The sequence below is a fragment of the Dermochelys coriacea genome, chromosome 3 (assembly GCF_009764565.3).
Source record: "Dermochelys coriacea isolate rDerCor1 chromosome 3, rDerCor1.pri.v4, whole genome shotgun sequence".
In the NCBI taxonomy this organism is placed as follows: domain Eukaryota; kingdom Metazoa; phylum Chordata; order Testudines; family Dermochelyidae; genus Dermochelys; species Dermochelys coriacea.
This window is the reverse complement of record NC_050070.1, coordinates 132,304,886-132,370,766: the sequence shown is the minus strand read 5'-3', so window position 1 is coordinate 132,370,766 and position 65,881 is coordinate 132,304,886. Positions and strand designations below refer to the sequence as shown.

Sequence of the window (65,881 nt, the reverse complement as noted above, 5' to 3'; positions counted from 1 at the left end):
TTGGGATGTAGGGTACTAGAAGCTCAGAGAAACAGAATGGTGCTTGCCCATGCTATCTTTAGGAAACAGCCCAACAGGCAGAATTCGTTTGTTAACATTCTGAGGGCCTTCACAGCTTTTGAATATTAAAGCCCAGAATCCAATCTTACCCGAGCTGCTGAAAGGATGTTTTGCAGCAACTGGAAGGGATAAAGAGTGCTTCATGAACTGAGTTTGCTTGTAACAAAATCTGACAGAGCCACTCACATATCAATGTGGTGCTCTCTGGAGAGGATATGGAAATGAACAAGCTGCTTAATGCAGAAGAGATTAAAAAGTATGAGCAGGCATGTAGGTGAGACTGCTTAAGAATATGGTGACACTTGCATACTTACTGATACCTTTAAATGGATGTACAGTATTCCATCTGTTGGATCATATTAAAGAAGTTCTATATTAAAATCACAAATGAGTTTGATTCCCCATAGTTTAAATTCCCGGGTATTACTAATTAAGAGGTCTCTTGGTTTTTGGTACGAGGTTTCTCTTCCTCTCTGTGTGAAACTTGCAAGCTGCTAATTGCATTAGTTCATTCTAAGGCAGAGTCTGTTCTCAAAGCAATTCTTTGTAACAACAACTACTCACACAGAGAGAAACTCAAAGCAATACTCTGTAACAACAGAAACAGCACCCAGAGACTCCCCGCCCTTTCGTTGTATTCGTCTTGCTTTGTTAACCATTGTGATTAAAATAGAGGTAGAGGATGTATGTGGATGGATGCTTGGTGTGGATAATAACTGAATGATCAGGGAGGTGCCAGCCTAAGAATCCAGTGTCCATCCGCTGAAGAAGGCGTCAAGTGGAAATAACCAGAGGACCCCCAGAGGGCAGACTGGAATCCACCCAACAGCCTCAGGAATGGGAGAACCAAAGAACAAGATAACATCTGGCAGCATGGAGCCATCAGGGATGTGCCATCTGCTGATTGATTCAGCAACAGCATGATGAAGCGATTCCCACAGACTGGCATAGGAATAAATTCCTATAAAAATGGACTCTAGAAAGTGAGAACTTTGGGGTCTGATTCTGCAAACCAACTTCCAGGAGCATCAGATGAGCATCTGACAAGGCCCTGCTCCCTCCTCATGTCCAGGCCACCTGGCCAGTGGCTTGGCATGAGCAACTCTAAGGCTAGTAACTATGATAACAACCTTGCAGAATCTGTGTGTGTGTGTGTGTGTGTGTGTATGAATGATTGTGTGAATAAATATGAAATTGAATGGAATGTTATAGCTATAACTAACTGCTTACTATGATTCTTTCTGTATTCACAATAAATGTGGCATTTTGCCTTTTCCCCTTTAATAAGATCCTGCTGGTTTTTATTTTATTGGTATAACACATCCATAGGTCTACTCAAGAAGGATTTTAACTACCATGAACTATTATTCTAAGTACGTTGTTGCTGGTTTATTTTGATCTGATCTAGGGGTATTGATGAACTTATGTATTTAATATATTTTTAAAAAATTGTCAGGAGTGCCCCAAACACTGGATGAGAGCTCTTTGGGGCTTATAAAAATCCAAACAAACAAACTGGGACCAAGCAGGTACATTTTATAATGTGTAGTGGCATGTATTATCCCTGGCAGGAGTTATAGGCCAGGATGTGGAGCTGCATGAGAAACTTAGTACTGTATATAGAGAGTAATAAGCAGTACAAAAGTAAAACAAAGCATACAAATGGCACAATATGTGATCTGATACCGTGTAATTTGAATCCACTTAGCTAAAAAAATAAACCTTTACTAAAGAATGCAAGTTTCACTGCAAGGTGCAAAGTGTACAATAGCTGAAAAAGTGCATGCAGCTTGATCAGTGAAGCATGTAGGAGAAATGCTTTTCATGCAGTTCAGGCATTGATGCATGCAACTTCCTCTGAAAATGTGTGATTTGATCTCTTGATAATAGTTTGTCAGTAAAGAATGTCATTTGCTCTGTTAAGTATGTAATTTGATCCCTATTAGCAATATAACTCAATCACTATGAACACAAACAGAGTTTCAGATAAGTAGCGTCCTCTTTACTCTCACATTTTCTGAATTTGCTGCAGTAAACTCTCTGCCGGAGAATTAGAAGTCTGCTTGTCTCTTCCTTGAGGGAATGTTGAAGAGGGGTAATTAACTTTTTTATCTGAAGTAGTAAAAATGCATAATAAACTAGGAATCTGGCACAGATTTTATTTGAAATAGCACTCCATGCTTTTTCTACATCAGGACTTGGTTTTGGAAAAGGGCTAAGTTAGCCTTTTGGAGACTCCGCATCTAAGCACAACCACCCCAGATCCCAAATGGTTAGGAAACATTTGGACAACAAGAATGCATTAGATCATTCATGGGAGAGAAATGAATGGCTAAAAATCCTATTTTTTCCTAGTCTGCATTTATTTACAATATGCATGTAGTTCATACTATTGCCTTGAGCAAGGATGGATAAGGCAGCAAAAGCAACACCAGCACAGGTTAAACACAGGTAACCCTAGGGCAAAAATCTCCAGCTAAACTGCTCACCCTAAAAACTGTACCTGAACTGCTGTGCAAAAATTAGTTGTCTTAACTCCACCAGTTAGCAAAACATCACTTAAGCTAAAACTACTAGAATCGGATGAGCAAACAATTTCTGGTTCAAGTAAACATAAAAATCAGATTTTAGAGTAGCAGCCGTGTTAGTCTGTATTCGCAAAAAGAAAAGGAGTACTTGTGGCACCTTAGAGACTAACAAATTTATTAGAGCATAAGCTTTCGTGAGCTACAGCTCACTTCATCGGAGTCATCACTTCGTGAGCTGTAGCTCACGAAAGCTTATGCTCTAATAAATTTGTTAGTCTCTAAGGTGCCACAAGTACTCCTTTTCTTTTTTTTATAAAAATCAGAATACTGGCTGAATCCAGTGCATCACTAGGATCAGTCTCCCACAAATTCTGATTGTTCCATATTTTAAAAGATGCAATAAAGTTAGCAGTTGTTCAAGCTACACATGATACAAGAAGGATATATGATAATCCTAAAAGATTAATTAAAAAGTATAATATAATCTTCACATGGTCACAATTTGTTTGGAGTTGTCTTACAAAGGCCTTGTCTACACTGGCAAGTTTCTGCGCAGTAAAGCAGCTTTCTATGGTGTAACTCCCGACGTGTACACACTGCCAAGCCACTCAGTGCGCAGAAACTGCACAGTTGCAGCGGTGTACACGATGAGAGGGGTACAGCGCTGAGGTGCCGGTGTAGACACGCTGGTCAATTATGGCACTGCGATTGGCCTCCAGGAGGTGTCCCACAATGCCTGTTCTTGCCTCTCTGGCCATCGGTTTGAACTCTACTGCCCTGCCCTCAGGTGACCAACCATGATCCCCACCTCTAAATTTCTTGGGAATTTTGAAAGCCCCCTTCCTGTTTGCTGGATGACATGTAGTCAAGGTTCCTTCCCCACTCTGAACTCTAGGGTACAGATGTAGGGACCTGCATGAAAATCTCCTAAGCTTACTTTTACCAGCTTAGGTTAAAACTTCCCCAAGGTACAAACTATTTTACCTTTTGCCCTTGGACTTTCACTGCCACCACCAAATGACTAACCGGGTTTTTTATTAGGAAAGAGCCGTTTGGAAACATCTTTCCCTCCAAAATCCTCACCAAAACCTTGCACCCCCCTTCCTGGGGAAGGCTTGTTAAAAAACCTCACTAATTTGCACAGGTGACCACAGACCCAAACCTTTGGATCTTAAGAACAATGAAAAAAAGCATTCAGTTCCTTAAAAGAAGAATTTTAATAGAAGAAAAAGTAAAAAAAGACCTCTGTAAAGTCAGGATGGTAAATAGGTAATTAGATTCAAAACGTAGAGAATCCCTCTAAGCAAAACCTTAAGTTACAAAAAGACACAAAAACAGGAATATCCATTCCCTGCAGCATAGCTTATTTTCTCAGCCATTTAAAGAAATCAATCTAACGCATCTCTAGCTAGATTACTTACTAAGTTCTAAGACTCCGTTCCTGTTCTGTCCCCGGCAAAAGCATCACACAGACAGACCCAGACCCTTTGTTTCTCCCCCCTCCAGCTTTGAAAATATCTTGTCTCCTCATTGGTCATTTTGGTCAGGTGCAGCGAGGTTATCCTAGCTTCTTAACCCTTTACAGGTGAAAGGGTTTTTCCTCTGGCCAGGAGGGATTTTAAAGGTGTTTACCCTTCCCTTTATATTTATGACGCGTGTACAGTGGTCTCAGCGCATCTTTCTAGACGACCATGCCTGCTCCACACACCAGACGATCCCCCACTTGGAGCAATGCCGAGCTGCTGGACCTCATCAGCATTTGGGGAGAAGAGGCTGTCCAGTCCCAGCTGCTCTCCAGCTGTAGGAATTATGATACCTACAGACAGATTTCATGATACATGACAGAAAGGGGCCATGACTGGGACACACTGCAGTGCAGGGTCAAAGTGAAGGAGCTGCGGAACACCTACCACAAGGCGCGGGAGGCAAACTGCCGGTTCAGTGCTGAGCCCATGAGCTGCCAGTTCTATAAAGAGCTGGACACAGTAGTCAGTGGCAACTCCACCTCCACTGCGAAGGCCACTGTGGATACATCAGTGGCTCGTGTGCAAGTCAAGAGTGGACCGAGCAGGAGGAGGAAATCTTGGACGAGGATGTGGAAGGAGAGGGAGACCCAGAGACAGAGGACGATTCGGAGGTCAGAGATGCATGCAGCCAGGAGCACTTCTCTACCCTGGAGGAGATTAGCCGGTCACAGCTGTCAGAGCTTGGCGAAGCACAAACAGGAGAGGAGGCCCCTGGTAAGTGGCTTTGATTTTGGGAATCGCTGAAGTGAGTTGTTGGGGGCAGGAGGGTTGCAGAAAGCAGGCGTGTCTTTGTATGATGCATATACCACCACATGCCTAGTCAGAGTGGCGAAACAAGGTGTTGATTGACTCCCTGACTTCATGGGAATCTGCTTCAGAGATCTCCATGAAACCCTCATGGAGATATTGGGCAATCCACTGCCGCAGGGTCTTTGGCAGAGCTGCTTTGTTTCTTGCCTCATTAAGCATAACTTGCCCGCGTCACTGTGCCATCGCTGGGGTGTGGGGGGGACCATTGCTGCACACGGGCGAGCCGTATAAGGGCCAGGGTGGAAGCCACAGTCTTGGAGAAGACCCTTCCTTGATTCTCTGCTCACCCTCAGCAACAAGATATCTTCCATAATGAACACAGCCTGTGGAAAATGTGGGGACAGTAATGATTATAAGGCTCCCTCTACAGTGCTGGCTCTCCCCAAGAGCCACATGCCCAGTGTACAGTAGGGTCCTAGAACACTGATTTCCCTAGCCCCTGCGGTTACTCACCATTTTGGGGGTCTTGTGGCTCATGTGTGCTTGCCTGGGGTCAGCCAGTTAGTGACAGGTATGTGAATAGTGGCTGTGTTTTAAATCACTGAGTTTTAAAACTGAGCGTTTTAAGACACTGCAGTGGGTGTGTTGCAAACAATACTGCTTCTGTAAAATGTTGCATTTTGGCTTCACAGTTATGACATTGGGAGCCCAGCCTCCCTCTTTATTATCACCAGCTGAACAGCTGTGCAGAATTAGAAAGCAGCCATGAAAAACTAAAGAGGACTTTCTGCATGATGTCATGATGCACTCCGTGGCCAAAAAACAAGAATTGAAGGAGTGGAAGGGCAACGAGAAGAGGGACCAAACGGAGAACATGGTGCACCAGAATGAAGCCATGGAGCGGCTCTTAAACATTATGGAGCACCAAGTGGACACATTCCAGGTGCTACTAGCACTGCAAAATGAGCAGCTCCGCGCCCACCCTCCCCGGCAGCTGCTGTCACAAAACTCTTTCCCATGCGCCCCCCAGACACCCACCAACACACTCTTATCAACCCCCTGGCTCCAGTCTGTACCTACCACATTCACTCCTGTCCCATCACAGTCCAGCCTTGCAGACTCCCAGTATCCACTGCACTCAACACCCGTCCCTCTGCAGTTTAGCCCTGCTGAAGTACAGCACCTGCTACACTGTACTCCAAAGGACAAGGTTGAATATGATACCTGCACATACACAAATCTTTAACCACCTGGGACCCTCCCTTCCCCCTTAGTGCTGATGTGGTTTTTTTGTTTGTCTCTCCTCCAGTTGTTGTTTTTTAATAAAATAATTGAAAGAATTGTTTTGGTTTGAAAGCAATCTTTATTCCAGTCATTGAAAGCAAACAGAGCCCTACAAAGCAACAGGCAATTTTATTAAACCTTCAAAGTGCATCATCTGCACCAATCACAATCACCTCCTAGCACAACAAGCACTGCACTCCTGAGCACAGCAATAAATATTAGTGGCTTTCAGCTTCAAATTGCTGCCTCATGGCATCCCTGATCCTTATAGCCCTGTGCTGCACCCCTCTAATTGCCCTGGTCTCTGGCTGTTCAAATTCAGCCTCCAGGCGCTGAGCCTCCGCAGTCCAGTCCTGAGTGAAGCTTTCACCCTTCCCATCAAAAATATTGTGGAACGTACAGCATGTGGATAAAAGCATAAGAATATTGTCATTGGCCAGGTCCAGCCTCCCATGTAGGCAGCGCCAGCGGGCCTTTAAATGGCCAAAAGCACACTCAACAGTCATTCTGCACTTGCTCAGCCTTTGTTGAGCCGCTCCTTGCTGCTACCAAGGTGCCCTGTGTATGGCTTCATAAGCCACGGCATTAAGGGGTAGGCAGGGTCTTCCAGGATCACAATGGGCATTTCAACTTCCCCTACAGTGATCTTCTGGTCCGGGAAGAAATTCCCTGCTTGCAGCTTCCTGAACAGGCCAGTGTTCCGAAAGATGTGTGCGTCATGCACCTTTCTGGACCAGCCTGTGTTAATGTCCGTGAAACAAGCATGGTGATTCACAAGCTCCTGGAGAACCATTGAGAAATACCATTTCTGATTAACGTACTCGGTGGCTAGGTGGTCTGGTGCCAGAATTGGAATATGTGTGCCATCTATCGCCCCACCGTAATTAGGGAAGCCCATTTGTACAAAGCCATCCACAATGTCGTGCATGTTGCCCAGAGTCACAGTCTTTTGGAGCAGGATGCGATTAATGGCCCTGCACACTTCTGTCAACACGAGTCCAATGGTCGACTTTTCCACTCCCAACTGGTTAAACACTGATCGGTAGCAGTCTGGAGTAGCCAGCTTCCATAGTGCAATCACCACTTGTTTCTCCAACAGGGCAGCTCTTATTCTCGTGTCCTTGTGCCGCAGGGCTGGGGTGAGCTCATCACACAGTCCCATGAATGTGGCTTTCCTCCTCCGAAAGTTCTGCAGCCACTGCTTGTCATCCCAGACCTGCAGGACAATGTCTTCCCACCACTCAGTGTTTGTTTCCCGAGCCCAAAAGCGATGTTTCACTGTGGTCAGCACCTGTGAATGCCTCTAGCAATCTCGTGTCATACCTATTACATGTGGCAAGATCAATGTCGAACTCCTCTTGCCTTTGTAGTTTAAGGAATAATTCCACTGCCACTTGTGACGTGTTAGTGAGAGCGAGCAGCATATTGGTCAACAGTGCTGGATCCATTCCTGCAAACTGAAGAGGCAGAGCAGGGCACACAGTACACAAACAGTTGAAAGCTGGCACCAAATGTGGACGGAAGCTTAGGGATTGCTGGGATGCGAAGCAATGCATCACAGGGCATTGGGACAGGACCCAGGATGCCCCGCAACCCCCTCCACCTTCCCACAACTCTTAGTGGCAGAAGAGGAAGAGATGATCTGTGGGATAGCTGTGCACAGATAGAGTGCACAGCTCTGAATTCTGCTGCAAGTGCCGCCAGGGCCGTCCTTCCCATACGCAAAGTATGCAGCTGTGTGGGGCACCAAATTTCCTGGTGCTCTGCGCAGCTGCATGTTGCTCCAGCTCCTGCTCTTCCCCAGGGCCCCGGCCCCTGCTCCACCCCACATCTTCCTGCCCCAGCCCTGCCCCCACTCCACTGAGGAGTGCAGCAGAGCCAGGCCTGCACTCACTGGCAGCAGGAGTGCAGCGACCCAGCCCCAGCTGTGCCACTGGTGAATGCTGTGGGATGGTTGTCCCCTGCCCCACAAGCCAGCCCTGCCCCCCACGGAGGCCTGGGGCCTGCCCCCTTCCACTCCCCCCACCCCCGCAGAGTCCTGGTGCCCTCCCCCGGTGGGGGCTGTGTAGGGCCCCAGAATAGCTAGGGACAGCCCTGAGTGCCGCAAGTGTGAACATGCTATTGTGCAAGCAGCTGAGAGTGCAAACACACAACAGCCGTTTCCCTTCAGTGCTCTCTGAGCAGTGATGTAACTGCCAGCGATGTAACTCTGATAGTGTAGACATACCCAAAGATGGAGACAAAGGTGACCTGAGTAATTCGGACAGGCATGTGAAAAAATTTGCCACTTTCCCCCTTCCCACAAAGAGCTCGTTCCAGTCAATTATGCCTTCATTGTATCCAGGGCTGATGTAAGGAATTCGAGGAAGGTCAGGGAGAGGATTCTGAAACAGAGCTAACTCATTTTACATAAGGTGTGTGAGCAGGGGGAGGGCAGGGATGGAAAATCTCTATTCCCCCTTCCTCCCACACACCACTTCCTCAGAAGTTGAGCCCAGCTTCTTGTTCCTTCAACCTCAGCAATTGCTTTACATAATTTTATATCAATTTATATTGTGAAGAACCTTGAAAACAAGGGGTAGACTTTTACATTTTTTGGTCCTCCAAGTGAGGGTGGGAGCAAAGGCTAGCTCTGATAAGTGTAATTTCTGTTATCCATGTGATGAATTGTCCTAAATGCTCACCTTCCTTTTCTTCTACTCCTTATTCTCACACAAAAGACATTTTTGAGCACTGTTAGGTTTCAGAGTAGCAGCCGTGTTAGTCTGTATTCTCAAAAAGAAAAGGAGTACTTGTGGCACCTTAGAGACTAACAAATTTATTTGTTGCATGCATCCGATGAAGTGAGCTGTAGTTCACGAAAGTTTATGCTCAAATAAATTTGTTAGTCTCTAAAGTGCCACAAGTACTCCTTTTCTTATAGCACTGTTATAAGCTGTACTTTGGAAGTATTTATTATATAGGGCATGCTCCTGCTTCCTCCACTGAAGTCTATGGCAGTTTAGACATCGAATTCAATGGGAGCAATATCACACCCTTTATCTTTTTTGGATTACCTGCTTATTGCACCTTTACAATTTAAGTGGAACCTAGTCAGACATTCACCAGGCAGCTTGGGGTCTTCAGAAAACGGGGTGGGGAGGAGAGAGGTCAGGAATGATTTCTTCCAGGCATTCCTTCCTCAATCTATGAATCTGTGCACAAAAGTATTTGTTGAACATTTTGAAAGCCAGACATCTGCAAAAAACACAAATCCATGATGTTTACAGGCAATTTGTGAACAGGAAATCCAACAGACATTGTTTCACTAAATAAGTCAACCAGCTCTGCTAATTATCACAGCTATTTGATTGCAGATGAGGCTTTAGTTGAAGCTCCTTCAAGCCCCTCTTTTCCTTGTATTTGAGCCAATGGTAAAGTCTTACTGTTGAATGTGTGATATTGCTATGACAACAAGTTTGATGGCATAAGCAGAGGATCATACATTCACTGCAGACAGCAGAACAAGGAGAAGCTAGACAGAGAGGAGGCAACATTTAAAAAAACATCCCCCAAAATATTTGAAACTAACAAAGGTAACGCAAAGTTATTGGCCAAGGAAATGTGGTTGAATTATACTTGCTGTAGGCCTGAATATAATACAGTATTCCTTTCCCTGTTTGAAAATAGAAGTCATATCTTCCAGTCACAAAACAACACTTATGAAACAAAGTTATAGAAATATCTTCAACAGCTGAATTGTCCAAGAATGTCACAGGCTTGAGAGAGAATGTTTCTACTGGATGGGGCCCCAGTACGCAATGTGTTATTTTGTAAAGGAGATGCCTAGACAGCAGGAATCCACCATCTTATCTTTACAACTCCTATGAAAGATTGTTGCATACTTGTGATCAGGAAATGGAACAAAGTTGTGCATATTTATAACTTCTTGTAGTCGTAAAAACACTAGTCCTCTGACAAATTTTGCTTAGGTTCTTTAACTGAAACAAACTGAACTTGGTGAGCAAAATGAGTTATTTCAGTCAATCTTGGCTCCTGTCCAATACGTTAAAAAAAATCAAAGCTAACGTGTAGCATGATGGGTTATATTTTGGCAGGGCATATTCATGTCGTTAATTAAACTGTCACATAGGTGTCTTGTAATAGTACAATTTTAGATCCTGGCTCATCACAAGCAATAAGACACCTTCACAATGAAAGCCATTTCAGGACTTTCTTTTGAAGAACCTACTGAGTCCACAAAGCTATCAGACACTAACAGTTGGAAAGGGGTTAGAAAAATTGTCTTGAAGTCCTTTTATTTTTCCTGGAGAATCATAAAGAATATAATGGAAAACTCAGTTCTGCAGAATTTTATCTGAGACTTGAAGACATTGATAGGAAAAGCTATTTAAAGATGGTTTTGAATGGAGAGAACAATTAAAAACTTGACTTACAAAAATTCAGTTTGTTTTTCCCCTTAAAAAGATCAGGAATGACAAGTGTGTTGTCCCTGGTTTTGCCTGAGGATGTAGATGCCACAGCTATTCATTGGGAGCTCTCAGCCTTTCCTTGAAGGGAGGGCATCTGGTCTCTTATGGCTTGTGCAGGATGCTGCATTTTACTCTGGTTTAGCAAATTGTAACATAGGATAGAATTTGTTTTATCGTTTTGCTTTTTTAGCAAAGGCATTAGGAACGTTAAAACACTGACTGTAAAGGGAAGCACGTGAGTCAGGAATGCTAAAGTTGTGCAGGGCAACCTTAACTCTGTTCTTGTGAGTATGCATTACGCTAATTACTAGATCACATGCTATTTTTTTTGCAGGAGCTCTGACTCATTTAGTACACACGTCACTTTTCTGTGTTCTATTCACTAATCCCCTAGATTTGGGCCTTAATTTTGGTCATATTCTATTGCAATTACCATGGCGGAAATCTGAATTGACACCAGTCAAACTGATTTGGAGAGGATGGAAGGAATGGTAAATGTATGGCCAGGGTACCCTCTTTGAATTGTGAAGATAAAAATAAGTACTGAACAGCTGCCTCATCCACTGTGCACCATTCAGCCTGCATGTGAAATGAGACTAGATCCTGTGTTAAAACAAAAAAATAGTATGAGAGTATATATATATATATATATATATATATATATATATATATATATATAAGAACTGTTAGAATACATTCTCACCAGAGACAGGAAGAGTTGCTCAACCAACCTTAGCTTTGGCATTTCCTGACATCTGAGCGCTCTACTATGCAACCTTAATGTTCTTAACTTTTTGTGATATGAAATATTTAGAGCGCTAAAGGGGAGAGATGTACAAGTGCAGATTGTTTCCTGAAATACACAATTTAGAGAAACTTGTCTGAGTTTTGTCAGGCTTTTTCTAATATTTATTCCTCCCCCTCTCATTGACTACTACTGCTCCTTTGGAATCCAGGCTGTTCTCTAAGTCTTAGCATTTCTAACAGTTCAAATTGAAGGCAGGACACCAGGAGAAACATTTACATACCATAAGTACTGCAATAAAAATGTCTACACTGCATATACATAAGTTAAGTTGTAAGTAGCTCATTGGTGGTATCAGTATTTTCCTTAGAGATCTAATTATGTATGTGCGCCATTCATAAACACTCCACTTCCATATTCCCTTCATTATTACTATGTAGCTCCCTATTGCAAAATCCTTTGGAATACCTTATTAAAACCAAATTCTATTCATTAGAGAAACCTGGAAGTTGTGAAGAGGATTCACTCATGCATCATATTGCAGGATTTGACTTTCACCTCCCACTTCTGTTCTGCTTGAGCTACCCCACAGCCTAGAATGATCCCTGAAGGAATTACTTATAGATTCATAGATACTAAGGTCAGAAGGGACCACTCTGATCATCTAGTCCGACCTCCTGCACAGCGCAGGCCACAGAATGTCACCCACCACTCCTATGAAAAACCTCACCCATGTCTGAGCTATTGAAGTCCTCAAATCATGGTTCAAAACTTCAAGGAGCAGAGAAGCCTCCCTCCAGTCAACCATGCCCCATGCTACAGAGGAAGGCGAAAAACCTCCAGGGCCTCTCCAATCTGCCCTGGAGGAAAATTCCTTCCCGACCCCAAATATGGCAATCAGCTAAACCCTGAGCATATGGGCAAGATTCACCAGCCAGATACCCAGGAAAGAATTTTCTATAGTAACTCAGATCCCATCCATCTAATATCCCATCTCAGGGGATTTGGCCTATTTACCCTGAATATTTAAAGATCAGTTACTTACCAAAATCCCATTATCCCATCATACCATCTCCTCCATAAACTTATCGAGTAGAATCTTAAAACCAGATAGATCTTTTGCCCCCACTGCTTCCCTTGGAAGGTTATTCCAAAACTTCACTCCTCTGATGGTTAAAAACCTTCGTCTGATTTCAAGTCTAAACTTCCTGGTGGCCAGTTTATACCCATTTGTTCTTGTGTCCACATTGGTGCTGAGCTTAAATAATTCCTCTCCCTCTCCTATATTTATCCCTCTGATATATTTATAGAGAGCAATCATATCTCCCCTCAACCTTCTTTTAGTTAGGCTAAACAAGCCAAGCTCCTTAAGTCTCCTTTCATAAGACAAGTTTTCCATTCCTCGGATCATCCTAGTAGCCCTTCTCTGTACCTGCTCCAGTTTGAATTCATCCTTTTTAAACATGGGAGACCAGAACTGCACACAGTATTCTAGGTGAGGTCTCACCAGTGCCTTGTATAACGGTACTAAAACCTCCTTATCCCTACTGGAAATGCCTCTCCTGATGCATCCCAAAACCGCATTAGCTTTTTTCACAGCCATATCACATTGGCAGCTCATAGTCATCCTATGATCAACCAATACTCCAAGGTCCTTCTCCTCTTCCGTTACTTCTAATTGATGCGTCCCCAGCTTATAACTAAAATTCTTGTTATTAATCCCTAAATGCATAACCTTACACTTCTCACTATTAAATTTCATCCTATTACTATTACTCCAGTTTACAAGGTCATCCAGATCCTCCTGTATAATATCCCGATCCTTCTCCGAATTTGCAATACCTCCCAGCTTTGTATCATCTGCAAACTTTATTAGCACACTCCCACTTTTTGTGCCAAGGTCAGTAACAAAAAGATTAAATAAGATTGGTCCCAAAACCGATCCCTGAGGAACTCCACTGGTAACCTCCCTCCAACCTGACAGTTCGCCTTTCAGTAGGACCCGTTGCAGTCTCCCCTTTAACCAATTCCTTATCCACCTTCTGATGTTCATATTGATCCCCATCTTCTCCAATTTAACTAATAATTCCCCATGTGGCACGGTATCAAATGCCTTACTGAAATCTAGGTAAATTAGATCCACTGCATTTCCTTTATCTAAAAAATCTGTTACTTTTTCAAAAAAGGAGATTAGGTTGGTTTGGCACGATCTACCTTTTGTAAAACCATGTTGTATTTTGTCCCATTTACCATTGACTTCAATGTCCTTAACTAATTTCTCCTTCAAAATTTTTTCCAGGACCTTGCATACTACAGATGTCAAACTAACTGGCCTGTAGTTACCTGGATCACTTTTTTTTCCTTTCTTAAAAATAGGAACTATATTAGCAATTCTCCAATCATTCGGTACTATTCCTGAGTTTACAGATTCATTAAAAATTCTTGCTAATGGGCTTGCAATTTCAGGTGCCAATTCCTTTAATATTCTTGGATGAAGATTATCTGGGCCCCCCGATTTAGTCCCATTAAGCTGTTTCAGTTTCGCTTCTACCTCTGATATGGTAATATCTACCTCTATATCCTCCTTCCCATTTGTCATGCTACCATTATCCCCAAGATCCTCTTTAGCCTTATTAAAGACTGTTTTAACAGGTGAGTAACATGTAAGTTTTCCTGTGAGTAGCAAGTACCAGATTCCGCAGAAAGCCAGATAAGCAGATCCTACCTAGGTAGTAAACAGTCCCTGACCCATCTCATGTGCCTCTTGTCTGGAGTTATTCTGTAACAAGAATTGTTATGCCAAGACCTTTGAACCATTAATTATTTTCTTTAAATGTTCTTTCTACATCTAGCAGGAAACTACGTTGTTCTTAGGTCAAGAATAAAAGTGCATTGAGTGCTGGTGGGCAATGTCAGATAGTACTTCACCTCCAGGGCTGTCTATCTCCAGAGATCTAGTACAGCACAGATAGTAACAGTGCATACTGCTCTTGTAGTGAGCCTCCACCATGATCTGGAAACAACAACTCTGGGGTAACGGATCAGTCAGTCTCTATGTTAACTCAGTATTTGGTCTCTCAGCCACAACGTTACCAATTCCAATCAACTGTGGTGCAGTGATAGTTTCTGTGACTCAGGGACTGAAACAACCTACCAATTTCACATACACCACCAAACAACTTTCAGATTATAACAACTTTTGGTCACTACCAACCTGAGCTGGATTTGAAATGGTGTCAAAAGCAAAGGGCTGTATGTTCCATTACCTGTTCCATGAACCATTCATTCAATCCTCAGATTGTTTTTGGTCTGAAAGGGGGAATCCCACTCATACAGATCCATAACATATAGGTGTATATCAGAGACAATCAGCATTTTAATAGTAACAATATTTTCTCCAAAGACATTTTGGTCATGCCTTTATTTTGCTGGTCAAAAATATGTAAAATAATTATGAACATTTAAGTTTCAGGTCATTTAAACTGAGGGGGATGCGTAAAACAGGACATCTCAGGACAAAAATTATGGTATCCCACACTTTTGAATTCCTTTAGCGGCAGTTCTACTCCATTACTTGCCATCAGGGTTAGTTCTGTTATGGGGCACTAGTATAGCATAACCAACAACAAGCATCAACACTCCTTGCTGCAAAGTGTATTGAGATCTAACCCAATCAATGAACCTGCCTTCACTTTCCACACAAATCAGCGCAACCCTAAATTTCCCACAAAGAGACTTATGCTTTTTTTTTTTAAACTAAATGCTTTTAATAGAAAACAAAATACAAAATAATTCTTTCCAGAAAGCAGAAGTATTTAATCTTCACTCCAAATGACAAATTAGGACTTGCTTTCTCCTTGGATCCTGATTTTAAATGCTGACGATTTGTTTCACAAAGTGTTCATATAACTGATATTGCAACATTTTGAGAAAAATCCAACATTGGCAAAGCTGCCTCTGTGTATGCACAATAATTTAGTAATACTATTTTCCATTTCACGTTGTGTTCCCTTCCCATCCCCCAAAGATTGCCAACTTCCATTTGCTGAAATATTTTTGGTGAGGTGCAGACATGGCCCTTTCCTATGAGGCGTTCAAATTTCTGCTGTTAAGTTCCATCAGGCTCTCATACTCTTCTCCAGCCAGGGTGAGTTATTAATCACCCCCAAATCACCACTCTTGCCTACTCCCTCCACCTCAAAAACACAGTGCAACCAGATTTGGAAAATCCCCAATTCCTGGACCAGGAATAGTTACAAAGTATCACAGGCAGTGCCAGGAATTGAACCCAAATGATAATGCAGAGATGGGCTGTTATGTCAGATTTCCCTCCCCTTACTAAAAAAGGTGAATTTTTTTACATTATTAGTCCAAAACACTTCAGTAGTGCTACTGTGAGCTGTAGCGATTGGGACCATTACTGTAAATAGCCATTTTCTTTTAATATAAGGGTCTTACATTCTGGTTCTCTGCAATACTAGAAAAAAATAAAAGCCAACTGGGCCAGTAGTTACACATATGTGAGCACACTCACGCCTCTGCTAATAGTAGGTAGGATATGCCCTCAGTCAATGCAGAATATTTAAGTGCAGGTCAGCAGCTTGTCCAGTTGATAATTTCACTTGTCTGGACTAGGCTTTTGGTTGTCCCAAGTTACTGGACAACAGGCTCTCTCTTCCCCTCCTCCCCTGCCCTACCAGTATCTGACTAGGTTAAAGTTTTCTGCATTCCCTCTTCCTCTCTCTCTGTTCAACAGTATAGGTCATTTTATGGGAAAGCCATTTGAAAATATTTGCATCATTCTGAACATGTCTGCTAATGGGAGAGGAAAGAAAGTGTTTCACAGTCAGTAATTTAATCTTAGCTGGTAATGGATTCTGGCATTCAATACACCCACCCATCCACCTCCCTAAAAAAATTAATGTTCCTGATTTTCTTGTGCAATTCCAGTCACCATAAGAAGGTTACAGGCCATAAACTGTACACTCAGTACACTATTCATTTGTCCAGTATATACACCAACCAGTTCACTGGAAGAACCATCTGCAGGGGCATTGCAGTATGTGTTCCGAATGTCCCAAACCCGAATAGAATTGTCCATTGATGCAGAAGCAATCAAACTACTGTCGGGACTAAAAGTAAGGCTGGTTATATTGTCCGTGTGCCCCCTCAGTTCTTTGTAAAGAGTGCCAGATGCCAAGTCCCACAGCTTTAACCGCTGGTCTTCTCCTGCTGAAGCCAGATACTTACCATTGGGAGAAAATGCAAGTGCTAGCACAGGGCCACGGTGACCTGTGAAGAGGCGCACAGAGTTCCCCTGTTGAGTACTCCATAAGCGCACAGTTTTGTCTGTGGATCCTGTAGCCAAGTAGTTGGAATTGGGGTGAAACTTGACACAGTCCACATCTGCTAAGTGGCCCGCATATATTCGCAGTGGGTATGTCCGATCGAATGACCAGAGTCTTGCTGTGCGGTCGTGGGAACCACTGGCAAAGTACAGGCTCCAAGGACTTATGTCCAAATCCCAGACAGGGTAGGCATGCCCTTGGTACAACACAGTGTTTGTAAAACTTCCAAGGTCCCAATATCTGATGGACATGTCCTCAGAACAAGATAAGAGTCCCGAACTGTCTGATAGGAACCTCGTGCTATACACTGGTCCACAATGTCCTCTCAGTATCTTCATTTCTGTGCCTACATTGTCATCATCTTCCTCCTGGACAGTGGAGAAAACAAGAGAGCATATTTATTTGTTGAACAAGAAGCAACAAGTGAAGAGTGGTCTGAAGTGATCTCAGAGGATCCTCTCCCTTGCCATCACCAAAAAATGGAGAACTAGTGGTAGAGTTACAGATATCCGTTCTGTGTAACACAGCAATGTCCACTTCTCGAGCATGTTTCCTCCATGCTAGATCTTCTGCGGACATGCTGAAAGAGTTTTGGTTTTATCAAGGTTTTATCTTCACTTTCCGTACCCACATTCCCATCTCTGAAGGAACCTTAAATTCAGGGTTTGTCTACATGGGGGCGCCCAGGAAAGTTAATCCAATTTAATTTATAAAGTGGATTAAACTACACTAAAAACCCTGTGGGGATGCTCTTATTCAGAATCAAAGTGGCCTTAATTTGGTTTATCTTAGTCCACTTCCAAAGTGAATTAAACTAAATCGAATTAAAGAGACAAGGTGTGTGAGGTAATGTCTTTATTGGGGACCAACATGGCTACAACAACACTGCATAAACCAAGTTAAGGCCACTTCAATTCTGAATAAGAATTGCACACAAGAGTTTAATGTGGTTTAGTTAATCCACTCTAAAGTCACATCTTTATTTAATTTGGTTTAATTTTCCGGAGTGCCCTGTGTAGACAAGACCTGAGATTATATTAAAGTAGACAAGACAGGCTATTTTAAGATGTATTCTTTTCCAAATTTCTCCTCCTTTGGCATACTTGCTAAACTAATTTGGTAACTTCCTACTCACTCTCTACTAAGCTCTTGGCAGTAGCGTGGAAACAGATTTTGGCACCTGATGCTTTGGTGTAGTCATTATTGGAAATGTATGTCATTCTGGATAAAAGAAACCCAGACTCCTAGCAGAAAAAAGATGCAGCAGACTAAAAGAAATGAAGGGCAACTGAAAGCAATACTACTGTGCATTTCCTCCTCCCCAAGATGTTAACAGAAATATAATAAAGTCACAAATCTTTCCTTCATTAAAGCAGCAACCACAGGAATTTTATGATATGGTTTAGAGCCAACTGAATCTCTACTATGGGTGTGTGGCACAGAGACTACTGGTTCCTACATGCAAAGCTCCATTTTTAGCCAAGTGGCCTTCTCTGCCCTGGATGGAGCATTGCTTGCTGGAGCCTGCACTGTCAGTGAGCCACATCTCCATATTAAAGGTCAGGGCTTGCAATCTGCAGCATATTATGTTAATCAGTTGCAAACCTACGATTCCCGACAAAGTTGCCAATAAGAGCCCACCGAGGTTCCCTATTTTACAGTGCAATTTTAGTAAAATGTGTAAACCCAGAATTTTAGTTATATGCCCTCCCAATCAATTATGATTTCTAGACTGTCAGCAAGCATGTGTCACTTATCTTCTGCTCAGAAGTAATCTCGCATTAGATCACCTTCTTCTGTACTCAAAAAATGCACCCAGTTATTCACAGACCACAAATCTTTCACTAGTTGAGGACTGAGTTCCATTCCTTTGTTTCCAGTGACACACAGGAAATGCTAACCACAAAGAACATTCTACACTCCATATTGTATTTTAGTTGAGTATTTCACAGAATCAGAAATTTATGGCTGGAAGGGACCTCAAAAAATCCTCAAGTCCTGGCCCCTGCACTGTGGCAGGACCAAGTAAACCTAAACTATCTCTGACATGCGTTTGTCCAACTTGTTTTTAAATGCTTCCAACTTTTCCCAGGAAGCCTATTCCAGAGCTTAACTTTCCTTATAGCTGGAAGTTTTTCCTAGTATCTAATCTAAATCTCCTTGCTGCAGATTAAGCCCATTACTTCTCGTCCTACCTTCAGCGGACACGGAGATCAATTGATCACTGTCCTCTGTATAACAGTCCTTAACATATTGGAAGACTGTTATTGGGTCACCCCTCAGTCTTCTTTTCTCAAGACTAAACATGCCTCGTTTTTTCAACCTTTCCTTGTTTTCTAAACCCTTTATAATTTTTGTTGCTTTTCTCTTGACTCTTTGGAGCAGTAAGAACAGTAACAGAATTAGGCCTGTGCTGTCATCAATTGGGGGAGTGGGAGAATCCATTCTCCTCACTTCAATCTCTCTGGTCACTCGATTACAGACCTAAAAGTCGCAATTCTTCAACAAAAAATCTTCAAAAACAGACTCCAAAGAGAGACTGCTGAATTGGAATTAATTTGCAAACTGGATACAATTAACTTAGGCTTGAATAAAGACTGGGAGTGGATGGGTCATTACACAAAGTAAAACTATTTCCCCATGTTTATCCCCCCCCACGCCATTCTTCAGATGTTCTTGTTAACTGCTGGAAATGGCCCATGTAGATCATCACTACAAAAGGTGTCCCGTCCCCCGTCTCCCTGCTGGTAATAGCTCATCTTACCTGATCACTCTCATTACAGTGTGTATGGTAACACCCATTGTTTCATGTTCTCTGTGTATATAAATCTCCCCACCGTATTTTCCACTGAATGCATCTGATGAAGTGAGCTGTAGCTCACGAAAGCTTATGCTCAAATAAATTTGTTAGTCTCTAAAGTGCCACAGGTCCTCCTTTTCATTCTCCTTTAGTAATTTTTCAGAATTACTGCTCCAGACATGAAATGTGATATACATACTTTTCTTTGATGTATTATAGCACTGAGCATTACTGAGAATATCAATCATCCCTTCCAAAGCAGTTACTACCGCAGGTTAAAGCAGTGTGAACAATTTGTTTCCTCTACATTTCAATATGCAAAACACTACCCTTTTCCAAGCCAACTACATGCATTAAAAATTGTATTTTATTATTTGTACAATATGGTCTGAAAAAGAAAAAAAATTTTTTAAAGTAAGTATTAAAAGAACTATCCAAATGTCAATCTCTGGTATGAGATTTTTTTTTTCCCTTTCTTTTTTTTAAAAATCTACTCCCCACTGTTGAGCAGGAAATTTCCCCAGGGAAGTAAAGGACTTGATTTCTACAGAACTGAAGTGTTTTTATTTTTAAAGCCCTTTTGGTTGCAAAGGTTATCTTCCAAATGTGAACCAGTGTAGTGTCATCTTCCTGAGTCTACAGACAGCAAGCTCTGTGTGCCCCTGCTGATGCTCAAATCTTTCTCTTATAACAGCTGCTGTGTGACATTAATGGAACTCTGGTAAGTTTCACTGCTGCTGTTTATATCTCTGTGGGCAGTAGTTAAACTAACAAGAATCATGGTGATTTAATTTTACTCTGCCACTACTTGGAAAAGCTATGAGCAGCAGATGCAGGTACTTGAGAAGGACCCAAAAAGCAGGCAGGAGGACAGGTAGAATAGCAGTTTCCCTGCAGACATAAATGCACACTGAGGGCAACAGCAACCAACACTTGGGGAGAAAACAATTAAGGCTGTGGTATATTGCCTGAAACTAACAGGAGGTGATTATGTGTGTGTGTAAATATGAGCATGCATATGCGCGTGCGCACATACACACACAAATAGTAAAGAACTATTTTCTCCCACAGGGCAATTTTTTATTTTAGTATTGTCCCTAGAGCTAGTCTGTTTTTATTAATTTTGGGAACATTTATATAAAATCCCTGAAGTTATTCTTTTTTAAATGACAAACATTTCATCCTCAAACTCTTCCATCCCAGTCACATGTTGGGAAAAAGGGCCAAACCCAGCCCTATACCCTTCTGCCCAGCAGCAGTCAGAAAATGAGCCAGGCCTCAAGATCTTTAATGGGAACCAATGTTGGGGCCAGGCAGTATTTCACTCTTCCACCCCCATCCTTCCACCAGCAGATTATCCCGGATACCTGCAATATCTCTCTTGTCCTGCAGAGCTCCTAAGGTGTTTAAGAGGGAAGCCGCATTCCTGCATACAGCTGCACAGCAGGGGAACATGCTTGCTTTGAAGAGCCCCTACCCTCTGCTAGAAAAGAGACTCTGCAGGACAGTCTTCAGGCTGCTTCCTCCAGTATTCCTCCTGCCTGGTACCTAGTGGCTGTTAACCCCTCTCCTCCATTCATAGGCCCCCTGCCACTCAGTATCTTCAGAGCAGAATTTACGTAGAGCCGAGTCTGACTTCACATCAGAGTTTAGGAGCAACCACTCCTACAGCTTAGAACAAAAAGAAGCATTTTTGCTGTTCATTTATATAGTCCTAGACACTTAAATGGCAACATTGCAAAGAGGGCAATTATGAGGCTATTTGCATAGGTGCAAAATCACATATTACACTGGACTGAGAGTATACAGTTAAATGAGAGAATATTAATATAAAGCCTATCACACAGGTGGTTATAAAGACAATGGACTTGCCTTACCCCAAAGGGCAGGCTGAAGCCTCCAGCACTCTTCAGAGATGAGACATCACCAGCATGTTGGGGCATTACACTGAATAAGTAACTTGCTTTTCAGCCATATAAATTAGACCTGCTAAAAGCCTCTTGACCCTAATAATTTTAGGGCATTGTGCCAACTAGGAGCAACTGCACTTCTGTAACACTCATGCTATGGGAATTATTTTAATATCCGAACGTCTCTTTTTGTTTATACATAGAGATGTATAAAAAAACCTGATAGTGTACCACCAGTGCAGTTATAGCAAACGATCTATTGAACACTGGTGCAATCTTACAATTTTACATCATGAGAAACTGAATTTAGCCATTTAGTTTACTGCAAATTAGAAACAAAGCTGAAGGCAAATTACTTTAGGCACTAAGGATATGCAATAATCTCCCCAAAACCAAAGTATCTCGAGTGAGTGAATGGGGAAGGGAAGAAAAACAAGACAATAAAGAAACCCTGTACCTCCAAAGTGAGGCATCACCAAAGGCTGTTCTACAGCACTCATTGCTATAGCATCCAGGTGCTTTTATCTAAGTTATCCTGTGTACTGTATATTTTCCATAGTCACTTATCATTTATACATGAACAGCTCTCCCAGATAGTCTTTCCTTTCACTATCACACATCATGGAAGCTCTGACCAGCCAGAATGCTCTTGCTCTGCCTATATAGGTATTTATGGCCTCCATCCCAGTTGTATCTGAATGCCTGTTCTCAAGTTTGAACTTCTGGAGGCCTGTGGCAGCATATTCTCATTAGCGGGCTCTCCATTCTGGAATTTTCTCTTTCTAGCCCAGAATTTGGCAATCTTAGGACATGTTGCAAGAAGTATGTTCGTCCAGGTTTTTCCCAAAATTTGGTCCTGCTGTCAGGATGGTTGGGGGTTTTTTGGTCAGTGGGTGAAGGTGGTGAGACAGAAATTGCTTGGACGTGTGCTAATTTTTGACAAGATATTGTTTTAAATTTGCATGAAAATATTACAATAGACACAAATGTTAAATAATCAGCAAGAGCCATTTGCACGCAGACTTCCAAAGCCATTTCAGAATACATGTAATGGTATGTAAACACTTGCGAGCAAGAAGCAATATACACTCCAAATACATTGGCAGTGTTTTGCTATTCAGAAGTTAGATATGTAAACAAGGGAATTTATATAGCATAGGGCAGCCTAAAGCCAAAAGGCAACCTGAGATGACCTGCATATTTGTCACAGCACTGATTCAAAGTGACAAGTCCTATGGACTCCCAGAACCTTATGATGAAGGTAGTTCATAGCCTGATCTTGGGATAGCCTAAGCTACCAATTTGTACACTCACCTGAACGGGTTAACTCAAGTCGTACTGAGTATTGAGCCACATTGCTACTAAGCCTGGAAGTCTGCCCCAAGATGACTAACAAAACAATCCCTCTTCATAATTAGGTTCTCTTTACTATGTCAAAGTAAACAGTCCCTCACTATCTACATGCTACTGGGTTTTCTTTAAAGAGCAACACAAAATAGCAAAGCAGTAGCAAGAGGATGTTTTCACAGGAAGCTGCTGAGCACAAGAATGAAGGAGGCCTTGCTTTGAAGGATGATTAAAGAAAGTCAGAGTCACAAGTCCTGATCTCCTAATCAGATGCAAGGTGCCACATGGGTGGCTGCAATGGGAGGGCAGAAACGGGGCAACTGGAACTAACTAAAAGAGATGTGGAATAAACTAGATGATGCCATCTAGCAACGCCTTGGGGTGAAGGCCAAGTATGCAAAGGCATACGCGTCATTCTCCTCTCAAACATTACGAAGATAGACTGGCAAGTCTCTTACATTTCTACAGTGCAGTTTCCTTAATATAGACAGTTCTGCATAATTTCTCTAGACTAATCATTTACCCGCTGATCTGTTAAATTACAGGTTCTCAACCTTTTTGGAGCCTCCCTTGAGACAGTTTGAGAAACGGGCATGGCTTCCACTTCCATGACTCCTCACACCGGGCCCAACCCCCTTCTGCTCTCTTCTTTTTCTGTCCATTTTCTATCTCCTACCCTCTTCTGTCTGCTCCTTTTCCCCCTTCTTGTCTTGTTTCCCCTGTTAATTTTGCTTTGTATTGTCTTATTCACTGTTATTCACCCCTGGTATCCCTCCAGCCTCACTCTCAGACTACATGCTTCTGGGGGTTGGGCCTCCACTAGCGGTTCAATGGTGCCAGGTTGCATGTGTTCTAGTGGCTGAGCCAAGTACAGAGGGAGCAGGAAAAAAGCAGTTAGGACTGGCAGGCTGCTGCCTGAGCTTGTCCACATAAAATCCTCCCACAGCTCTCTGCATTAAGGGCTGCTGCAGGAGAAGAGAGGGATGGCAGTAGCTCATAAAAGACTTTCATATTGGAGTGGAGCAGATTCAAGGTCATTCAGCTTTTCAATGCCCTCACAGTTCCTCTCCCCTGTTCCATGAAGCCTTATTCCCACACTCAAGTTAGAAAATATTTCTTTTAGCCTTTCTAATATAAATAGTCTTCACACATTCCAAAACGTATAGGGTGAAAAATAAGGATATTCAGACCTCCTCATCCACGATGTCACAAGCCAGGCGGATTCTGGACACATCTACAAGATGGGGCTCAGATTTTAACTTCCTGGATCGCAAGCTCCACAGCTTTACACAAGAATTATCAAACCCAGCAGCAAGCAACTTGCTATCCGGCGAGATCTCTGCTGTGTTCAGAAACTGCTCTGTGTTATAGAAGGCATAGAAACATATGGTGGTTAGTGAAGGAGGCCCGTCCTTGACTCGTTTAATGCTGTCCTGCAGTAAATCCAGCGCTGCTTCATTCTGCAGTATGGAAGCAGGCATGTCTGTCGTTTCCAGGCCATTGCTCTCATTGCGTGAGGAGCTGCCACTGGCATATAGCTGGTAGTCCGTCCTCTTGGCAGGCTGCACATCCAGGTGAATGTGCAAGGTGAGAACCTTGCAAAGAACATTGTTGTTGTCACTTTGGAGGTAGCGGAGAAGGTAGTTGTAGCTGTCTTCTTGAAGGCGGATAACATACTTGTTGTCCAGAAATGCCCGGAGCTTGAAGTTGGACAGGATGTCTTGAATTGTCAGGGTAGTCTGCAATTGCTCAATGATATCCTTCTGGCTGGCATTCTGCAAGAACATCCCATGGAAGCGACTGTAGAAACTGTCCACTGTGCTCTTTAGGCCATTTTGGACCATGTTAAGATGGAGGTAGACGAAAAGGGGATACAGAAGAGGCATCACTTCATGGCTGTGCTGGGAATCTGAATCTAAATCAAAACACAACAACAAGCATTATGGTTTCTCTCAATCTATTTTCTGCTAGGAATATAAATCAAGACAATTTATTCAAGCCGCCTTCAATGGCATAAGAGGACAAATGTTTAGCCTTCTGTTGGTGTTTCTAAATAAATACTTGGTGTCCCTAAAGGGGGTATAGGGAATCTATTGCATCTCTGATTTAAAATACATTTTCAGCTCTGCAAGAGGGAGACTGTCAACATAAAATTCATTTTGAAATAGCTTACTTCTGTTACTAAGAGCCTTTCAATTAAGGCCCATTTATTAAAATACACACTATAAGCAACATGACAGCTGGAATTTCTTCTATGAATTTAGAAGAAAATTCTCCTATTTTAAATGCTCTATGTACTGAAATAATTGCACTTTAAAATTAGGATATGCTAAAAAACATTATTTGTACACCAGACCTCTGTAACGTTTAACACAGAATTATTTACCTACTTTACTGGGGACTGTACTGAGTGGTTTTCCCAACTCCAGTACAACTTGCGTTTGTTTGTTTTTTAAATGCATGGAATTGATTCGCAAATAAAGGAAGAGGAACATCCTCACAGTTTATTTTGAAAACATACTGCAACACGCTGTGCTCCATAGTTTTATTTCTGTCCCCTGTTCTCTCTCTCGTTAGCCAAAACAAATCCTAAAAGCAATTTCTAGAACACAGTGTCATATACACCTGATGGGGATGCACTGTACCTTGACAAGACTATACCTGTGTAACAACTCCACCCCTTTTAAGCCAGCTGCTTGGGGCTGTTTTCCTCCCGGGTTCAATTGGCTGCAGGGAGCTGTAGCATGCCAAGCAGTGCCACAAAAGCCTTGGCAGCATACAGGGCCACAACAGCAATTTACCAGCAGCTCAAGCCTCAACGTTTGTGTATGATGCATTCAGATGAATGGAACAAAATATATTTTAAAAGCCTTAAAGGCAGGTCTTTTTCATCCCTTTTTATTTCTTTATTCCCATTTCTCTCTGCCTCTTACCTTCCCATACATCATTTTCTCTTTTTCCTTTCCAATCAATGAGAAAAGACAATGGAAAAGAACCTAAGTATTCTTCCAACACATTTTCCTTTCCATCCTGCCATTTTACCTCTCTCTCTGTCTCCTTTTGTAAGCCTCTCTCCCCTATGCATTCTTTCTCCCTTCTCTCCCAGGTCATGGACAACCAATTAGTGCTTTGCACACGCTGAACTCCCAAGCTACGAGATGGTGCTCTGTTCCGTTCCCATGCCTCAGAAGTGCTGAGAGGAGCAGGACCTCACTGAAGAAGGGGCTACCATTTGGCAGGAATGGGGGTGGGAGAGAATCTGAACTGCAGGAGCCCTACAGGAATGCACTGCTGAGAAATGTGCAACAGCAGTTTTCAGTGCCAGTGGAGACAAAGACAGCAGGCAGCGAGCCCTTGGTGGGATCCATTTGGCTGTCTGGCTGCAGGTTACACATCACAGATGCAGATACGAAAGTAGGTGGAAGTTCAAGTCAGAAGGGGATCAAGCAGGAAAGATCAAAACCAAAACAGAAGGGGATAGAAAAGGGGAAAGCAGCTGACAGTTGGAGCCTTGAAGGCTATCTTAAAGGGCAACTGCGAGCCTCAAGGAGAAGATGCTAAGAAAACTGCTCCCCACGTCTAATACATGAGGTTTACCTGCAGTCTTGAAAAGAATGTCCACACTTTTTAATAGTATCTCCACCCGCCAAATCATAAAAGCATACAGTAGTTTGGTACCATTGCATTATTGATGGTCACGATAAGTTTACAGATCAGCTATATTATATACCGTGATGGGAAATCTTCCTAACTAACTCTCCTCAACTCCAACAGGAATATTAATCCTAACTTAAATATAATTGGAATCAATAGAGCTCTCCCTACAGCCATGAAGAGTGGCAGTCACACACAACACTTTGATTGGCCACTTCTGTACTCCTTTCCCTGGAAGCCCCTCCCACTTTTTACTGCCACCTACCCCCCAAGTGTCTTTTCGTTTCTAGAAAGATCAATTTTTCATTCTTTTTGGGGGCACAGTGATAACATTGTTGGTTTCTTCCCCACATCCTCTCGTCCCAAAAACTTTGGAGCAATGCTCAGGTAAATTTAAAGGAACACAGTTCTCCTGAAGATCTAGGCAATCAAAAAATGAGTTAAAAATAGCTTCAGGAAGTCAGATACCACAATGTCTGAAAACCTAAAGAGAACAGAAATAGAATAGTACTACATCTCCCTTTAAAATGATCTGTCAATTTTAGTGCTTTTACAATCACACTTTCCTTTTTTCATTTCTTAAAAAAAAAATACATCTTTCCCGCTCTCCTGTTGCTGCATGGAAGATCCATGCAAACATGAGGGTAAACTGACCGACTGAGAAGGGAAACAGCAAAACTGTCTATGCTCAAAGTGCTGTCGAATGCACAGAGTAAACATACTGAAAAAGATAAATATTTCTCTCTCTAATCTTTCAGTTGCAGTAATCTTAAATGTTAATTTGTTTTACTTGTTTTTAAAGGTAAGTGGTCGAGTTCCTTTATTCACTGAAGCTATAGGACTTCAGATTTAGGTCTTTTGACACAAAGTCATCCATTCAAAAAAGAATTTTAAAGACTTTGAGCGAACACTGTACACTATACAAAATTAAAAATGTATACTGCCTGTCCAGAATCTGCTATCCTCCTCTCGCAGCTGCTTACCTGTGAGAAAACTGCGCAATCGTCCAAACTGTACTTCATATTGCTGTGGCTCTGCCATGCAGGGAGCTGCAGACACTACGTTGGCACAACCAGATTCAGATTGGACTGGGAGAATTAAAAAAAAAAAAAAAAATTAGAATCCAAGGGTGTTTGTATCTGAAAGTGTCAAAATTCATAACACAAAATTGAACAAAATGCAACCAAAGAGACAACATTTCAGGTTGAATGTGGGCCATGTACTCCAAAGCATTAGATATGGTCTCATGGGGCACTTGACAAACTATTAATCCAAAGTTACATAAACTAGGGAAAATGGAAAAGGACAAAGGTTGCACACATTAAGTAGTGTACTGAAAGCTTGACAAGAAACAATAGCTACTTACCCACCGTTTAATTTTCAAATAAAGCACAAAGTTCTCTGTCTCAAAACATTGTTACAGATCCCTTTAGATTGCCACTAGATAATTCAGCACAGTCCTACAACTCTGTGTGTGCTAAAATAAATCATTCTTATTGAAGCAAACTTGTGTTTCTTTCTCAAATGAATCTATCACACGAAGTGAGGAATTCCCAGAGAATCTGAATTCTACAATTGGGGATATTAAATCAGATTATCAAATTTCTTGAGCATAGGGACTGCTCACCAATTACAATTTATCTGTATTACAGCAGCGTCTAGAAATCCCACTAAAGAATCAATGTTCACAAACTCATACCTTTACTTCGTCAAACACCTAGTTTTTAATCAAAACGTATCCTTATGCTCTCATGTTGCCCCGACTCCCTCCCTGCCCGGAGCCCCCTGCACCCGAACCTCCTGCCCTGAGCCCCCTGCTGCACCCCACACCCCTCCTGCACCCCAACCCCCTGCACTGAGCTCCCTCCTGCAGTCCACACCTCTCCTGCACCCCTGCCCTGAGCCACCTCCTGCACTCTGCACCCCTCCTGCACTCCAACCCCCTTCTCTGAGCCCCCTCATATACCCTGCATCCCTCCTCTGTCCCAATCCCTTGCCCTGAGCCCGTTCCTGCACACCGCACTCCCTCCCACACCCCAACCCCCTGCCCTGGCCCTGCATACACATGTTATAGCAGACTGTATCCACCAACTGATCTGGGCAGTATCTTTTTACCAGCCTACATGATACAAAATACTGAGTAATCTGCAGTAGGGAAGAAAAAGACCATGTAGTGGTGTTTGTGACTACCTTTCCAATGGAGTTTTGTTTTGACAAAATACATGCCATGACCAAAAAAATAGGTTTTACATTGTTTTTCAGAAAGATCAATATTAACTCTGGTAAAGATAGCTTTGAAGTATTCAAAGAAGGGATCCCCATCAGAGGAAGGAAAACCAAAATCTTCCACTTCCTACACCTATACACAGGTCTCTTTGAGACTCTAAGCCAGGCGTGGGCAAACTACGGCCCGCAGGACAGATCCGGCCCCTCAGGGCTTTGGATCCGGCCCACGGGATTGCCCTCTGTGGTGCCGTAGGCCCCGCACTGCTCTCAGAAGTGGCCGGCACCACGTCCCTGGAGGCCTCCAGGCATCGCCCCCCGCAGATCCTATTGGCCAGGAACGGGGAACCGCGGCCAATGGGAGTTTCAGGGGAGGTACCTGGAGGTGTGGCAAGGGCAATGCACAGAGCCTATGTCCCCCCAGAGGCAGCGCAGGGACATGGTTCTGGCCGCTTTCCGGAGCAGTGCAGCATGGGGCAAGGGCAGGCAGGGAGGGAGCCTGCCCTTGCCCCGGTGCGAGGCGCTGCCACCCCTGAGCCGCTTTAGGTAAGCGACGCCTGCCCGAAGCCTTCCTGCACCCTGTCCCCCAACTCCCTGCGCTAAAACCCTTGCCTGCACTTTGCACCCCTCCTGCACCCCAACTCCCTGCCCTGAGCCCCCTGCACCCCAATTCCCTGCCTTGAGCCTCGTTGCACCTCGCACCTCTCCTGCACCCCAGACTCCTGCTCTGAGCCCCCTGCCACACCCCGTACCCCTCCTGCACCCTACTCCCCAACTCCCTGCCTGCACCTCACACCCTTCCTGCATCCCAACCGCCTGCCCTGAGCCCCCCTGCACCCCAACCTCCTGCTCTGAGCCCCCTGCCGCACCCCACACCCCTCCTGCACCCCAACCCCCTGCACTGAGCTCCCTCCCGCAGTCCGCACCCGTCCTGTACCCCTGCCCTGAGCCACCTCCAGCACTTTGCACCCCTCCTGCACTCCAACCCCCTTCCCTGAGCCCCCTCATACACCCCACACCCCTCCTCTACCTCAATCCCTTGCCCTGAGCCCATTCCTGCACACCGCACTCCCTCCCACACCCCAACGCCCTGCCTGCATACACTTTCCCCACCCAGATGTGGCCCTCTGCCCAAAAAGTTTGCCCACCCCTGCTCTAAGCAGACTACATGTGTACACTATTACATTTTGAATGTCAAAATATAAATTTAAAATTTTTTAATAATGTCTTGATTCTTTTGCTCTTCCTTCTCATCTGTTTTTTTCTTTTTACTATACTTTTTCTCTGTTCTTTTTAATGTTATCATTCCCTCTTTCCTTTATTCCCCTTCTTTTATCCATGTTTATACTCTCCTACATCCTCTCCTTCTTCCCATCTGTTTTCAATCCAACCCCCACAATTTCTTCCTCGGTCTCTTTATTCCTAATCCTCATCTTGGTCCCCCTCTTGCTCTGTCGCGTTCATAAGACTCAACTATTACAGGCCTGGAAGCCTATAAACAAAGTTGCCAGTTTCCATATGCTGAAGAGAGAAAGGCCAGTCTCCAGCTTATCCCTGTTGTGTTGCACTGGAAAGAAATGGAGATAGTGTTGAGCCAAGATTCACATGTACCCTAGCATTACCATCACCCCTCCTTTATAACGAGTAGGCATATCTTCCATCGGGTTAGGGAAATGCAGTGGTCATCTTTACAGGTTCCCAGGGCTGAGCTCAATTCAGTCACAGGAGCATAAAGGTAGCTGCAAAACTGCAGCCCCCACTGTGAACAAACCCAGTACTAGTGAAGTTACATGAATAACAATACCCCCCCCTAAATCCCCTATTTCCTAAATATGCAAGTCTAAACCCTGTTGGAAGCTTGTTTTCCCATAACCCAGCTACTTTGAAAATTCAGAATTGGTAGGAATTCCATGCAGAAGCAAACAGTAAGGGTCTGAAGGCATGCTGTGTTGCATAAAATCTTAGGTGATGTAAAAATGAAAAAAAAAACCCTATATATTTACTGAATGACTTCAAATATGTTTTTCTACTTCTAAAAGACAAAGTTATTAGGATCACTTAATGCCTACAGTTCAGATTCTCTGTTAGTGCTTGGACTTATGGCTCAAAAAAGTCAACATTCTCTATTAGAACTATAATATACAAACTTTGCTCACGTTAACCTAAAAAAGCATTGCACAACAGTTTACAAAGTCAGCTGCATCACTCATCTGAACAGCCCAAACAGTAGCAGACCCAATTTCAAGAGCTTGCCTTTTATGCAACTCACCCATGTACACAGATATGGCCATTCTGTAATAAAATCTCTTTACAGGGTTAAAGAAAAGAGTTAGTGTCAGCTCTTTAGAATGTTCCAGTTTCCCCAGCACTACCCTTGGCAATAGGTCCTGATTTTGACATTCCCATAGGCAATGGGAGTGATCTGCCACTCTGCCCATACCACACAGGTGCACTCTACTGAGTATCACTAAATCTCCCCTTAGCCCTGTGTAACTGACTTACTTTTCAAACCAAGAAAATAACCTTAGATGTAAGACAGAAGGGTGTTACCTCTGAGTAGTTAACTCAGCTAATCAGGCAGTTATGTTGTTGTGATTTTCTCTCTCAACAATGCCTCTGATGCTCATTGCCATCATGCAAACAGTAAACAGATACTACATATGAGCCAATTATAAGCAGTTAGAATTCTAGTTCTTCCCCTTCCTGACATTTTACACAGGAATCAAGAACTCAATCACTCCCTAAAAATTCCTCTGGAGCAGGGAGAGCTGTTTTCAGGTGTATTTTCTTCTAAAAGAAATAGAAAGATTTTGGGCCTACATATACACATTTCTTTCAGTTCTACCATGGACAGTTTCCCCCCCCGCTCTCCATTGGCCATGAGAGCATTGATTGATAACATCTGTTTCCTGATTTCAGTTCCAGTAAATGGAGCCAGTTACATGACCTGCTAATAGGTTGAAAGGAACTATCCTATCTGCAATTATGATCTCCCTTGTAATGTTTTGGCTAACAAAAGTGTTCTCTTCAGCTGATACACACAGTATGGCTACTCTCACACTTCTTTTTGTCTGTTAGAAAGTTATCAATTTACCTCACCCACAGGTATATGTGTATATACCTGTATTAGAAAACCCTGCTGCAGGTTCACTTGCGCTACTGGTGCAATATGCTTCTAGTCCCATAAAGGGCAGAAGATGAGCTAGGAAGAAGTTCTGCTCCCCAGTTTGTATGCTGTAGTGAAGGCCCTAAAACAGACAAATAGCTAGAGAGATATAGTGACAATATCAAACATTTGGGATGGGCTGAAGTAAAGCAATTCTGAAGGAAGAAGGAAAAAGTAAGTGCCAGTATAAGAAAGAAAAGGAAAAGTATATAAATCAAATAAAGGGTATGAAATATATCTAAAAGAAAAGAAACCACAGTACAGGAAACCGTCAAGAATAGTATGTAAATGACCCAGAGAATTAAATGGAAAGATTGTTGTTTAAAAAACAATATGGCGAAAACAATCAGGGAAACAGCTGAAGAGGAAAAGCAAGGGTGGGTTTTGTTAGGGAGTCAGCAGGAGATTTTTAGGAAAAGTGATGAAAATAGTCATTCCAAGAGTATTTCAACAGAGGCTTTTTTATTGTAGTCAGGTGTTAGTCTAGTTATCAGTCTTCAAGATCAAGGCAACCGCCATTGTCAGGATATGTTGCAGGAAGACCATCCAACCTCCATAGTCTGGATCAGCCCAGTTTCCATTTTTATATTTGTTTGAAGTCACGAAGAAAGAACTTTTCAGAGGTTCACTCTCACCTGGAGAATTGTAACTTATGCACATTGTGCTCCCATTGAACATGTCTGAAATGAACTAATAGTGACCACCTCAACAGATAACCGCTGACAGCCCAGAGTTTGGGATCTAATGAAAACTGATGACTGCATTCTGGATCACCAGCAACAAAATCCTTGAACTGGCAAGAGGATACACACTAATGAATACAAATTTATTTACCGTGTTTGGTGGTCAGTTAAAAACATACAGGTATTCATACTCTCTTATCTAAATTAGGGGTTTTTTATGCAAAATAGTAAGATTTGCATGCATCAACATAATCCCACCAGCATCTACTGTCATACTTTATGCCACTGAGATTATAACTCCCGAGTCCTCATCTCATTATTACACTGCCTCCCTCTTCCTCACTGCAGCCTTCAGCAAAATCACTTCATCTTTTTACTTGAGTTGCATCCTGTTTAAAATGAGAATAATACTTCACAGGTTTGTTGTGAAGATTAAATAGAATCATGGAAATGGAGGACTGAAAGAGACCTTGAGATGTCATCAAATCCAGCCTCCTGTACTGAGGCAGCATCAAGTAAACCTAGACCATCCCTGACAGGTGTTTGTCCAATCTGTTCTTAAAAAAACTCCAGTGATGAGGATTCCACAACCTCCCTTAGAAACCTATTCCAGAATTTAACTATCCTTATAGTTAAAGTTTTTCCTAACATCTAACCTAAATCTCCCTTGCTACAGATTAAGCACATTACTTCTTGTCCTATCTGCAGCAGCCATGGAGAACAATCAATCACCAACCTCTTTTAACAGCCCTTAACATAACTGAAGACTTATCAACCCTCCATCTTCTTTTCTCAAGACTAAATATGACCACGTTTTTTAACCTTTCCTCATAGGTCAGGCTTTCAAAATCTTTTATCATTTTGTTTGTCTCTTCTGGACTTTCTCTAGTTTCTCCACATCTTTCCTAAAACGTGGCACCCAGAACTGGACAAAGTATACCAGCGGAGGCCTTACTAGTGCTGAGCAGAGTGGGACAATTACCCCCTGTATCTTACATATAACACTCCTGTTAATATAACCAGAATCATATTAGCCATTTTTGCAACTGCATCACATTGCTGACTCATATTCAATTTGTGATCCACTATAACCCTGCTATAGCTATTGACTGAAAATGGTTTGAAGATGAAAAGCCATAAACAAGCACCAATTATCATTTATCTTAGATCTATAAAGAGTTGAATCTGCCATTTACCCATAGCATGCTACACTCTGCTTCGGTATTGCAGTGGGTCTGTTCTAGAAATGGAAAAGATCTATTTTATCATCTTCTAGTCCATCGCCCTACCAATGCAGAATTGTACAATAACTAGTATTTTGTCCAGGCAAGATGTATGTGTCACAAGAAACAGAGTGTGTACCACTCCCCTCGGGAGGCTGCCACAGGCTGAGATCTCACTGACAGAAAGCTCTTCCTCCTCCCACCAAACATTCAGCCTATATTTTCTTTTACCTTTGAACAAGTTTCATCCCTCATTATAACCTCCACCCCACCCTTTGGTGTTTACATTCTTGCAATATTTATGGACAGTTGTGTCCCTCCTCTTCAGGTTCTATAGTGAAGAGTGCCATAGACATGGTTTGAAAAACAAACATACATGTTCTTGGGGCAGAGGGGGATATGTTGCGGGTGGAGCAGACAGTGTAGCAGAAATCCAGGAGCTCTTAGAAGGTAAAGGGAGAGAGAGTGCATGTACACACTTTCCATTCCAGCCATTACAGGGTTCTTTTTGAGGGATGTGGAAGGGTCTTCAAAACTACATGATAACTACTAGCCAGAGAAAGAAACAGTTCCTGTTATTTTTATTTCATATGATTCTGTGCTTCTGCAACACAAAGTTGCACAGGCTTTTCCTATTCATACCCAATTTTACCTTTAGGTTTTTTTCGCCATCAGTACTCACCAGGTTTCTCCTTCCCACAGAGCATAAATGAGTGTTTCAGAATATTTGCCCAGAATAATTAGCTTACTTCTTCTCTATCATTAATCTTATTCTTCTTCTGACCATGTTTCTGGTCTAGGCCATTTTATTACATTTACATTTTATTTTCCCCACCACTGTTTGTAACTCCTCCCAATTTAGTATTTGAAAATTTCCCTCTGAAAATAAAAATTACTATATAGAAACTTGGTATTTTCTACTCCTCCTCCCATAAGTATCCATGGAAAATTTACCTGTGAGATTAGCTGCCATCTCTTCAGCAGTCTGACACAGCCTCAGCCCTTGTTTTAGGGGACCTTCCGAGTCCACATACTGACGGCGCTTGAGGTAGCAGGACACTGCCATCTGAATCTGTTCTGTGCGTACGCGTTTCATGACCTCCAAAAAAATAAAAAAGATGATAGGGCATAAAAACATGGTTTACAGGTAGGTTATGTAGCTTTTTCCATAAACATAGTATCTGCATTAAACCTGAAAACAAATGGCTCAACACTTCCATTATACTAGCAACCACAAAGGCAGATTCTTTAGATACTGAAGTATGAGAGATACCCTTAAGTGCCATCTCCCAAAACCTCAGCATAACTAGACACTGAAAGAGTAAGAGAGAACTGCAGTGGTTAGCCAAAAGATTTTATTTAGCTAAAAGAACATCCATTATAAGGTAGCAAAAGTAACTTGCAAAGTTTGTTTTTTAAATTCGGTTGTGCCTTTCCCTCACCCTCTTTTTCATTGTGATGTATAAGGATGGTTTGAAAGGTATGTTTCTCCTATTTGCTTTTTCACATTAGAAATTCAGGTCCTGTTTAGCCTTAAGACTCTGATGACTGGAAAACCAGTGAAATTACATCACACCAATGAAAGTTGATCAGCAAAGAAGGGAATACATTTTTAATCACACAACTTAAAACTTTTTTTAAAGGAAGTTTAAGAGGCAAAAGCTAACATTATACAACTTCTGGGACTTCCAGGAGGTCCTCCAGCAAAACTTGGGAAGACCACAATTAACATTACTATTACTTCAAAGGTAAGAAGCAGAACTCTCTGCACCCTTCTCTCCCTTACCTTCCCCCCATCCAGCCACCCCTTTCCCACACATCTTTTTGGGCCATCTTTATACAAAAAGAAGCAATACAAGTTAATTAGAAATTATTTACAGTAATGTCAGTGAATTTTGCAAACATTTTCTAAAAGTGTCATAGCTCCATAAAAGAATGAGTCTGATGCTACTTGCATTAGCCTATAGTTTGTGACAAACGGAACATTGGTCAGATGTTACTTGAATCCCCCTTGCCCACTAATGACAGTCAAAAAGCCAGAGATTCTATTCAGAAATTTAGGGATGTTTAAGAGTTTTAAGTGAAATAAACATCAAACATGGACATATGGTTTATTAAATATGGATTAGAGCCAATTTTCTTCTACTGGAAAAACGAGCTAAAGAACTTCAACATTAAGTCAGCTTCCTACCTCTCTACCCTACGTCCCTGTCCCCATTCCCACTACAAAAAAACCCTGCATTTATTTACCATAAATACATATGTTTGCTGGTTTGAACAGCTATGTTTTATGAAGTACACCAGTTCTCAGACAGGCAACATTAGTTTTATGGCTGTCCTTTCCCAAAACAGAACAAGAGGATTTTAACAGCTTTTTAAAGAGGATGACAGTCGCTTAGCTTTTGTTAATACTCACACACATTTTACAGTTTACAGGAGCAGTTAAAACAATTAGCTCTTCTTAAAGTACCCAGTGGGTGTGGATATGAAATTTTAGCAATAGTGGAATTTTAAGAGACCTGTACTATTACAAAGCCATATTTGCTCTGGGGACAAGTTTTCCATCTGTTCACCTAAGTGAGTCAATTGTGGGGGGCCACAAACAAGTGGGTTTTTCAAAGCATTTCTAAGCGGCCTTATTAAATGAAGAAATTGTATGATTCAACCACAGCTTCCTCCACTCAAAAGAGCGAATAAAATCATATAACTCAATGTAAGTTCTGCTGATATCTTTACCATTTCTCTGCAGAAGGGAGAGATATAAAAGGATTCTATTCAAGTCAACAAAAAAGTGAACGTAGAAAACTCCAAACCCTAATTCCCACCCAGAGAAGCTTAAATCAGATTCAGAATCTGTTTTGTTGCAGTCCCGTATTTTACCCAATACTGCAGCTAGTATAACTGATGTATAAGTGACTCACCCAGGCTCAGACTAAGGCCTTATCGATGCTTACTCTGTGCACAGATTTAACTAAATCAGTTTAGAAACAGATTTAATTAAATCTGTGAAACCCCCTCTTGTAAAGGCTCTTATTTCAGATTATGGAGTACCTTAAACTTAGTTATTTTACATCTTTTTTTAACCAACTTAAACTAAATCACAGTGCCACTCTTAATCCAAAATATGTGCATCTACAAAAGGGCTTTTCACTGATTTAACTACATATGTTTCTAAACTGATTTAGTTAAATCGTTGCATAAACGGTGTGTAGACCAGCCCCACACCAGTATAAAATATATAATATTTCAATATAAAATAGAACCCATAACCACTAGAGTCTTGTTTTTTTGCTTTAATCACAGCCTTATATTTCATTACCAAAACTAATATAAAGCTGCATCAAGGAGAGGTACTCACACATTAGAACACAGCTCCCTTATACAGCTGACTCATAATAAGCCTGTAATGAGTGAAGGGAATCACTCATTACACTGAGGCACAGAGGTGCAGAACTCCAGCAGATCCTATAAAATGGAATGACATAAGTGCTGGAGGGGAACAGAGGTCAGTCTTCACCAGCAATTGCTGAATCAAACAGATGACTAATGGAGAAGAGGGTAAGTTTGAGGCAAGGGAGAAAGACAAGAGTTTAAATAGGGCTCTCAAATCCTCATATACAGGGATTGGGCATTTTAGGGATGTTAGACCAATTAGATTAGGACTTGCAATACAGATCATTTACTGGTAGCTCGTTCAGGTTTGGACTTTTCAGAGCTTTGGGGTAACAGGAAATCCTAGCTTTTTACATTTGTAGAGCCCTGGGTGGATACAAAATTTGTATCCACATCTGATCTTCAAAAATGGTCCACAAATAGCCGTGAATATAAAGTGGATATCTGGGAATTTGCAGGGCTCTATACGTTTGCAGGAAAACACTTACGCCCCTTCACTCTCTCCCTTGCCCGCAACAGGACTGGGATTGACACTAGGAATGACATCTCCCAAGAAGATTTTTTTTCCCCCCCTGTAGATAAGGGATGATTTAAAGTTACCAAATAGGTAACACAGGCAACTGAGAATTGAACTTAAAGAATCTAATTAACTACTTATGCTGCTTAGCAATTCCACTTTTATTTACTCTTGTCACCAAATAGGAACTGCTTAGATGTTTTACTACTGAGCAAATCCCCTAAAACATTGCAAATGCATGACATTCCTGCTACAGGTGCTATGGCGGTCTACTAAAGCCTCTCTCCGGAAAGGTTTCAGAGTAGCAGCCGTGTTAGTCTGTATTCGCAAAAAGAAAAAGGAGTACTTGTGGCAGCTTAGAGACTAACAAATTTATTTGAGCACAAGCTTTCGTGAGCTACAGCTCACTTCTATTTTTGCTCCAGCTGTCTACAGCTCAGCTCTACCACTGGCTATCAGACCTGACTCCTCGTGAGTGTTATAATGGACGCAGGAAAATTATCTGCAGAAGAAAAGCCCCCAAAACAATATTCCTAAAGATACTGTGATTTTGATGGCCATTGCAGAGAGTATATCTAAATAAACATAAGAAATCAGCCATCCAGAATGCTGTCAGCAAGGTTCAAGTTAGGCCAGATCACACCAGGTCAGAGACCCAGATTTCGCCCCCCCCCCCCATCTGCCATCTTGTTCTCCAAAATCTCAATTTTCACTTGAAGTCTTGTGGTCTCCTGATTGTGGAGAAAGCATTTAAAATGTGAAATGATTAACAGCTGCAACAGCCTGAGTCTGCACAAAGCCTGAAAATCACTCGCAGGTCTGAGCTATCTGATTCTTCTTAATGGGGCATCAGCTTAAGTGCCCGGGGATGATAATAGGTCAGTATTGTTAACTCCTCTACTGCTTATCAAAATAAGAAAGAAAGGAAGGGGAAGATCATGTTATGAAGTGCTGCACAGTCTACACAGAATTAAATATCTTGCTTTGGTGTCATAAGGGGGTGATAGGTGGGAAAATGATTTTTTTTTGAGAAGCCGGAAGCCCAGAGGAAGCCCAAAGGGAGCCCCAAAGGGGGTGCCAATCCCACAGAACCCAAGCCAAGCTCCCCTTCCCCAGAGCAACAAGAACCTAGTCCAATTTGATGGTTAGGGTGAGGCCAAGGGGCACCTTCCCCGGCTACAGTGGTTGTCGTTTCTCCTTCTGGAAGCTGCTTCAGACTCAGGCAGACCCTAATGCAGTTATGTTCTGTCCATGTTTTCAAGCTTTCTTCGCATACAATAGGGCTAGTAACAACTTTTCAGAAACCAGCTTAGATTTTGAACTCATCACATGACTGCAAGAACTGGGGTCTCTGCCTTTGTTGAGAACTGTGTATACAAGCCTCCATATGAAGAGTCAAACCTGACCAGCTCAGCAGAGCACCAGTGATCATATTTTGAACATCTGCAGATTGAATGGTGTGTCAGGCATTGACTTGGAGGCAGAGTATTACTGCCTTTTATCCCCAAATTAAATCCTCGCTTTCAGGTCAATGTTCTGTTACTGAGAGGCACCAAAATTGGAGTCCATGTGCAGTACAACGTAACTTCATTTTTGTATGGGGGCTTTCAGATAAACTATAATCCCAGAACACTTTACAGAAGTACATGGACTCTCCTAAAAAAAAATAATTATTTCCAATATTTTTGCCTGGGTCACTGACAACTGAGAATTGGAGTTTGGGTTCAGAAATAGAGGAGACAGTGGTTTTAGTGGGAGTTGTGTCCATTTACACCAGACCTGTATTTTGGGCACAGTCCATAGAATAAGCTTGACCAACCCCATGAAGGAAGTTTCAAGAATGAGATTAAATGGCAAGCTTTGTCTGCCTTATTTCCTGTGTCCCGCACGAGCATGATCTATTTTATTTCCACCCACAATAGATCACCCTCTCCTTTCAAATTCTAATACATCCCTGCCTTCCTTAAAGTGAAACTGTGGGGTCAAATCTTACTCCAAAATTAGGTTTTGTAAAAACAAAGTTAGAGCAACAGACCCATTTCCATGAATTTCCCCCCTCCCAACCGAAAGAGTATTTTTAAATAATAACTTTCCTTTACAATGTTTGCAACCCAAACAAAACACCACTGAGCAAGCGCATGAAGACCAGAAAACGAAAATAAATTTCATTTTTCATTGCATAAGCATAAAAAGAAAAATCCATAGAATAGATTGTTAATAAATCCTGAATTTTTAACACTTTCAGAATTTATTTGTAACACGTAAGAAAAGTTTGGTTTTTACACTGCAGTTGTATTTTGGAAGACAGCTTTGTAAGAATGGGAATTTGTGGTTCCCTGTGTCTCACTGAGCCCAAATCAAATGTGCTCAGTAAAAAGTCATTCATAACTCCCAGCCCTACAACCTGGGAATGAAGCTGGTTTTTTTTCCTGCTCGTGCATCATCAACAACACGAGATTCTGCAGACCAACTTTTCCTTCAGTGCCACCGAGGCAACCTGATTAGCCTTCAATAGGGCTGCACAGGTGTCACTGAGGGCAGAACTGGGCCTGCAGGGCCTTTAGTGCTGGCTCTGATGAAAACAGGAAAGCCCCAGCTTGATCTTCAGATCCCAGACTCTGGTTGTAGGGCTGGCATTTACAAAAGTTATGGTTTTGCTCCATGTAAGCTGAACTCCTGTGACCTAGAATCACTGAGACACAATAATCAAGGGGTCCCACAGGGCCATTTTTACAGGGTCACTTTTCAGGGCAGAATCAGTTTGATAGTCCCCCCACCCGCCAATAAAATCAGTGCAGAGCACAGAGGGGGGGAAGCCACGGGCAGAGAAGGCAGCAGCCGCCAGGGGGAATCAGGAAGCTGGGGAGGAAGAAGGAGATAAAAGCAAGAGAGAGGGAGCAAAGGCGAAGCGGATGGGGAGGCAGGATCCTCATCCCGCTCCCTGTTGCTGAGGCTGCACCGCTGCAGGGAAGGCAACTGGTTCCCGTCCCCTTGCAGGCGGGCGCAGCTGCATCCCCGGAGCGGTGTGCGCCGCCCCCCCAGCCCAGGCCTGCCTCCTTCTCCCTCCCAGGGCCCGGGACGGCTGCCGGGCGCGTTGCACGGGGCAGCCTGCTCGCGCGCTCCGCCCCGGGGGGGCCACTCACTGAGCATCGCAGGCGGCGGCGGCGGCGGCTTCTGCGGCGGGCACACGGCGCAATCCTGGGCTCGCGCTGTCACTGCGCCCGCCGGCGCGAGACGCCGCTCTCCGCAGCGCGCGCGCAGCCAGCGCCGCCTCTCTTGGCTGCCGCTGCTGCTGCCTCAGCCTCCGCCGCGGCTCGAGGCAGGCGCTCCATGACTGACTGACACAGAGAGAGAGAGAGAGAGCGAGCTCCAGCGAGGAGAGCTGGGGCGGCTGCCACAGCGCATGCGTGGTGCACCCCCACCAATGGGAGGCCCTCGCCCCGGCGCTCGGCTAGCGCTGCCTGGCGCCTTGAGCGGGCGAAGGGCAAAGGCCGCGGGGCGGAAGCACGTGTGTGCGGGGACTCGGGAAGCCGCGGCCGGGTGAGGCGGGAGCCTGCGCGCGGGCTGCGGCCGGCGTGAGCGAGCTGCCCCCGGGCTTGTGCAGCGCCGGCAGCCGGGGAGCGGGCTGCGGGGCCGGAGCTGGCTCGGTTGCGGTGCGGGCCCCAGCCCGGGAAGGGCCCCCCCCCGGCGGGTGGCTGCATCGCGGCGTCTGGACATCGTGTCTCAGAGCTGGGCGAGATCACGCTGGCCCGAGCCGAGGCTTGTTGCGGGCGTGGGGTGGGTGGGGTCCGTGGTCTCAGGTGACCCTTGGGTGGGTCTGGCGTACGGCAGCCGCCGCAGCCGGCACTTGCTCCGTGTGCTTGGCTGGACGTAACTGAATCTGGTCCATTATTTTCCGGTATGTACCGGACCCCGTGGCTCACCTTTGGAGCGGCGGGTTCCGTTCAGCTGTAGGCACTGGCGGTGCTTGCTGTGTAATGGACGAGGGGCCAGGGCTCAAAGGCACTGCGGGGCCGGGGCTCAAGCAACTTTTTTACATTCATAACTGGTCCAACAAGCCTGGCGGTGCCCGGGCTATGAACTGCCAAGCCTAGAGGTGCCGGGGCTCACACCTGGCAAACCTTGGGACCAATTAAGCACTGGATGGGTCTGATCCTGAGGCGTGATGGGCATGCACAGTTTCCTGTGATTTTTCGGAGGAATGTTGGGTAGTTCAGCACCTCTCATAAAAAGGCCCAGTTTATGTTGCTGTCTTCTCAGTTTTCCCGGCTCTAGTTTGCCTGGTATCCAACGCTGTTCCCACTGATTTCAGTGGATTGGATCCTCAGTGACCAGACCTGCTTATCAAACCCAGGTCTCTTGCATTGTAAAGCCGAGTGAACGTAGGGCTAGCCCAAATAAGAGTCTGCTTTACTAGAGATAAATAACCGTTAATTCTGGTATTCTTAAATCCTTCTTTTTAATGTTTATTTTAAGTGCATCTAATATTTTTGTGAATATTTGATGTTTCAGATACAATAGTAGTCTCTATGGCTGCAATTTACTCAGGAATTCACCTGAAGCTGAAAAGTGCAAAAACCTCTTGGGAAGACAAAATCAAATTAGCTCACTTTGCATGGATTTCCCATCAGTGCTTTCTTCCAAATAAAGAACAAGTATGGTTTTCTGTTGTTTTTCTAAAATTTGTTTTAATTGTCAAATGCAGAAAAATGTACCAATTTATTGCTGTGGAGACCAAGCTGATTCAGAGGATGAATGATGCATTGCATAGTCTTTCACCTGTAGGCACTGGCGCAAATACAGCTGCAATAGGGAGTAACTGAAAGTTGTTGCTGCTGATGGTTGTGAAGGAGACCAGTCTGTTTCCTAATAGGCTTTCATCTCCATCACAACAATGACCACTAAGAGGCAGTTATATGGAAGTTTTGTTTAGTGGCTTCAGTAGAAAGTCCAAGTATAGAATGGGCTAAAGAATGAACTACCTTCTCATATCTAAAGATGGTTTTTCCAATTCAGGATTGGGACATGCTCATGGGGCAGAGGGGAGAGAGATGCAGTGTCCATGCAATACTTGTTTTGTGGATAAATTGAAGATCTCTGTCTCCAGAGTTGTAAGGCTAGCATCTTTCATCACATTTCCTACATGGCCCCGCAAAGTCTTGCCAACCGTCTCCTGATAATGGCTAAAATGACCATCCACCAGTCCAGGAGGGGGAAATTGGACTGGTGGGGGAGAGTTCTCTGTGGCTGTGAGACCTGTTTCCTGGCACGTTATCTGTGTGACTCTGGGCAGCATGATCACTCGCTCCTTGGATTCGTCCTTGGAGTAGTGGTTATTGTCCAGCACATTCTCTGTGCGGTGTTCCTCTCTGGATACCATGTTTTGATCCTGTGATCTGTTTTTTTGTTCTCTGTAAATAGTTGATTTCTGACTTGTGGCTCCTCCTTTCACCTGAGGGGGGCAGACCTTACATCGTTTGGTGGGCTTTGCCTGCTGACCCAGCTATCAAACCAGCTAGCATTTTAATTGAGAAGTTAGCACAAGAAGGATCTGTAAAAGTGTTTTTGTTTTGTTTTTAATTGTCCTATGAATTGCTTTAAGACATGAAATTAACCTTTAATAGAATGGCTAAGTGACCAACATTATACAATTTAATTGTATTTTAATGGTTTTTGCCTACATTTCCTTAGCTTTTTAAAGAAAAGTAAAACTTTTAAAATGTTATTTCAAAGCATCTTCCTTAAGAACTTGGACAAATAATTATTTATTTCACATCTATGTACAAAAATGGAGCAGAAATTGAAGGCTTCCTCTTTACTCTCCTGGGAGACTTGGCTTCAGTGGCTTTAATAATTTTAAAATTATCTTATTATTCCTCTCACAGAATTTAAAAACTCTATCATCTTTGCTAGCAGAGATTGTTTCCTTGAATTTGGCTCACTGGGTTACAGTATGTGCTTCTTCTATAACTGTAGTTGTAGGTCTGAAGGCTTTGTAAGAGCTGGAAACTTCATAATGGTTAGCATGGAGCTTGCAATATATGTACCTTGAAAGTTCAGTGCTGACTTATGACATTTATAATCCTTTACAGGTCAGACAGGGCCTTTGGAGCTTGTAACTGTATAGTGGTGATTGTGGAATTTACAAGATATTCAGGTCTGGTCTGCAGATCCTCTAGTACATGGACTATGTCTGTACACCTTGTAAGCAAAGCAGACCCTGCCCAAGGATTTTGTAAGCTCTACAGGTTGCAAAGCTTCAGAGGGTTTTTTGTTTTTGTTTTTTTTTCTCTCTATACATCTATCTATCAATATCACAGAGAGACTGAAAAAATAGGAACTCCAAAAAAGTTAAATCAGGCCTGTGCAATCATTCTATTTGGGGATCGAGATTTTAAATAAACTTGAAATCTTTAGGACAAGCTGTTTTTGCATTTTGGAAATGAGAACAGTTTTTATAAAGTGAAAATCCACAATTCTTTTCGTAAGTTCCTTCACTCAAAAATGTCCTCACTGATATAAAAATTTCATGTGAGAAATTTTCTCTGCTGATTTAAGAGAAGCTGAAAGGCACTCCAACATTTTCACCCTTGAAACTAGCTCTATTATGAAGGTTAGAGCGTGAAGGGAGCCAAAATTGAGTTTCGAAACTGTGTTACAAATATAAGCCCTGATCCTGCTTGGAGAACTGCATAGACAGACTTCTGTGTCCACATCAAGCTCATTCTTCATGGGCATCTGTCCACGCAATTCTCAGGTGTGAAGTGGCTACTACAGTTCTGTAACCTTTTCCCATGGAGGTAAAGATGATCACGCACAGCTGTATATTTTTGTTTGTTTAAATTACACAGGTATTACTTGATTGGGTGAGCCATGCATTGGTTTCATATTACAACAAGAAACTTGAACTGGAGGATGAAATTGTTGAGAAACTTTGGATGTACCTGGATAACATTCTCCATAGCAGAAAACTACAGAATCTCTTAAAGGATGGAAAGACAATCAACCTCAGTTTTTTGATTGCACAGGTAACTCAAACCAAACTCTTTAAGTGATGAATATCAGTGCAGTATGTGATACAATATATGACTCTTCCTTTTAGGGGTAGGTGTTGTATGAAATAGTTATGGCTAATTAGCTTACATTTTTAGGCCATTGTATTTATTTTCTCTTCTATCCCCTCTGTTGCAAGACAGCTGATATTTGTGGAGAACAAAGATGGAAAGCAACAACACTTCCCAATAGCCTCATACTCGGATGATTTCACACAGGTTTTCCCCTCCCCAAACCATCAGGGATGGAACGGGATTAAATATTTTGGTTAGTAAGTAAAGACCCAGTCAGACAACCCCTATTCTCACAAGTAGCCTTGATGACTTCATTCAGACTACTCGTGAGAAAGAGTTAAAGGCTTGCAAATGCATATTAGTAGAGGAAACTCTGGGAGATCATATGGCTGTTTTAGAGTATAATTTGAATTATTTGCTTACTAATTGAGATCCTTGCTAAATAGGTTGTCCAATTGGGGATAAGGAGGGAATTTCTCTCCCCCCCCCCCCCCCCCGTTGGCAGAGACCTTGTTGGGATGGGGAGGGCATCTTGCCTTTCTTTTCTCTACAGCACTAAATAAGTTTCCTCACTGTTAGAATGAGGTGGACTATCATGCATCATTATTGCTGTTGTTGTTGTTCCTATTACAGTAGTCAGTCAGGAATGGGGTCTCATGTCAGATGCTGTGCAGACACATGCAAAGACATGGTCCCTACCCTGAAGAATTTACAGTCTGAAAATGATCAATTGTCTATGCCTGGGGTCAGAATAACCACTGGTGGGTCTATGTCCTTCCCATCTTCTGTTACTAATGATTATTTAAGTGCTGTTGATATGTCCAGCTGGAGCTGTCCAGCATATAGAAGATTGTTGTCTGTTCCCCAATGACCTTTGTGTCTGTGTGCAAGGTTGATAGTGATGCTTTTTTTGTTGTTGTTGTTGTTTTATCTTCAGGTCATAAATGAAAGGATATCCGAGTCCTGTGTTCAAAAATCCCACGGAAATGTTGGTACAGTGCTAAGTTGTTGCAGGGGCATCCTTTCCACTCCACCTCTCTCCATCATCTATACAGCAAAATGTGAGCTGATGGTGAATCTCCTAAGCAAGCTCTCCTGGCTGGCCTGTCAATGGCTGACCTCAGAAGATGCTGTGACCTCCCAGTTGTTTGATGTCCTCCAGCTGACCTTTGGTCAGTACCTCCTGATTCAGAGGCAACAGATCAACCCAAATCGTGTGTTTGGGCAAGTGACCAGCCACTTGTTTCAACCATGTCTGTTCCTGAGGCATTTGCTTATGGCCAGAGCGTGGACACCAGCTGATGATGGCCGTGTACGTCAGCATCTGAGCAGGGAAATCCGAAACCAAGTAGAGGCTGTGCTGAAGGCTGGGATTTTCCAGCCTGAGCTCTTGTCCTCTTACAGAGAGGAGCTCCTGCCAGAAAGGGAACCGCAACAGAAAAAGAAAAAGGCTCTTAAAACTATTCTGATGCCAGTCAATACAGTGTTGTCCAAGTTCCAGGATGCTAGCTTTTGTGAATCAGCACTCCAGGTGATCATAGTAGCAAATTCAGTACCTCTGCTTTATAAGCTCTTTTTGGATTCTTACTGTAAGGCAGAAAACCACATGGTCTGTTTCCACATGTTCACCAGGCTTTTTGGCTGTCTAAGGATTTCTCACCTGCAGGAGGATCTATGGCAGAAGATGCTCTCGCCAGTGGACTGGAGCACAGAACTGCTTGCTGTGGAACAGCTCCTGAACTTGGTGCTCAGCAATGATATCTATAATGTTGCCGCTGACCGGATCAGGCACAAAGAGACCCAGTTCCAGTTTTACCGCAAACTGGCAGAAATGTTGGTGAATCACTCACAGGCTTCCATCCCAGCTTGGTTTAGGTGTCTCAAGACCTTGATTTCGTTAAATCATTTAATTGTCGAGCCTGATCTGGATGACCTTGTGGCCTCAGCTTGGATTGATGCAGAGGTCTCTGAGCCACGTACAAAGAAGCCCCAAGAGACTCTCATAAATGCCTTGTTTCAGACTTACACGAAGCTGCGACAGTTCCCTAAATTCTTTGAAGAGGTTCTCTCTGTGATCTGCCGTCCAGCTGCTGATGAGTTAAGGCTGCCAGTCTTGTCTGCTGGGCTGATGGCAAAGCTTCGTGAGTGCCTCCTCGAGCTGCCACCCAACCAGATTCTGGATATTTTGTTCCTCATATTGGAGAAGTGTCAGACTCAAATAATTCCTGATGTTAAAGATGATTCTGATGTGGCACTGAAGCTGTTGTCTGTGATCTCTGTGCTTCACACTTTTCTGTTCAACATGAAGAGTTTGGATAATGTCACCCCATTACCTGTTGTTCTTCGCACTCAGAGTCTGTTGGACAAGATGCAGAGAGAAGTAATCCAGCCATTGCTGGACCTATTGAAGAATCACTGGGCAGACGAAAATAAACCAGGGCTTTGGCTAGAAAAGGTCAGTGATTCTGCGCTCCTCCTTGTCTGCACATGGGTGGAGGTTGACGCTCTGCTTAGTAGAAACTGCAGCAAATATGTGTCTCGACTGGCTGACGCAGCTGGTGGTGTTACTGACTGTGCTGCAGAGAGCTGGGACTTCTCAGCCCTTCTCCCTGGCGTGGATAGACAGTGTTGGAAGAGGGTAGTGAGATTCTCAAGTAGTTTCTGCTCACCTAGTAAATATTGCTTAGAACTGCTCATGCTTCAGAAAATAAAAAAGATCTTAATGCAAACCAATTTTCAGACTGAGGCTGATCTTCGCACCTTGCAGCATGCCGCAGCTTTCATCCTTCATTCTGGAAGATCAAGCATGAGCACAGAAGAGTCCGAACCTTGGAATGGCAACATTAGTGCAATAAATGCTCTCACCTACCCCACTGCACATTGGTACCTTGTAGTCTCAAATCTAACAATCCTGATTCCTCATCTTTCTCTGAAAGATGTAGAGTATATTGCTGATGTGCTTCTGAAGACTTTATCATCAACTAGAGCTCCAGGAGTTTCTGCAGATCAGGATTCCTTCATCACAGCTGAAAAGGTTTCTAAAGCTTTGCTGCATAGTATTTTTCTTCCAGAAATTAAGGTGCTTCACTGTGCTTTTATAAGCCGAGTTATTCAGCAGTGCTCTAGTGTGTTGTGTTCTGTTACTCAGGGCATTGCAGATCAGCCTATTCAACAGCTGTCTGCAGTTAATATACCATGGCATGAGGAAGTCCTCTCATCTTGCAAAATGGTTTGCATGGGGGAGGCACAGTCAGAAAACAATCAATCAAAGGATGAACCCTTCATTTGCTGGACAACAATGAAAAACATTGCTCAACATATATTGTTGTTAACAAGGGCCGGTTCCCCCATTACTTTGGAAGAAGACCAGATAGAAAGCTTTTTGCATTTACTAGAGATGATTTCAGCATTGAAACTTGACAGTCTTTTTCCTTCAGACCATACCCGTTGTTTTCTCTTGCTGCTATCCTTGGTAGCCAATACCAGAGCTAACATCTCTTGCAGTAAGTTGCTATCATTGAAGTTTCTAATTACCTGCTTCCGTCTCCTAACATGCCTACAGACTGGCAGAAGTGTCAACTCTATCTTTAAAGTTTTTCATGCCAGTGATGCTCTCGAGGCTGTTATGACCGCCCTGTTTGCAGCCAGCAATTGCTTTGCTGATGTTTTGACCACTCCCACCTGGGCAGAATTTCTCCAGGTGATCCAAACCTTTTTGGAATGCTTTCTTCAGATGATTGTCAAAAAGAAGCAGAGCCTGAAACTCAATTTGGAAAAGTTCACTTTTTTCCTAGCGAGCTGCAAACCATATGCTGATGCAGACAGAGGCAATCGCTGGAACGCTGCAGTCAATCAGCTGTTCCTAGTACCGCTAACCACACTCTGCCATGTTCTGACTCTGTACCTCCAGCAGCAGCCAGAGAAGAAACAACAACTGACAGAAATGCTGTCTGCTTTGTTGGAGCCAACAGTCCTCCAGACAGGAACAGCTATCCAGCACTGCCTTAGAAACCTCACCAAAGACCAGCCGTTGCCTTTGACATTCATCCCAGCTGTCTCAACTCTACTGAAAGCAGATCTGAGCTACATGTACATTGGTGGCTTTATGAAAATGGAAGGCAAGCAAGAGAATCCTAAAGACCCAGGAAAATATCGGGAGTATTCCCACACTGAACTGTATCAAAAGTTTTACACTCAGATACTGAGAGAGCTGACCTCTGTGGAAGGCCATCTCCAGTTCTTTCACTCTGCCTTGCAGTTTTTAACTGTTTTCTGCTCAGTAACAGATCTGTATCCTGGAGAAGAGACTGCTCTCACTGTGTTCCATGCTGTAAAAAAACTACTTGCTGGTACAGAGCTCTTTTTCTTCAACTCCTCTGTTTAATTTTGAAATACAGGGGTGGGTAAAAGCATCCAAAAGGTTCTTAAGAAAGTCACAAGATGTCCACGTATGCTAGTCCATCAGTAAATTGGTCCTATCTTTTTTAAAAAACAAACTGGGAAGTTTTTAGAGGGATACTGTGGTCATGACTGGGGCGCAATGTTGACCTGTCTTGGTAGTGGTCTCATCTGGAAGGTCTTTGAGGATGTCAGCCATGTAGTTATTTTGATCTCCTTGCTTTCACAGAAATAGTTACTTATGTGTCTCAGTGCTCATTTTTATGCAAAAATATGTATTTTGCCTAAGCTAATGTATGTTTTGTGTGTGCACATGTATATTTTGTGACACAAATCTATCAAGGTTTGAAAATGTAGCCCTTAGCCCTTTTTAAAATGATACTACACTGTTCTATAAATGATGGCCCAAGGCACTGAGAAACACCCCTGTAGAAATATTCTGTTTAGGACCATTTCACCAAATGTGGTCAAACTTTTTGGAGCTGCTCTGAAGATGCATTTTTTTTGGTCTTATGTATCTGGTATAGCAGCTATCACTGAAGGAGTTAATGGATTGGCTTAGTTAAATAACTCGGCACTTTTCACTGAAGATCTCAGAGGGCCTTGCAAAGGTAGATACCTATTATCTCCTTTTAAAGGTGAGGAAATTGAGGAACAGAAAGACTACTGGCCTGGTTTTCAGAGGTGCTGAGCACAATATACTCCAGGCAAAGTCCATGATATCTGTGGGTACTCGGCACCTCTCAGAAAGCCAGACCCTTTATCACCTGCACACAGTAAGCCAGTGACAGAATTGGAATTAGGGGAACCTGGTCTTCTGACTGTCAGTGTGATCTAATGACTGTTATGTTGCCTCATTTAAAATATAACCTAAACTGACGTTGCACATGTGCAGTGTAGTAGTACCAAAAAAAATGGCAATATTATTTTTGTCTTTGATGCCTGAAAGATTTGATTTAGTCTAGTTTACTACTACAGTGATCTTAAAAATGTATATTACCCCGTTTGGTAGGGAATCACAAATGCGCTTAATCCTTAACAGAGTAATTGTAGTACAATTCTGTGTGGAGAAGCCTTTTTGTAAATCTGTTTGTGAGCCTGGCTGAAGCTCTTGCTAGTTGAGTTGCAAATAGATTTTTATATAGTGTCTATGTATAATATTTCTTGCACGCTGTGTATCTCAATTCTTTCCAGTTACAGAATTCACTATACGAGGCAGTATGATGTAAGTGTTAAAACAGGATTGGGAGTCAGGATTACCAAGTTCTGACCCTGGCTTTTCTGCTGACTCCCTCTTAACATCGCTATACCAGACTCTACTCATGTACAAAGCTGATATATTTAGTGCAGAGGCATAATTAATGGTGATAAAATGCTTTGAGATTCTCTGATGAAATGTGTAGAAGTGCCAGGCTTTAAATAGATTAAAATTATTTTCTCCTACAGAAAATCTTGTCACAAATCCAAGGAGTTACTTGCTACATTTGGGGTGTTTGTGGAGCAGATAAATATGCTTGCAAAGTAAACCAAAATTTAAACTAGTCATAAATAATATAATTTTTGACTTCATATGTAGGAGACCTGGTCACTGCTAAACAGAGATCTAAGCATTGTCAATTAATATTCATGTGATATGTGGCTCTCCTCCCAACACCCTGATATTCTGTAGCTTGTGATCAGCTTGTTCCCCTAGCTTGTGAACAAGCCTCATTATAGCGTTTTCACAGAGTGAAGGCACTTAATCAAGATAATGACTGCAGGATAAACAGTAGGATGGGAATGTTCTGAATGACACACTGCTGCTGTGGTAGGTGGGAGAAAGCAATTCTGTGCGGGTGAGCATTAAAAAGTCACTCACAGAGAGCTCCTTTTCAAGGCTTGATTTTGAAAGGGTTTTTTTGGGGGGGGGGGGAGTTCCCCAGGTGGATAAACAATTCAGACGTGTTTGTGTCTCTTGAATATGCAGGCCCTGGCACCACAGTCCAGGTGATTCAAGATCTAGAAATGCAGCTGACAGAATTGATGACCCAGCTGGTGGAGAGCTGCACTACTGAGGAGTTCTGTGTTATGATGAGGCTGGTGCTCCAAGGACTTGAAGTTAGCAATATTTGGAAACAAAATCCTAAAGTAGGGAACTTTGGGCTTATTTCTTATAATTTATTTTCTTTAGTTTTCTCTCCATGGCTTTAAGAACTGCAATAGAACATGGATGGTATCTGATAATATGGGCAGGAAGAAAGAACGTGAACATGACATGAGGAAGACATAGGAGTTTGGCTTTAAATGTGTGTTTGTTATGCTGCACACTCATGGTAACTTACATGGCAATAAAAGTGGTGGTTAGGTACTGTGATGAAGAGTGCCCTTGAAATACCTGAGATCGATAGACTACACTATGAAAAAGAGAGAGACTTCTTAGCTATGAAGAAAGCTTTCAGTAGGATCCCAAGACATTTAGCACTCTAATTCCCAGTAACATTAACAGGAGTCTCACATCAGTGAATTCCTGTAGAGAATGCTGAAAGTCGACTCCTATGTGTTAATTCTAACATTACAAACTGGCCAAATAAAAGCTTTAATTTTGTTTCCTATTGTGTTATCCAGTAGAGTCCTCAGACTCAGCACCCAGAAAAATTTGTCATAATTTTGTAGGTGATTACCAGGAAGCTGGTCAGTCCATGAACTCCAGTCACGCAAAACAAAGATTTGCCTAATTCATTTAAAAGTCACACCTAGTGTGGTCTGTTCTTTGCAGTTGTAGGTATAAATTGGCACATGCTAGTATACATTTCTTGTAGTGTGGGTGGTTCTTTGCTTATCACAATGCTACTTAGCACTAACTGAGCACTTTTCATTGGCAAAGTGCTTTACAAACACAAATGTACTGATTGTCACAAGACTGCTTTGAGGAGGAGGGTAAGTTAGTACAATTATCCCCATTTTTCAGATGGAGAAACTGAGACCAAGACCAGACAAAAGGTTTTATCACTTAAAAATTTCCCACTGTTGTTACCACCAAAGCTGTAGCATAGACAAGAGACTTGCAGCCACTGGCATTTTAAGCATTTTATTGTCCAAACCTACTCTGAACACGGTCAGGTGGCACGGTGCTTTTAAACACCAGCAGTTAAGTGAAGCACTGATTATATTAGTGCTCCCACTATTCTATTCTGTATAGGTTCTTATACTGTACTCACTACTGTAGCATCTGAGTATCTTCCAGTAGTTCATTAAGTGACATATGTACCATCTGTCGCCAATGGAACTGAATTGGTAGTTGTAACATTGGGAAGAAATTTGGCAGACAAGCCTGGCATAGACCCCCCCCCCTCCCCCGGAAGGTTAAGTGACTTGCCTTGCTGAAGCTCAGGAGTATCTGGCTCCCAGGCCTGCCCATTTGGAAAAGGCATCTGTGTGTCATCTCTGTAGATAATGTCCATTTAAAAGAAAATCTAACCTAATCTTTCTACATGGTTTGTGTAACACTAATCGCTGTAGCATATAGGCATTGAAATCCACATGTTTTTGGATTGTAAGGCTGAAATATGTTGTTCTATGTTTTCATCTTAGTTCTTATAAGTCAATATGTGATGACATGTTAGTTGATAAATGTGATGACATTATGCTGGTTATATGGCAGGCTCAAACCACAAGTGAGTTTCATATGTGTATGTTCACACTACTTCCCTCCATTATCTATAATGGATGCTACATGAGTTGATCTACCTTTATTTTTAAATGTGTTAATGTCACGATTTGCTTTTAAAATAGATATAGTACAGAATGCTAAGGTGATTATTGCTCAATGCAAATTCTGTTGAGCTGCTGATAATGTGATGTTTCCACTGAGAGTGCCATATTTCAAGTGAGCGTATTTATCTTTTTGCAGTGATTGTTTATCCATTTTTTTGCAGGAAGTATTGTCAGCTGTTACGCTAACCAAATTGCTGCTCAGCTGCCCGTTAACTGGAGAGAAAGAGAAAGCTTTCTGGTTTACCAGCCCACAGATAATCACAGCTTTAGTTGTAAGTAACTCCCACGGTATAAGTTACCTATCACTTTTGTTTGACAGAGCCTGTAACAATTATGTCTGAAACATACATAAAAATAAATTTAAAAAAAAAATAAATTCTACATTTGACATCAGTTTGGCTAGGATCCATTTACACTGTTTGGCCCAAATTTCCTCAAGTATGTCCCTGTGTATTAGCATGGCACGCGCACTCATTCATTAACATCACCATTACTTTGAGGAAGATTACATCTTTGGGGCTGCACTGCATTGTGTAGAGGTTGAGAGCGTCTCACTAGGCTACATGGAGAGGCTTAGAGAATTGCCTCTCCCTAGGCCTGGGCAACTCTTCTTCTGATCCAAAGGAGGAGAAAACTGTTTGTTGGCTTTTTGCTTTGCTACAAGGCCAAACTAATAAAAAAGAGCATATAAAAATGACTAAGTGAATGAAAATAATTAAATCAGTTTCCTGATGTGCTGTGCTGCACCCAACTGTAGTAGTGTTGGTGCTTGCCATCACAGTGCCTGACTCTCTGGGACCAGAGGTTGTCTGGCAGTGGCTTGGGGTGAGTCAATGCTTGTGAAGGACAGAAATATCCACTGGAACAGTGTAAAAACATGAACAGATGCAAATAGACCCTGCATAATACATTCTGTATGCATCTTCTCTTTGTGATTGTGGGATAGATGCAACAATGCACAGACCCTGCAGTGCTTTCAGGGAATGCTGCATGTGGATATGGCACGCGGCATGTGCCTAACACAGATTGATTAGTATGGATGGGGCTTTATGCTGTTGCAGTTTGCGCCAGTGTACTCCTGCTATTCAAGTTGCAACAGTACAATTCTCTGGTGTGAAAGAAGGGGGTGTATGGAGACAGCGAAATTCTTTTTTATTGTTCTTGTCTTGTTTTTCACATGTAGCTACAAACCAAAGAGGCTTGTCAGGACCAGTTGCTGATTCCCACCATTGTTGTTCCTATACTGGAGACAGTAGCAGCCCTGCTGAGGCAAGGAGAAAAGATTCTCTCCAATCCCCATCACGTGACACTGGCATTCAGCATTCTTCTGACTGTCCCTCTGGATCATTTGAAGATGGAGGAGTATGGGAGCATCTTCCTGGGAATTCATGAAGTGCTGTTTTCCATACTGCAGTGTCACCCTAAGGTGAAGGGAGAAGGGGCTTGAAGGGTGGGGGATCAGAAATTTTAAGAAGCCAATCCCTGACCTATGACCAGGAGGTTGAAAACGTGGAGTTTATGAAATAACAGATATTTGGAAGCAAATTATCACTAAACCTCTAAAGTTAGATTCGGCCAAAGTTTTCAAAAGTGCCCAAGTTCCATATTTTTTTTTTTAAATGATATAGGCACTTAGGCTAAGTCTCTTTGTAGATCAAAAGGACTTAAGCATCTGGCTGTGTAAGTCACTTTTGAAAATTTTTGCCTCTAGTGCCTGTCAGCTGAAAGCTGATTTTTCCGAACTGTTTTCAGATGAATAAGTGTGTTGGTCCTTAAATCTCTGGTCCCTTGGGCAAGCACTGGTTCAGGACAGACAACAGTAAATGCCCCAGGCATAAAACAGCATAACTTTCAACCTCTGCTTTGTGGATGTGGGGTTACTTTGAGATGATTGTAATTATTTGTATTAACCATAGCACCTACGAGCCCTAGTCAGGTACCAGGACCCCATTGTGCCAGCAGCCGTAGAAACGGAACAAAAAGACAGTCCCTTCCCTGTAGCACTTACAGTCGATGTACCTTCCTTTAAAGCATATAAATCCACTCTTATTTTGGGATGTTGAATGTCATGCTGCGTGTGCTGCTTTAATAAAGGAACCATCCTCAAAGCCTTTTTTCTGTACTGCATTAGGTATTTATCTAATTCTCTTTCATTTGATGTTCTTGCAGGTGATGCTAAAAGCAGCGCCATCTTTCCTGAACAGTTTCAATAGGCTGGTTGTTTCTATTATGCACGAGGGGCGACAGAAAGGAGACAGAGGTGCTGTGTCATCGTTTTCATTAATGTACCCGACTCTGAGTGGGTGCAATGCACAGTAGAATGTGCAGGACAGGGCAGGCTGTGTGTAACGTTAGAAGTTGAAACAAAGTCCCAGGGCCAGATCATGGCTTTTGGGCCACTGGCCACATAGGCAGAAGTGAGGATGAGCCACGTAGCAATCTGCACTCTGACGCTCTTTGAAAGGTTCTTTCCAGGCTTCATCCTGGGAGACTAGCATAGTGCTTCCATTTCAAACTGTGACCCTGGCTGGCCCCGGCACAATGACACAACACAGACAGGGGCAAGGCTCCTTGTATCTTATGTCGGTTCCTCTCCCTCCAATCTTTGCATTCTCACTCAGAAATGGCCACAGTAGCCCCCATTGTATAAGGTCAGTGAAGGTTTTAGGAAAGGCATGTTTTTTCTGGTGTGGTGGCTCCAAATGCTGATGATTTACACCAGCGCACTTGGGAAAGGGCTTTATAGATGTGCTACTAAACGGAGCCCTGTGTTGCAGATATTAGATATGATACAGACTACGTGTTCATCATTGTGTGTTAGATACAAAACCAGAATCTTGTATATGTTCAAAGTGTTACTTGGGATTTACTACTTTGACTCCATTAATTCACGTGGCTAAAACCAAGTTCACTGCTTTGAAATTTACCCCCATTTTGTGTGTATGTATTATAACCATATATATGCAATAGGCAAGAACACTAAGATATTCCAAAGGAGAGAGAGGAATGATACATTGATGCACCCATGGCATAAAATCTGAGGCTTATACATTTCAGTAATATCCACATTTTCCAAAAAGAAGAATCAGTGGAAAGCTACAGGTTCAGGAAATCCCGTGATTTAGATACACTTGGTCTATCTCTGCAGAATTATTGTATTTTAATAATAAAAAACAAGACACATGCCTAGATTTTTTTCCCCCCACTTTCCTCCTAATTTCTATTAAGTTATCTCATTGCCTGCCAGTGAAGGATTGTTCCCTACAGAAAATTCAAGTCCTCTGTCCCATCTAGTTTTTAATGTCTCCAGTAATGGTGATTCTCTTTGAAGATTGTGCCATGTAATAGGTCTCATTATCAAGAAGCAGCTTCTTGATATAGTATTCTGTAAGTGGCACTTAAAAAAACAAAACAAAAAACCAAACCTGATGTTTTTGCTCTTTTTCCAGTTAACTGGGTAGAGGGCTGGAACATGGGAGGTACCTTCCCCGCCCATCTCTCTGCTTGAATTCATGTAACAAAAGTTGGCTGCATCCTAGTGTATGGTGGAGTTGAAACAGCCTTATGCCTTTATTCTTACAATATTGCCCTTGAAAGAGAGTCTATAAAGTGTTGTAAGGGATTGTTCATTTTCATAAGGGCACAGTTGCTTTTAAACCACTCTTCTGTTCTCACCTCTCCTGTATTTAAAAAAATGCATTTTGGCAAATCCAAAATATGAAACCATGGCTAGGTAGTTGCTGGTCTTACTTGAAGTTTTGTGTTTTCGGTTTTTTTTCCTTGTATAACAATTTTTTTTAACCCCTAATTTTGCATCACAATTTGACTTCTGTTTTAGGGAGCACAGATGAGTTTGGAGTTGTATTGAAATGTGCACACTTGGTGGAAAGGATGTATAGTCACATTGCTGCAAAAACAGAGGAGTTCACAGTGTTTTCTGTCTTTATAGTGGCCCAATACGTGATTGAACTGCAGAAGGTAATATAAACTCATCCACCTTAAAGTCATTATAAGGTTCAGGTTGAAAGTCACTTATTGTTTAAAAGACAACTACTTTAAATTTTTTAAAAATCCACATGCTGACTTGGATGTCTTGAAATTTGCTATACCTCCTAGGGATGCAGAGTAGGGCTAGTGTTCCAAATTTTTGGTCATTTGAGCAAAGGTTCCTGAGATGATCTACCCCTTAAAATTGTTTTTTACAAAATCTCCTGGTTCTTCTGGTGTGGTGGTTTTTTGTTTTGTTTTTGCATACACCTGGGGCTTGAACTATGGTTCTAATTCTCCCCAAATTGATCTCAGGTACTTGGAATTATCTCGGCTGGTACATGATATCACTTCCCCAAAGGGGCAGTGGTGTCTTGAAAAAGTTAGAGGATAAAGTTTACTACTCCAGGTCAGGTTGAGCTTTCTTATGAATCAAAGAGAGAGTGATAGCCACATAGGCATGTGCAGCAAGACTAGGGCTTTGTTGAAGTTGGAGAGTTTGAAGGCAGCCCACTCTTTCAGAAGGTGAGTGGCGAAAGGTGACATGCTGTGGTCATTAAACCTGAGGACACTCATGCACTGAGTTTGAGCCGACCCGTGGCAGTTATCAGAGACCGTATGGACATCTTATGCCTTGCTCTCTGCCTGCATTCTGTAGGGGTTTCTCTTGGACATTTTACCCTCAGACTAAAATTTCTGGTTTGAGAGCGATAATTTAGTGCTCTAAAATCTATAACCAGGCTCTAATCTTATTTTAGAAGTACTGCCAAGAATTTGACATTAATTAAACAGAGGAAAGAGTCTAGTAAGCAGTTAGGATGGTTACATCTTTCTCAACCATTTCTACTGAAAGCAAATATTCTTGCTCTTGCATAGTCTACAATGGAGTAGTTCCTTACAGCCAGACTTAATTTCTGAATTAATAATTTGTTCCAGGTTAGCCAATTTGGATTTCATTGAACACTGCCTGTGTACATCAAAGCCTGCAAAATCCTCTTGTAATTAATTTGTGCTAGTGATCAGGGTTTTACATGTCTCCCTGTCCTAGGTTTAAAACTTCAACTGGGCCTTTTTCCTTTCTGTGCAGGACACACAGCTGCTCCATATCCTGCCTACTTACCCTAATTATTGATGTCCTGGTTATTGAATTTCTCTCAGCTAAGGCTCTAGAGAGTACTAGTGCTAAGGGCTGTCTCACAGCAAACTCTTTCCAAGGACTGCATTGTGTACTAGCCTCTCTGGGCCTGATCCATTGATATTCAGGTACCTTTCTGCAGTCGCCCAGCCAAGCGGGTTTTTCTTGCTCTCCTTGGCTGCTGTTCAAATATCCAAATCCTCATCTTTGCATCAGCCATCTGGAGCAACTGCTGTAGGATCAAAAATCTCCACAGTTGTCTGGCTTAATCCACTTCTGTACAGCTTGCCGGGTGCCTCACTGGGCTTCATCTCACATGAGCAGAACTTCAGGCTGTCTCTAGACTGACATCATACTTGCAAAGTACTGCTGCATTTTAACACTATGATAATCTTTGAGTATCAGCTACTGAGAGTGCCACCTGTGCTGCCCGAACCTTCAGTTGGCTGAACAGACGATTTTGTCCTTAGCTACCCACGTAATTCGGCCACCCTTTCAAGTAATGTTCAGTACGATCAGTTTCCTCAAGCTTCTGCAGTCAGAGCCATTCCCAGCAATAAGCTGAATATGGGTGATGGAGAGGAGTGACTGAAAGTAGTGCCATAGGGAACTCCCAACAGGGATAACTTTGGTGTTAACAAATCCAGCTGCTCCTGTCTTGCCTATCTTTTTTTCTCCAGTAGGACTAACTGGGGTAAATTAAGTTGTTGCTGCCAGGTCCTTCTGCAATTCACTCACATGCTGTTCAGACTTCTGTCTGTGTACTTTTTTGTGGCATGCCTACCCTACCTGTTTTTTCTAGCAGTGTTGAGTAACTCATCCACAGCAGCACGCTATCTGTTATCTGCTTTACCTGTTTCCACATCCTCAGCGGAAGCTTCCAGCTTCTACTTCCTCTCTCTTTGTAATCATTTTTATGTTTTTACCTTTCCTTTTCTTTTCCACAAACTGCACCCTCCGACACCAAGACCAGGCAAATCCCGCTTTGGTATAAATTGCAGCTGTGGGGGCTCCAGGTGAGGAAGGAGTGAAGAAAGGGAGTGGGGGGAAATATTCAGTCAGTGTAAATGCAGGGTGCTCTTTTACCAAGTCCTCCTATTCTCTGCCCCCCCCCCCCCCCAAAATAAGAGGAATTAAAACTTTAAACAACCATTGCTCAAAAGACATTACTAGAGCATTTGGATGGGCAATCCATAAAGCAAACCGAGATCCCACTATTCACTGGTTTCTGAATAAGAGCAGCTTCTCCCTAAAGACAGTATGTATGGCAAAGTTTTAAAAAGTGGGTGCATCACTTGATCTTAAACTTTGCTGGGGTGTGAATCTACCCCACACTAGCTTGCCATGCACTAACTGTCCACGTGGATCCTGCTGCTGTGCAGTAAAATCCCTAGTGAGCTTTGATCTATGCCCAGGTCAAAGCAGAGTAAATCAAAGCACACTATGAAGCTGTTAGCGTGTGGCTGCAGGGTCCACACTCAGTTAGTGCACGGCAGGCTATTGTGAGGAACTAACTCTTCATTTAGACAAGGCCTCAGTGTTTCAGAACAGAGTCTTTCATATATAGAGCATAAGTTTGTTCTGCAAATAACAATGAAAGTTAATGTTTGAATCTCTTTGGTTTAAACATGCTGTTTAACTGGTTTTAAGCCTCACTCTTTAAAACCTGCTCAGTAGCTATGCTCGTAATTATAGAACCACTGACTGTTCTGCAAGTGGTGTCTGTTTTAATTTTCACATACGGACATTTTCAAGTTATTTGATTCTGTGTTAGAGCGTAAGGCCTTGAGACTTTAGCTAAAGGGTGCGGTGTAACTATATGCCTAACTAGTTGATGATAAATAACTGTACAAATGAATCTTTGTTTGGGGATTCGTATGTTAATGGAATAATTGAGCATGAGGAGGAGAGTTAATGAATTGGTGGGACACTTACTGAATTGGTGACATGGAGTTCTCTCTTTTTAAAAAAAAAAAATCGATCTCAAAGGGGAAAGGGGCTGGGCCTATACATCCTAGAAAGCACTTGTGACCTCTCATGGTGCTTTGAGAGAACAGAAGAGAAACCCCTTTTCAAAGTAGATTTTTACAAAGGCTGCACACACACTTTTACTCTCTCAATCATAAAGGGCAGTTTCCCCGATGAAAAATCTAGTTTATCAATATTTATCACAACAAATGTAGACACTTATTAATTATTCTGAAATAAACCCTAGAAAACTCCATCATTGGCCCTGGGTACACCTGCAGCCTCTTCCATATGCTTAATCTCACCTTTCATGCGTTATCAGAGCTGTAGCATAATTCAGCAATGGTGAAATAATTCTTCACACACTTAGCCATCCCCCATCAAGAGTTCTGTAATGTAAATTGGTCTTGCTAACTATATAGACCATAACACGTGTGTAGGTAGAATTAACTGCCAGCTCACAGTGGCAGTTGTGTAAATCTCATAAGGTTTTTAGATAGTGGTTAGTGGGAATTGCATTGTAAAGTAAAGACAGTTAAGAGGAGTTGGGGCCAAATTCAGATGTGGTGTAAGCAGGTGTAACTCCACTGCAGATGCATCTGCTTACACTAGGTATGAACTTGATCTGAATTCTCAATTATAGTGGTATTTCATGCTGTTCCTTCTGTGCAACGATCAGCTGGCTCTTCATCCTCTTAGAAGGCAGCCCCTGCCCCTTCACTGCTCTGTGTCCTCAGGGCAGAAAGAGAGCCTGGACCCGACACAGTGATTAGGAGTTCACTTCCATAGTGAAGAGTTTATTACTTCAGGAAGAGAGGAAAATTCTGAGTTTTAATGAGAGCCTTTCATGCAGTTTTCAATATGCTTGGGAGTGCAGAAGCCCAGGTCTGGAGGCACCAAGTTAATTTTAGTATTCAGCAGAGATAAGACCTATTTCTATGGCAAGAACGGCATGATCAGCTCCAGAGGCCACCTGAACCAAAAGCAGTAAAATATTCAGTGAGTGGGTTATGATCATAGGATGTGTTCCAGTTTGCCTAGAGCCCCAAAACACTCCGGAGTCAGACTTGATGAGCTTTGTTATGGGGATTATGGCAGCTGTGGGAAGACAGTGTGTCTAGTGATCAGCAGGGGACTGAGTTAGGAGTTTTAGGTTGTATTCCAAGCTCTGCCATTAGCTTGCTGTATGACTTTATGCAAGTCTTTTAATTTCTCTGTGCCTGAGGTTCCACAGGGTTAAAATGGGTCAAGTAAACACACACCTGAGAGGGAGTTCTTTAAGGCTTCTGTAATTAATGCTTATAAAGCAAATTGAAATTCTTGGATAAAAGTTGCTAGATAAATGCAGTTGTTAAACTGGAAGAGGCAAAACGAACTAACCATTTTAGATGTAGGCTCACAGAAGGACTTGTTCCTAACTGAGATTTCAGTGTGCAGCATGCAGCTAATATGTTGGCTATTGTTCCGTCTCCTGAATATGAAAGAGGTGTACAAAAAAAACTGCTGGAAAAATCTATTCCAGGATGGGTGTCTTAGAATATTTTACTGTAGGGTTTTTTTTGTTGGGATGATTTCAAATTCTCCCAAGTATAACAGAGCGTTTACCTGAACACTCAGCACCACTGCAAATCTTAATATACAGGATTATATATTACTGCTGTGTTTTAAATCAGGTTTACAAAATCGGGGAGATAATTTATTATCTAGTATTTTACACGGTGTTTAACAGACCATTCTAGATGGGCTGATACCTTGGATTGTATCTTGTCGGTACTTTTATTTCCAGTCACTTGGCATATACTAACTATGGAAAGTAAAAAGTTTCATGAGATTTTGTTCATCTCCTAGGTGACCTTACTTCCAGCTATAAAGAAACATCTAACTGAGGGAATGTATCACATCCTAGACCTTTGCATTGAACGTGACATCAAGTTCTTAAACGCATCGCTACAGATGGGTGTAAGAGAAGTCTTTAAGGAATTGTACAATGATTATACCCACTACCACAAAACTAAAAAACATGGGGAGAAAAAGTACACTGCGTGATGTATCCTTCCTAACATTTGCATAATCAATAAGAACTTGATCTTGTGTGGAGCTGAGAAACTTCAGCTCTGATTAAGTTCAGGATGATCAACACATTGCAGGACCATGCCATCAATTGTTTTGCTAAAAGTAAAATATTGAATATGTCCCTGTATAACTGGCCTCGACATCTCTGGTAAGAAAAGGACACGTGCTTAAGCCTCGGCCCTGCTGCAGCTGTGCAGAGCCCCATTGAAATCTCTCTCTGCAGCCTGTATATGTGCTGCTTGTTTCAGGATCTGGGGCCTTGTGTAATTTTCCTGTGCAAGCAAAGAATGTACTGAGTGAAAACCTTCAGTTATTATGCAACTGCCCTGCCCTGTTGTTTACAATGGGGAGCGGCGCTAAATAATGGTAGAGTGCCCCACACCATACTTTTTTTTACATTCATGCCAAATAAATTTATTTGTATGCAACTGTAAAATATTCAGTCAGCTTCTGTTACAAAATTGTGTAAATACAGATTTTTAGAAAACCTGAAGTGGTGGCGTTATCTGTCTGTTAGTAAGTTTTTCTACTGCGTCATGAAGTATCATCAAATTCTGACCTCCTAGAAAGCTTTATCAAATATCTCCTTTCCGTCAAACCCAAAACACTTTGTTGATCTGATGCTGCCCTCCTGTGACTGTTTCATAAAATCGCACATACTCACTTAATTTGCGCATATATATAATCAAAGTGAATCATTCTGCCTGAGTACTTTTTGGTATCTTTACAAGCAGTATCTAAGCTTTCCATAAGTGAAAGAGATTAGAGTGGGGGAAAAAGCTTTTGCTTTTATTTTGTTGACTTTATGTATAGTCAATTTCAGTCTTCCCCACATCAACCACTTATTATTTGTATTACAGTAATGACCAGAGGTCCCTTGTGCTAGGCACTGTACAAACACAGTGAGACATGTCTGTCCCTGCTGCCAAATACTTACCTACCATCTAATAGACTAAGGGTGGGGAAGGGAAACAGGCCCAGACAGATGAAGTGACCTTCCAAAGGTCACGCAGCAAGTCAGTGCTGAGATGAGCCAGAACTCAAGTCACCTGTCTTTGAGTTCAGTGCCCTCTCTAGTGGGCAATGCTGCCCCCCAGCTTAGGTTCCTGCAAACTGCTCCAGGCAGGAAGACAATGGAACCCCATTGACTCCAGTGCCTGAATGAAGCAGTTTGCAAGAGTGGAGGCATAGTAAGCCCCCCCCTCTTTTGTTTGTGTGGAGCTTTCACCCAGCAACAGGGAAGAGAAAAGAATATCTAATAGTATAGGAAACTTGGATTTATAAAACCCCTAAAATTGGCAGGGGAATTCAGAGTCTAGTGTCCCTAAAACAACCTTTAACTCATATCTTCAGCCTGATTATATAGAGCAGGGGTTCTCAAACTGGGGTTGTGACCACTCAGGGGATTGTAAGGTTATTAGGTGGAAGGGTCGCAAGCTGCTGGCCCCCCACCTCCACCTCCAGCCCCACCCCACTTTGCCTCCAGTATTTATAATAGTATTTGTTTTTTGATTTATACGGGGGTGTGGAGGGGGGTCATACTCAGGGGCTTGCTCTGTGAAAAGGAAAACTATTACAGAAGTTTGAGAACCACTGATGTTATCCCTTTAAGCAAAACTGACGATGATATTCTCAAGTTTTAGTCACTAATGATTTTTAAAAAAATCTGACCATTAAAACCTTCTGATCTGAACAATTCTGGGACACCTTTGCCTAAAATAAGTGTGTTCCAATTTATTTTTATTTGTTAATGGAAGAAGGAAAACATTACATCTTTAATCCTTAAGGAGGTGGGGGGAATGGCTAGAATTTGGCTTACCATGATATTTTAAATGAAGTAGAAAAGTCACGTGGCATCTTGGACAGCCATAGTTGAAAAGATAGTACTGGCCACTACTGCTCCCTGAGAGTCCAGAAATGTGAAGGATTGTTAGTGCTGTGCGCCAAGTGCTTGGGGCTTTTCCAGTATGAGTTGGGCCTTTAAGGGGTGGGGAGTGTTAGGGCTCAGCTGCACCTGTGCCAGACTTAGCTTGCCTCCCCAGCTGGAGCAGATGAGTGACAAAGGACAAGCAGGCCTGCTGGAGGGAAAACAAGAACAGCCTGTGGCCCAGTAAAGTGGGGTGGCAGAGAGGGGCTCCCTGGGAGTCAGTAATCCAGTATGAACTAGAGGGTGGCTAGGAGGACTGTGAGCATCGGCAGAGGCCCTGGGAAGAAGGGTGAGGTTTCTGACTCAGGGGGCATGGGGCTGAACCAGGTATAGTGAGCTCCTTGGCCCCTATCAGGGTAGTGGGTCTGACTTGCGTGTGGAGGGTAAGGTATGAGTTACAACTAAAGCTGAGTGAAATTTTTCAGACTAAACTTTTTTTCCACTGAAAAATGCAGACTTGGATTGACTGAAGCATTGGGTGAATTTGTGTAGATTTTGGCAAAGTTCTGTCAAAAAGAAAACTTTTTGGAAATATCAAAATGGTTCATTTTATCATCGTGCAACAAAACATTTTGATTTTTCAGGTTTGATTCCCAAGGAGATTTAGGTAGCAAAAAGGAACTTGAACCCTGGTTTTCCTTCTAATCACCTGGTTATAGGGTATGCTGGGGAGGGTCTCTAAGACCTGGTTTACACTACAGAATTACTTCCCTATCATTACATCACTTACGGATGTGAATAATCCACGCAACTGAGCAATGTAGTTCTACCGACTGAAGTGCTGGTGTAGACAACGCTGTGTCGGCGGGAGCGCTTCTCCTGACTTAGCTACCGCCTCTCACAGAAGTGGATTAACTAAGCTGACAGGAGAAGCATTCTCAAGAATTTTCTTAGGTTCTTTAGCTAGAATAAATCATTAAGGTGCTGGTATAACCAATCTGGGCGAAAAAAGTTGAATTACTTCTGTTAAAGAAAGGAGTACTTGTGGCACCTTAGAGACTAACAAATTTATTAGTGCATAAGCTTTCGTGAGCTACAGCTCACTTCATCGGATGCATTTGGTGGAAAAAACGGAGGGGTGATTCACATTTGGATGCAGTGCAATCTTTCATCACAGGATGGAGCCATCCTGCAAAGTCACAAAAGCAAACTATGAAGTCATGGTTTTTTCTTTATATGCTAGAGTATGCCAGTTGGAGAGCTAATCATTGAAAGGGAAAGAGTTTGTAGGAAGCACAATCTTGTAATTAAAGAACAGGATTGAGGCTTTGTCTATATTGGGGCTTTTAGGCACTGGTGTATAGCTATACCAATGCAATGCAAACTTCTAGTACAGACTTTTGCAATGCTGTACCTTAGCCTGTTTTCTGGTCCGTGTAGATGCATTGCACCAGTAGGGGTTTGCATTGGTGCTGCTATGTTAGTGGCTTAAAACCCCTGTATAGATAAGGCCCAAGTGTCCAGAGCTCCATGTTGTGCTCCTGACTCTGCCACAAACTTGCTCGGTGACCTTGGTTGGTGGTTGTTCCTATTACAGAAGCACATAAAGGTTCCAACCAAAACGGTGAGAAGAAGGGGGGCACAATCCAGAACTACTACATTCAGCAGTACTATTTTTTTCTCGGGATCCGGTCCCCTTTCTTATTTGTTCCAGCTTTTTTCTTTAACGCTCCCCCTCAGAGCTACAACCTTCACTCATGTATAGTGCCATTGACCTCAGCGGTCTGCTGGTGTGAGTAAAGGCTAGTTGCATGAGTAAGAGTTCTCAGGATCAGGCCTCTAGCTCACGGAAATGTTAGTAGATCCTGACATGGCATTCATGTACACATAACTTGGTAACAAGATTTAGCCCTGGTTGCATTGCAACAGGCCAGTGCGGCATTGCGCATGACACCTGAGCACAGCACCCTAACTCTGCGTGTATCCCAACAACACGAAGGACCA

The 65,881-nt window shown here is 42.6% G+C and overlaps 2 protein-coding genes across 13 annotated transcripts; one reads left to right on the top strand and one right to left on the bottom strand.

Moving 5' to 3' along the window:
• Positions 1–15,107: 15,107 nt before the first annotated feature.
• On the bottom strand, positions 15,108–40,909 carry TAF5L (TATA-box binding protein associated factor 5 like). The gene is made up of 5 exons (XM_038394455.2): positions 40,773–40,909; positions 34,674–34,818; positions 27,408–27,512; positions 23,961–24,685; positions 15,108–17,081 (listed from the first exon to the last, which is right to left on the bottom strand). The coding sequence occupies exons 2-5, from the start codon at positions 34,813–34,815 to the stop codon at positions 16,284–16,286; spliced, it is 1,770 nt and encodes a 589-aa protein (XP_038250383.1). The 5' UTR covers positions 34,816–34,818; positions 40,773–40,909; the 3' UTR covers positions 15,108–16,283.
• URB2 (URB2 ribosome biogenesis homolog) lies at positions 37,219–62,503 on the top strand. Of its 12 annotated transcripts, none has more exons than XM_038394449.2 (10): positions 41,030–41,169; positions 42,142–42,284; positions 44,481–44,657; positions 45,634–49,045; positions 51,061–51,221; positions 53,009–53,119; positions 54,031–54,273; positions 55,017–55,107; positions 56,686–56,825; positions 61,786–62,503. In XM_038394449.2, the coding sequence occupies exons 2-10, from the start codon at positions 42,159–42,161 to the stop codon at positions 61,981–61,983; spliced, it is 4,659 nt and encodes a 1,552-aa protein (XP_038250377.1). In that variant the 5' UTR covers positions 41,030–41,169; positions 42,142–42,158; the 3' UTR covers positions 61,984–62,503. The 12 variants fall into 12 exon arrangements, 9 of the variants coding, with proteins under 9 accessions (XP_043367285.1, XP_038250377.1, XP_038250381.1 ...); XM_043511347.1 differs by having other exon boundaries at positions 41,048–41,137; XR_006280092.1 differs by lacking the exon at positions 41,030–41,169 and adding an exon at positions 57,922–58,097 and having other exon boundaries at positions 41,191–42,284; positions 61,786–61,923.
• The last annotated feature ends 3,378 nt before the right edge of the window (positions 62,504–65,881 follow it).

Bases quoted from the DNA above. Each gene is read 5' to 3' on its own strand.
- TAF5L (XM_038394455.2), bottom strand. From the start codon at position 34,815: ATGAAACGCGTACGCACAGAACAGATTCAGATGGCAGTGTCCTGCTAC. The intron at 27,513-34,673 runs GTAAATTTTCCA...TAATTCTCCCAG, and splicing joins GATGGCAGCTAATCTCACAG to TCCAATCTGAATCTGGTTGT. The intron at 17,082-23,960 runs GTCTGAATATCC...TCCACTGTCCAG, and splicing joins GTGACATCGTGGATGAGGAG to GAGGAAGATGATGACAATGT.
- URB2 (XM_038394449.2), top strand. From the start codon at position 42,159: ATGGCTGCAATTTACTCAGGAATTCACCTGAAGCTGAAAAGTGCAAAA. The intron at 53,120-54,030 runs GTAAGTAACTCC...TTTCACATGTAG, and splicing joins AGATAATCACAGCTTTAGTT to CTACAAACCAAAGAGGCTTG. The intron at 56,826-61,785 runs GTAATATAAACT...TTCATCTCCTAG, and splicing joins ACGTGATTGAACTGCAGAAG to GTGACCTTACTTCCAGCTAT.